At 33.2% G+C, this 66333-nt stretch overlaps 2 protein-coding genes and 1 long non-coding RNA gene across 4 annotated transcripts; 2 read left to right on the top strand and 1 right to left on the bottom strand.

Moving 5' to 3' along the window:
• Nucleotides 1-8099: 8099 nt before the first annotated feature.
• LOC129285464 (probable inactive ATP-dependent zinc metalloprotease FTSHI 5, chloroplastic) lies at nucleotides 8100-23355 on the top strand. Of its 2 annotated transcripts, none has more exons than XM_054921195.1 (20): nucleotides 8100-9306; nucleotides 9875-10346; nucleotides 10979-11179; nucleotides 11280-11573; nucleotides 11666-11935; nucleotides 13241-13330; nucleotides 13420-13551; nucleotides 14154-14327; nucleotides 14693-14814; nucleotides 15517-15718; nucleotides 16256-16384; nucleotides 17359-17541; nucleotides 17748-17867; nucleotides 18686-18871; nucleotides 19011-19085; nucleotides 19758-19817; nucleotides 19890-19997; nucleotides 21098-21178; nucleotides 21848-21950; nucleotides 22781-23355. In XM_054921195.1, exons 1-19 carry the CDS (start codon nucleotides 8297-8299, stop codon nucleotides 21911-21913), a joined length of 3975 nt encoding a protein of 1324 aa, XP_054777170.1. In that variant the 5' UTR covers nucleotides 8100-8296; the 3' UTR covers nucleotides 21914-21950; nucleotides 22781-23355. The 2 variants fall into 2 exon arrangements, with proteins under 2 accessions (XP_054777170.1, XP_054777160.1); XM_054921185.1 differs by having other exon boundaries at nucleotides 22769-23355.
• Nucleotides 22476-26362, bottom strand: LOC129285472 (leucine-rich repeat receptor-like protein kinase PXL1). The gene is made up of 2 exons (XM_054921210.1): nucleotides 23635-26362; nucleotides 22476-23229 (listed from the first exon to the last, which is right to left on the bottom strand). Exons 1-2 carry the CDS (start codon nucleotides 26282-26284, stop codon nucleotides 22823-22825), a joined length of 3057 nt encoding a protein of 1018 aa, XP_054777185.1. The 5' UTR covers nucleotides 26285-26362; the 3' UTR covers nucleotides 22476-22822.
• Nucleotides 25078-26690, top strand: LOC129285481 (uncharacterized). The gene is made up of 2 exons (XR_008587221.1): nucleotides 25078-25212; nucleotides 25388-26690. It is a non-coding gene; the product is annotated as an uncharacterized LOC129285481 (long non-coding RNA).
• Nucleotides 26691-66333: the final 39643 nt, after the last annotated feature.

The following is a 66333-nucleotide window of genomic DNA, read 5'->3' as shown; positions in this document are numbered from 1 at the left end:
AACCCGCGCTTCCCTCGCATATTCCTCATAGAATGGATAACTTCTTGGACCACGATAATGTTGTCTGAACTATGTCGTCCTGGAACAAAACTACATTGATAAGGAGAAATGATGTTAGGGAGAAGAGGCTTCAGCCGCATTGTGATAATCTTCGTAATAACCTTAAACACCACATTGCATAGACTAATAGGCCTAAGATCTTTCAGGCTCTCTGGTGGATGTTTCTTAGGAATAAGAACAATCAAAGTAGAATTGATTGTGCTGATAGCTTGCGGGTTGAGGAACAACGATTTCACAAACTGCGTCACATAGGTAACCACATGCTTCCACTGACTCTGAAAGAAGATTGCTCCTAAACCATCTGGTCCTGGAGCCTTCAAAGCTCCCATACTATCAATAGCATCTTTGACTTCAATATCATTTACCTCCTTGCCAAGGTCAGCTAGGAAATCATTACCAATAGAGGGGAACTTTCTATAACATTCGAGCCTTGGTCTCCAATCGTCTTCTTCTGTGAAGAGTTTAGATAGGAATTCCGTAGCCATCACTTTGATTTGGTCTTCATCATAAACCCATTCTCCTTCATTGTCACGGATAGCATGCACTCGATTGGCTTTGCATCTCCCATTAGCAACACTATGAAAATAGTAGGTATTCTTGTCACCGTGAAGAATCCAGTTAACTTTGGCTTTTTGAGCCCAAATAATGTATTCTTGAAGCATCACCTCTTCTAACTCAGACCAAAGTTGACATTGGAGTTTGTCAAGATGCTCTGATTTTTTACCATTAGTAAGGGCTTGTGTGATACCATCCAAGCGGCGAATTAGCTTTCGTTTGCGGGTCTCGGTATGGCCAAACACTTCTCTGTTCCACCTTATACAGTCAGCACTGAATGATTTGACTTGAGTTACCCAATCACAATTATTCTTCCATGCATTTGTAATGAAATCTTCAAAACCGTCATGGAGGACCCAAGCAGCAATGAACCGAAATGGTCTATGACGGCTAGTTTTGTCTTTACGATCTAATTGGATCAGGAGTGGCCTGTGATCAAACTTAAACCAAGGGAGGTGTGTAACCGTGGCATTTAAAAAAAGTTCTAGCCAGCTATCGTTAGCAAGAGCACGATCAATACGACTCTCAACATTATTTCGTTTCCAAGTGAACATGGGTCCAAAGAAGCCTACATCATTGAGTTCAGCTTGTTCAAACCATGTTCGAAAGTCTCGATCCACTCCAGTTCCATGCCTGGCCATTGTTTGTCTCTCATCATGAAATAAAGTGGCGTTAAAATCTCCAACCACACTCCATGCTCCTTTGATAGTCGCACCAATCTGACGTAACTCATGCCATAAGCAGCGTCTCATATTTATGTTTGGACTAGCGTATACTATCGTAAGCCACCACTTCTCTTTCTTATGATTCTCAACAGTCAAATGAATAAATTGAGTCCTTTTCTCAATGATAGAAACCTGAACTACATTTGCATCCCAGAGCACCCAGATTCCTCCACTGTACCCAGTCGCATCAATCCAGTCAAACTCATTAAAGCCTAGCTTCTTTGCAATATTTTTAGCCTTGTCGCCACTGCATCGAGTTTCAAGCAAAGCTAAGAGATTAATCTGATAATTTTGCTTCATTTCACGGATAAGATTAGGAAACGTTTTTGAGCCCGTCCCTCGCGAATTCCAGACGACGTAATTCATGAGAAAATTATTGATTGTTGGAGTCACGTGACTCCATATTAGCATCCATATCCTCATTCTGATAGCTAGTTCCTTCATCATTTCGAATTTCCAATGCCTCAACACAGTTGTCAGAAAAATGCTCAATTTGGTCAACCCCCATGTTCACTTCCTCAACTCCTTGTACGATACCAGTATCTTGGCCTTGGTCATTCTTTATTAGGCCAGGAGTATTTCGTTCACATGTTATTAACGGGCTGGGCCCACTCTCAAAAATAGCAAAGGAATTTCTTGTAGCAATCTTTAATGTGTCCAATCTAGCATCATTATCCAGATTGTTGTTTCTTCCTCTTTTCCCCATAAATGGAGGCACCTTCTCTTTCCCACGTGATTTGCTTTTAGCCTTTCCCTTCCTTTTATCTCCTACACGGGCCCACTCCTCATTATTATTATTTATACTTAAATTCCCATGATTCCTTTTTTGGCTTCCCGTGAACTCCTCAATTATAGCCTTTTTCTTTTTCTCTTCTATCCCACCATTAATATCCTTCAATAACCCAGATTTTCCTCCCATAATTATACCATCAGAGATGATATTGCGCCTAGAATCTCCACCATGTCTGTATCCCCGAAATTGGCGCTTAACTAGCATCTCAGGCCCGTAACCGTTAGCCATCATCGGTAACTCTATCTTCTCAACCGGAATATTCTTCTCTGCCACAGGAACCTCCTTCTTCGCCGTCGAATTCTCCATAGCCACCTCCTGCTTGCCTGTATTAGGATCTGTGATATCTACGTAATCACCATTCCCAGTGTTTTTGTCATTCCTCGACATATCCGGATCGGGTTGTCTTTCCTTCTTGTGCAGCTCGCACTTTTCAGATGTATGACCATACATTCCACAGCAAAAACACACCAGATGTAACCCTTCATAAACAATTCTGAGATCCTCTCCGAAAGCCGTGAAGAATGGAAGAAGCTGTTCCCCAAGGTTAAGTTCCACGCATATACGAGCAAAACCTCCCTTATCATAAATAGATGTAGACCTGTCAATCTTCAGGGTTCTGCCGATCATGTTCCCAATGCGTCGAAGTGATTCAACACTATAGAATTCCACTGGCAGGTCTGGAATGCGTATCCATGCCGCAATTTTGCGTGTTTTGTCAGCCTTCCAGGGGTTAAAGTTGGGTCTCCATCTTTGAACCAGTAAGTAGTGATCATCTATCATCCATGGCCCCTCCTGATGAGCAAAATCAAGATCTTCTCGACTTGTGAATGAGACTATGTAGTACCCGTTGCTAAGCCCCATTACTTTGATGGGCTCCTGTGTCCTCCACATCCTAGGTAACCATCCCCGCAGTCTGGCCGTCGAAATCTCATGGCCTAGAAGTTTCACAATGAGCGAGTTCATCCATGGTCTGCACCATGCTTCATATTCCTCGGGTGTGAACTGTAAGACAGGCCATTTTGATTCCTTCATCCCCCCACCTATCTCTTCATCCTCTGAGTTTTCTTTTCCACCATCAGCCGAACTAGCGTTCATAATCTCAAAGTAGTTCTTCCATCCGTGCATGATGTCTTCATTTGCATGATTCTGAGATAAAAAGCCTGAAGAGTTTACACTCATAAGAGATTCCTTATATAATAAACGTCCTCTTGTTGGTGGCTTACTCTGATCCACGTCGGACTTTTGCCTTCCTCCAGCTTGGAAAACAAAATTTTCTTTCCCCCGTCCCTCCTTGCCTATATTCTTCCCCTCACCCCCACCATCTGGGGGCCGTCCTTCGGCACCACCTCCACCGTCAAGCACTCCTTTCCCCTTTGGCTCCTTTACGCTCATTGTTTCTCTAAGTTTCGCAGTCCCCAGTTATTGCTTCTATATATTTTCTTTTTCTATGCGCACTTTCATTTTGAAAAAACAAAGACGTGTGTATATAATAGTAAAAAAAATCAATAGCCTTGTCATATTCAAAACTCATTCTTTCATCAGTGTTGGTGTGTTGGAAGGATGAAGATGTTGAAATAAAATGAAGAAGATTGAAAAAAAAGAAATGGATAATTAAATAATAAAAATTTATAAAATAAAAAATTATAAGTAGGTTAGCTAGAAGATTGTAATGTAAATTAACAAGTTAATAACAAAATTAAACAAAAAAACAAAAATAAAGAATGATTTCCATAACAATATTCATAATTCTTCATATTTTAAAAATTGGGCTACATTAGTTCCTATGTTAGTTGTGATTAAATGAGCAAATAGGTACATGTTGTCCTTGCCACCTATAGAGAAAGTTGTGTACTTAAACTTTGATAGTTTTGTGAAAGATAATGAGGACATGAATTCACCTCTAACCTACACTCTAAGTATTTTTTAAATTCAATTGCAATGTCAGGCCTCATGAATAATGAAATAAAGCTCAAAGTGGATACCTCGATCATTTTAATGTGAAACATTGGTAAATTTATGAAGTTGTGCAATAATATAGTCTCATAATTACACAAATTGAAAAATGTCTCATTGAGGTTTAAATAATGCCCGGATCAAATGTAAGGACAAAAGTATGTATATCGCATATTGTTATGCTTATCTGATTATAGGTTGTAAAGGGTGTCCTACATTATGACTTAGTTATCAAACTAACTATAATAAATTAAAGATTAACCAAAAGGATTATCCTATAAGAGATTGACTTAAATAAATTCTTAACATGTATTTTCATAAATGATTCAACACAAAGGGATCCGAAGCCTTTAAAATATTTCAAAAACTCATATATCATTCAATTAGACATATGTGGAAGCATGATAAAGGAAACATATTAACATGGGATAAGAGCTTCCCCCCCTTTTTTTTTTATTTTTATGCCTTACTCCACAATACATGTATACATATTTATAACATACCACTTGGCGACTCAAACCCTTCCATAACTAGTAGCAGGGGACTAAGGTCTCAATTACATTTATCACAATGACTATTACTTAATTATCATACTCTATATATCATTTATTCATCAATAACCCATCATATGCATGAATTTTCCTTTGCATTCACATATAATTAATATCAACTACTCATCTTTGGACATAAAAAACACAAGGGGAGACTATAATAACATTCAAGTTTTCAAATTAAGCAAATATTAACTATTTTCACTTGCACAAATATTTTAACCCGTTAATATAGCACAAACATCAAACCACATTCCTCAAGACCTAAAATACATTTTCACCCAACACAAAACCCATAATGTAAGTGGATCAATAATATATTATCCTAGTTAGCAATATCATAAACTAAATTCATATATCAAAATAAAAAGAGAAAGGCCTACAGAAGTGATTGCTATCACTTGGCCTAATGCTTCTTTCCTCTGTTCTTCTGAGATGAACTAGCTCTTGTAAGGTGTTAAAAGAAAGGGGTGAATACAACCACTCAGTAACCAAGGTACATCTAAGCTATACAAATATATAATAATTAATCATGAATGCAAGTGTCTAATAAATTTTATCAAGGTAACCATGTAAACAATCACATTAATAATATGTTAATCACATTAACATCTAACTCATGTGAATAATCTAAAGAATAAAGTCAAGTACAAAATTTGCACAAATGGCCACATATACATATTTGCATAATTACTGCATGTTCTCATTTCTATAATTATAATCATTTTTTCAACATAGCTATCAATCACTCAAATGGCTTGATAATAATAATATGTATGATCAATCTCCTCCTTATATCTCCCTTATTTTCTCTGACGTGAAATCCGTGGGCTAACAACCGGAAAGGATCGTCCATGTGGTAAAACTACCCAAAGCCTTAATTATATTATGAGGGGCTATCGGACCAGGGTTATCTTACTCACTTATAAACACGGTTTTTGCTAAATTATACACTATGAGGTGTCATGCCCAAAATTAGCTCCACCCAAAACTCCAGATAGGCCAGTAGGGTCAAGTCCCTTAATAGGAACAATGCTACAGTATCTTACAAGGTAAGTAGCGGCTGTAACCTCTAAGATTATTAGTTAATAGCCAAGTACCATATGAATTTTGCATAATCGCTAACTCCTTCACTAAGGCGAACTCTCGCCATATGATTATGTTCATGAGAAAATGCATTTTAAAAGCTTATATATATACATATAATTCACAATTATTCCACATGCTTATCAACTTTCTTGCTTAACAAACATCAAGAATTATCATATTTCAATCATGCCTCTTGCATCAATTTTTATACTATCATATAAAATCACATTAGCATCATATAAAACTCAACATGCTCATATACAATTCATCACTATGCATAATCCATAATTTTTAATCAAGGATGTACACAACTATCAATCCCATTACTTACACCAAGTTACAATTAATTTAGTCACAAATCGTAAAGTCTCAACCAAGCCACATGCATTACAAACAACTATTTTAAAATTTAGATATATATATATATATATGTATATATTCTTTTTTACCAACATAATTAATTAATTAATATATAAATGTATAAAATAAATTTTCCCTGATTACCTCAACCTTTGAGAGGTCAAAGGTTACCCTTCAAATTACAATACTTTCAAAACTTTCCAAAACTTGAATGGCATCAAAAGAAAATTAACCTACAATTAATTATATCTCAATGTGTCAAATAATATTATTAACACAATTTTCACTCATACTCTAACACCTAAGTATTTATTTTATTTTATTTTATTTTTTAAGACCTTAGTCTTAGCCACTTGATTTTTAAAATTTAATTTAATGTATTTGAATTTATCTACTTAGTTCAATAGTCTCCTTTACAATAATTTCATTCAAATAATTTTTTAATATCAAAATTTTTCTTTTTATTCCAAAAATTTGAACATAAAAATATTAAAAAATTGCAAATTTAATTTTAAGCTTAGAATCATTATTCTATAATCATAATAATTTATTTTTTATCTCAAATAATCATCTAAATATCAACAAATTAATTTATATTTTCAGATTTAACCAAAAATCTACTTATAGAGATCTAGGGATAAACTCAAATGCCTCAAATTCTAATTTTATCAACAAAATAATACTCTAGAATATTTATTACACTATCAATAACCTCAACAATCAGATTTATTATCAAAAATTCATCCATCTTTCAAACTTTAGGTTTTCTAAAATATCAAAATTTGCAGCTTAAAGGTAAAAATGATTAAAAAAATATTTAAAACACTTACTTATTTTTAGAATATTTAAAATCTCATTTGAAGTATTTTATTATAAAGCTTTACTTTCTAAGTAGTTCCTACCGCCGACGACGCTTTCACTCTATTCTTTTTATCTTTTTCGCACTTTTGTTGTGTGCACTGAGAGATGAGAAAAGATTAGAATAAATGAAAAGGGCTTGTGTGTATGTTTTAAAATGAATGTGGGTCCCACATCTTTTTTTTTATATTTTGTTATATATTAATAATAATATATGCAAAGGTCATTTAGTGGCAGCCTTTTTTTTTTCTATTAATTGCATACACATACACCAACATCCTAATTGGTATAATATATATATATATATATATATCTATAACACACACACACATGTCCCTTCCCTTCCTTTAATTTGTGTGTATATAACTATATATATATCTAACACACGCAAATACAATAAACATCCCCATCCCCTTCTTATTTTATTTATTTTATTTTTTTCCCTCTTCTTTCCTTTTTTTTAATAATATTATTATTACTATTTTTATTTATTATAAAATCATAACTTAAGATTTAATTTAAATTAAATTTAATAATAATCTTTTAACTAAAATTATTTATATCTAAATATTCCTCTAAAATTACTTATTTGCTTTAAATTAACTTAATTAATCTTAGGTTAATTTTTAAAATGTTACATAAGTTGCTATTTATTGTGAGAAAGAGGTAATTTTATTATTATGTTGATCTTTACAATAATCATTAATAAGAGTCAAGACCAAAGTCGGTGTCATGTTAGTTTGCACCCACCTTATCTTATTTTCACTCGCAACCAATTACTTGTTGCTCTTTCTCATATTTGAAATAAGAAAGGTAAAAAATATTGATTCTCAATGGGAGTAGTCACTTCATATATAAAACTTTTAATGTTGTTTATAAGAATGATTTTGATAATTTAATTTAAATATTTATGAATTTTTATGAATCTACTTTCAATTATACCTATTTATATAGTATATTTTTTTATTACTACTCTAATATATATATTTAATATTAATGATGATAATAATTACACAGGGTTACCATATATAAGATAATGTAGAAAAGATGTGTATTATAAATTGTTCTTTTTTTGGGAAAAAAATTCTACAAAATTAACACCCATTTAAAAAGTAACGGTGGATATTATTGTTCGTGCGTCGCACAGTACTTTCCAACCACTGCGTTTTACCTCTGGACTCTTGAGCCGAACGTAAACCTCTGAGCTGCCTTCGTTGCTTTCCAAGTCACCAAACGGCTAAACCCCTGCAGGCTCTTAAGGTAGCGGGCCGGTAAAGAATCTGGTGCTTCCACAAATTCTTACAATGGCTATCACTTCTTGGGATACTCTCCTTATCTGAGCTCTGGCTGCCATGGATGCCACTGTCGCGTCTCCTATGATTCATGTTTCGTGTACTCTTAAATTCGTTGTCCAATCACCATATGGAGTTCACTTGCAGATACCATTTGACGCTGTCCGTCGAACTCGAAACCGAGGTTTCAAATCGAAGTCCTGGAAAAGATCGCGAAACATCTCGTCATTCGCGTCTGGCATTCAAGCTATTAGTTTTTCCTCAAAATCCATTCGTTCAGAAGGGGGACAAGAATCAGTTTTGGAAGATTATACTGGCTCGCGTTCGGTTAAGTTAGAGGATAATTTAGCTATTGCAAGTGTAAATCATGAAAATGCTGAGGATACCTTTTTCAAATCCATATTTAGACAGCTTCTTTATACATTGTTTTGTTTTGCCATTGGCTTTTCGTCACTCGGGGCAGTTCGAGTTCCTGCCATTGCCGCCCCTGCGGTGAATGAGGATATTGTGGGAAAGAAAGATAAGGGTAAGGACAAAAATGAGAATTTGAAGGGCCATGAGTACTCTGACTGCACCAAGAGGTTGCTAGAGACGGTGTCAAGTTTACTTAGGAGCATAGAAGAGGTGAGGAAAGGTGATGGGAATATGGACGGAGTGCAACTGGCGATGAAGGCTGTAAGTCTGAAGAAGGGGGAGTTGGAAAACGAGATTATGAGTAAGCTTTATGCGGAGTTGAAAGAGTTAAAGAGAGATAAAGGACGGTTGGAGAGAAGAGCTGGGCAGATTATTGATGAGGTAGCGAAAGCCAAAGGAGATTGTGATAAATTAAGGCAGAAGGTGATTGAGGACACAGAGAAGGCAAGGATGGAGAAGTTAAACGAGAGAATGAGAGAGCTGGAGCGGGATTACGATGAGGTATGGGAAAGAGTTAGTGAGATTGATGAATTAATTCTGAGGAGGGAAACGGTAGCATTGAGTTTTGGTGTAAGGGAAATTTCCTTTATAGAGAGGGAATGTGAGCAGCTGGTGAAGAAATTTAAGCGGGAAATTGGAAAGAAGGTTAAGATAAGGTATATCATGATAACCTGTTCCCAGATACCTTGAATTTATTCTTATATATGATTTTTATTTCACTTCTACCCTCCATTTTTGCTATATGTGTAACATGGATATTATAAACTAAGTAGGGTTGCAAATGGGCAACATTGTTGAATGGCCAAAGTCAAAGGCTTATAGTTAAGAAAATATATTAGAATCTCTTACCAATTTTTTTGGACAGACCTCGGTTTGAATTTTGCTGCAAATCGTGATTTATTTTGAAGTGGAACTGGGGTAATTCTCTGCAGTCTAGTCATAATCATATGGCCACTGTGCATTATATCATTTGGCATTACTTGATCAGAGGATTGCTAGAGAAGAATCGTCTTCTTTGAACTTTGCTTGTGATGGGAGCTCATATCTTGAAATATCTGATTTGGGTTTCTGAGCATAAATTCCATGATTATTTGAACTGACAGTTGATAATTAAGTCAATTCCACACACCACATAATTTTGTAATTAATTATAATATAATTTGGTTCTGTTATGATGCATGTGATGTTGCATGTCCTTGTTTGAACATTCGTTGTGCGTTGCAGTTCTCCTAAAAGATCAATCACGAAACTCCCAAAAGTTGATCTTCAGAAAGACTTGGAAAATGTGCAAAGAAGACACTTAGAGCAATTAATTCTTCCCAGTATTTTGGCAGTTGAAGACCTTGGATCATTCTTTGATCAGGACTCCATTGATTTGGCTCAACGATTAAGAAAAGGCCTGAAAGACTCAAGGGAGTTGCAAAGGAATTTGGAGGCTCGAATGAGAAATAAGATGAAGAAGTTTGGCAGGGAAAATCGCTGTATTATTTACTCACCAGAAGATGAGGTGGTGAAGGGTTTTCCTGAAGTTGAACTGAAGTGGATGTTTGGTAATAAGGAGGTTATGGTTCCTAATGCTATTGGTCTTCATTTGTACCATGGTTGGAAGGAATGGCGTGAAGAAGCTAAAGCAAAATTAAAACGTAGTTTAATAGAAGATGCTGAGTTTGCCAGACAATATGTGGCTGAAAGACAGGTTCTATATCTCTGTCTCTGTCTCTCTCTCTCTCTCTCTGTAGGGGCTTTAGTGATATATCATTGAGCTATATATGTTAACAAACATATAAAACTTACTGGTTCATCCCTTTCAATAATTTATATTTTAAAGGAGAAAAGGACCTTATGAAGTTATCAAAGCTTTCGGTGTTTTTACATTAGCATGTGACATTCAGTGTGCTTTAGTTGTACCTCCTTGTTTTATTCTCTGTTCTCAGCAATATATATTCTTCCCCCGTGAAAAAGGGACCAAAGGGCTTCACTTGGTATTTTTCAATTTTATTACTTTTAAGGAACCCTGATGTGTCTTTTTATAAATTTTTATCCTTAGTAGATAGATTTACAGCACGCCTAATTGATATTTATTGCAGCTTCTCTTCTTTATTCATTGAGATTAAGAACGGATTTTTGTTAATCAAATATCCTGTAAAGTAAAATTTATTTATGAAGTCTGCTTCTCTTCTCTGCACAGTATTAAATCACTTCAACAGTTATTATTATTTTTTAATCTGGTATTTGTTTCTCTTTTGTGTGGTTCAATCGAACACTTCTGTTGGATTCTTTTTGTCAGTCTTGGCTGTTCTTTCACCATATAAAAATTATTTATTGCAGGAACGGATTCTTGTTGATAGAGATAGAGTAGTGTCAAAGACTTGGTACAATGAAGAGAAAAATAGATGGGAAATGGATCCAATGGCTGTTCCTTATGCTGTCTCCAAAAAGCTAATAGATCATGTCCGGATAAGACATGATTGGGGTGCCATGTATGTTGCTCTTAAGGGGGAGGAGAAAGAAATTTTTGTTGACATAAAGGTTATAACTTTATATGTGTTTCTAATAGAAAGGTCTTTCTGTTTTATTTCTTGTTTTTATGATTATCAATAAGTTTCTTATCTTTGCTTTTATATGTCAGGAATATGAAATGATCTTTGATAAATTTGGGGGTTTTGATGGACTGTACATGAAAATGCTTGCCAGTGGCATTCCAGCAACCGTTCATTTGATGTGGATTCCTTTCTCAGACTTGGACATACATCAACAGTTTCTCTTGACATTACGGCTGTCTCATCGTTTTTTGAGTGGGTTATGGAATTCTGGAATAGTATTGCATGCAAGAAATTGGGTCTTCAAGAAAATTAAGAATATAACTGATGACATATTGATGATGATAGTTTTTCCTATTGTGGAGTTTTTAGTCCCTTACCCGGTATCCTTGATCTCATGACTTGCCATATGCCATTTTGGGTGCTTAGATTTTTGTGATGAATTCTTTTATGTTCTCTTCTCCTTTTGTTATAGGTGCGGATGCGATTGGGGATGGCTTGGCCAGAGGAAATAGATCAGACAGTTGACGCAACATGGTACTTGAAATGGCAATCAGAGGCAGAATTGAATTTCAAATCCAGAAAAACAGATGATGCCCGATGGTTTATTTGGTTTTTCATCAGAACTTCTATATTCGGGTTCTTCTTGTTTCATTTGTTTCAGTTTATGATGAAAAAAGTTCCAAGTCTTGTTGGTTATGGCCCCATACGAAGAGATCCAAATGTTCAGAAGTTGCGACGAGTGGTATTTCTTTGTTCTTTTGTGTATGGCACACCAGATGTTTAAATTGCTATCTGATTGTTACCTTGCTTTTTGAAAATATATTATGCTTGGGTGTCTTCCACCCATTCCCAGTTTGATGTTGTATTTTGTCACCATATTGTTTTGAATTTGGTATCGCTTGAAGCTACCTGAATGTTTACTAATGAAATAGAAGTATTAAGAAATTTAGCTTCATCAAACTAATCTAAAAGCATGGCATAGTTGAACTGATAGAGGGAAGCATTATTCTAGAAAAAAATAAGTTTTCTTTATGTTATTTTAATATTTTGTAAGAACAGAAATCTGAAGCCTAGCTTTATATGGACATGGTATTAAGGTTTTCTTTTGTGTTGTTTTGTTAGAAGGGAAATCTGAACATTAACTTTCTTTGGACAAGTGATTAAGATTTCCTTAATAGGTAGGAAAGTTAGTTTTAATGACTAGCTTGCATTTGTAATGGAACACCTTGATGAATGTAACATTTCATTGAGATTTCTGATAGATTTTCTCTCCCTCTGCGTTTCTCCCTCTCCCTCTCTTGCTCCCCCTACTGTTCTGTTCTTCATTCTCATTTCTCCCTCACTCTGTTTCTATTTCTCCCCACTCTCTCCGTTTGCTCAGATCTGTGGAAGTGTGTGTGAGTGTGTGTTACATACTTACATTATGAACTAATTGGCTTAAGGGTTATATAAGGATGTTGTGGAATCTGAAAAATTACCGAGTTATATTCAGTAGAATGTCATTTCCACTTGTCGTAGTGGTTTATCATAGTATTCTTGATCTCTCTCTCTCTCTCTCTCTTTTGGTAATGTTCAAAAAGTCTTGTTCTGTTGGAATGCCAAAGTCTGGTAGACATATTTTTGCAAGGGTCAATTGCAGCATGGCTTTGTTATGTAATGATATGTAATGACTTATTTTATGAGCCTGAATTTAATTAAAAGTGATCATGCAGGAAAGAAAGAATAGAAAGAAAAAAGTGATTATAAAGGGTGCAACATTAATTTGGTATTTTTGGCTGCATGTTCTGATTGCATCATATAGTCAGCTGGTACATTATTTTTGTTGTTGCTGAATTTTGAGCTTATTTATCATCTTTTTTTAATCTTCTTTAGGTTGTAGATTTTTTTGGGGATAAAATTATGGGTTAGTTGTGCTTTCATTAATTTAGTACCCTGTGTTTTGGATGAAATGGTGAAACTTTTCCCTTGATGATTTCCTGGATGGCCTGTGAATAAATTTCATGGTGCCTTGATTCAACCTTGATTAGGCAATATTACATCATTGCAGAAATCATACGTGATTCAAAAACTCAGAAGAATCAAGCATAATAGAAAGGCTGGCTTTGATCCTATAAAGACAGCTTTTGAAGAAATGAAGGTTTGGACTAGGAAAACACTCCATTTCACAGCTCTAATATCATAACTTTTTTGTGGAGTGAAACTGTAATATCCATTGCTGGCATGCAGCGGGTGAAGAAGCCACCAATACTACTGAAGAACTTTGCTAGTATTGAGTCTATGAGAGAGGAAATCAATGAAGTTGTGGCTTTTTTGCAAAATCCTAGAGCCTTCCAAGAAATGGGTGCAAGGGCACCTCGGGTATGTTACTATCATTAACATTTATCAAAATAGCAGGACATTGTTTTCTTTCAAGGTTTTTTGTTTATTGTAGCAATAATAACGTGCCATTGGCATTTTTTCTATTTTCTATTCATTAACTGCTATATTCTTTCCTGTTAATTTGATGCATAACCAAAGTGGTCCTGTTTTCAGCCAGAGAAACCCTGAAATAGTTCAAAGCACTTGAGGAACTCTTTTAATTTTTGGTTCTGCTTAAGAAATACTGGATTCTCAAGTTAATAATTCTTCTAATTTTGTTTCCTCCATCCACTCTCCTTTGGTCCAAAATTGGAAAGGAAAATTTCAAGGCACCTTTGGATCCTTCTATGCATGCATCACATGGGCATGGTGGTCCTGGTTATGAATATAAGTTACCTTGCAAGAATTTTATGATTTTGATTTGTCTATTGGTAACAAAAATGTGTAGAAATGAGGCAAGATTTCATAACCCTGTAATTGAACCGCATTCGAAACTATTGATAGTACACATTCATCGCGAACAAGCTGCAAGCACCACATGATTTAGAATTCCTATATCACATTCTAACATCAACTCCTGGAAACTGTTTCTTACATTGCAGGGGGTTCTTATTGTAGGTGAGAGGGGCACAGGCAAAACATCTCTAGCACTGGCGATAGCTGCAGAAGCTAGGGTGCCTGTTGTTGAAATTAAGGCCCAACAACTGGAAGCTGGGCTGTGGGTTGGACAAAGTGCATCCAATGTTCGTGAATTGTTTCAAACAGCAAGGGATTTGGTTATCCTCTTTTGACCACCTTAACATCCTCCTCCTTTCTATCATACCCGCACTTGACTGAAGATTTCTTTCTCTCTTACTTTGCGTCTAATAGTTTAAAATAAATTTATAGTTCACAGGAATTTAGTTGGATATTACGAAATTGACATGGAAAACTTTGATTTAGTTCACGTTGTTACCTTATTTTGATCTAAAGTATTTAGTAATGTTATTTTGTTATCCAGTATCTGATAGTTATGTCTATCAACAATTTTTTTTTTGGGTAGTTGTGTTTCCTAATCTTTAATTGGAATTTATATTATTTCAATTCTAGATTCTAGATGATTTGTCTCTTCCCTTTCCTGATTATTTGCAGCTGTTTGTAGGCTCCTGTAATCATATTTGTGGAGGATTTTGACCTGTTTGCTGGTGTACGTGGCAAGTTTATCCATACCAAAAATCAAGATCATGAGGCTTTCATTAATCAATTGCTTGTGGAGCTTGATGGGTAACTATTATTAATGGGTTCTTTCTTTGTTGGACTGAGAAAAGATGTGGCAGAAATAATTATAGTCTTTTTTGAATTCTAAGAAAAAAGAAATGAGTATAAATCTGCCCTTAATGTTGTATGCATCTCATATTTGAAGAGTAAATGAATTTATAAGCATTAAGGAAGATATGATACTAAAAGCCCATTACTTGTGGAACAACTTTGAGGTGGCATTAACTTGGGCCCCCATTGTTTTAGTGGTTGGGTGGCTTTTCCATTATTATTATTATTTTTTTGAGCCAGTGGGTGGGGGTCAGGGAAGAGGAACAAAAATGAAGGATGATGACAGGCTTTACTAGAAGAAGCTAATAATGGGGAAAAAGCAAGACTATATCAATGCTACCCAACCTCTTTGCATTTCCATTAGCGACATTCCATTTATAACAGATAAAAAGGATAATTGAACCTTAGGGATCCAGTCAAAATGTAAACACCAGGAAAGCAGTTGTTACCTAGAAAAGACTCTCCGATTGATCTGCTTGTCCAAATAAGGAACTCAGCTCCCCAAGCCAGCAGATAGAAATTACTGGAACGTGTGGGAGAGTAGGGTTAAAAGTTGTAAGCTTGTCAATCCACCTGAACAAGAAAAAGCTCCTTGCTCAAATCAGCAATAACTATGTGGTGAATTAATATTGCGATTTCAAATGTTATGTTTTGTAGATTTGAGAGACAAGATGGGGTTGTTTTGATGGCTACTACAAGAAGTCTCAAGCAAATTGATGAGGCCTTGCAGAGGCCCGGTCGCATGGATAGAATATTTCATCTTCAAAGACCAACTCAAGCGGAGAGAGAGAAAATACTGTACTTGGCTGCAAAAGAAACCATGGACGACCAACTCATTGACTACGTAGATTGGAAAAAGGTTTATTGTCATAAATTCCTGTAATAAGGTTATGTGTATCTAGGCTTTCCCCCTTTAATTTCATCTAGTCTTTCTTGCTTAATCATATAAACGTGCTTGTACTCAAATTGATGTTTAGAAACTCTTTTTTCCCACGCTCATTATTATTATTATTATTATATTTTTCATAAAATAAGACTTTGGTGAGGAATATAATAGTGAATTGGACAATTAGAAATTGTCATAAAGCAAAGAAAACTGTCAGAGGGGGAAAAATTAACACAATGTGTGCACTGGAGGCTACTGACACATTTGAAGAATAGAAAAAACATGAACAATGATAATAATGAAGGATACTTAGATTGAATTGGTTATTGCAATAGCCTGAGCTGACACAGAATGAATATATCCATGTTGGATAAAACTCCTCTTGCTGTCCTTAAAGTCTCTTTAACAGTATCTTATTCCCTGGTTTTGACCCATTTTTCCCCCCTTACATCTTGTTTCAAAACGATTAGTCCATTTTTCCTTTATGGACTAAAAGATTGTTGTTTTCAGGTTGCTGAGAAGACAGCTCTTTTACGTCCTATTGAGCTTCAACTAGTTCCTGTGGCTTTGGAAGGGGGTGCCTTCCAGACCAAAGTTCTTGATACTGAAGAACTAATGAGCTACTGTAGTTTCTTTGCAGTAAGAATTTTACTTGTATTTTTTTTGCTATTGTTTGTTTATCTTTTCTCTATGCATTCATGTGTTGTTATATTGCATGAATATATAGGGAAAGGGAAAGAGATTCAAGTTGCGATAATCCTTTATGAACTGGCTAGTTGGGTAGAAATGGGAAATGACAACTCTAACTACCTCACAGGAGTTGCCAGGGAGGATTGAGGCTGTTAGTAGGGAATATATTATGGATCAAGGAGTTAGATAGTAAGCAAGAAAGCTTGGTGGGAGAGTCTCTAGCCTCTCAAATGCTAGGGTAGTTTATTCCTATCTTCTCTGCATTTATTTTTACTTTTTTAAACACTAGAATCCATTAATGCTTATCTCTTTCTATGTTTGGGGAAGGAATTTACAGTTTCTTCATAGATAAATAATGTTAAGTTCTTGAGGTTTCCATCATTATACTTTCAGAAACATATTCAGGAGCAACTTCCAATACATCTCAGTTTCTGATATGTGATATTTTACTTTTCGATGTGATATACTGCCATTTTTGCACATGACTGCAAGAGCTCTTATTTCAACAGTTCACCACTGCCTTACTAGCCTATTATCTGTGCTTACTGAATCTTTCCCCCACCAATAGAAACCAAAATGAACAGGAAAGAATGGGTGATATTCCTTGCGGCATCTCCATTTAGACGTTAAAGTTGGTATAGACTTTTTGAGGCAATGGATAACATGCATCATCCGAGAAGTTTGTTATTCTGTCATTTTTGCATGTATCAAGTGTTTTTTTTTTTTTTTTTAATTCTTGTGGTATTCCTTTTTCCATTCCTTTACAAGTTATTGAATTTCCATTTTCAGCATATCCCATCTTTGTTCTATCCTGTTCTACTGAATCTGTAATTTACACATGCTTTTAAAATTATGTTTTGTCTATTTTAGTTTCATTTGCTTTGTCCTGAAGGAAAAGGAATATATTTATCACCTTTTCTTAGACTTTCAGTTCTATGATCCCTGAATGGGTGCGAATGACCAAGGTTGCCAGGAGGCTTAGCAAAATGTTTGTGAGTCATCTGGGACTAACATTGACAAAAGAAGATCTGCAGCATGTTGTTGAATTAATGGAACCATATGGTCAGATAAGTAATGGGATAGAGCTTCTGAGCCCTCCGTTGGATGTGAGAAACTATCTTTTCCTAAAGATTATAATGTGGTCAATTTATTCTCTACTAAGCTATTTTGTCATGCAACTTTTCTGAGTTTCTTCTATTTTTAAGTTTGAATGCAGTGGCAGTCCTAGTTTTCTCCGTCATGGATGTCTGAATCTAACTTTTTATCAATTACTTTGAGAAATGTGTTAATAAGAAGATTCTTTGATGTTTAGTGGACTAGGGAGACCAAGTTTCCTCATGCAGTCTGGGCTGCTGGTCGTGGTCTTATTGCTCTTCTCTTACCAAATTTTGACGTTGTGGATAATTTATGGCTCGAGCCTCTGTCATGGCAGGTTAGTCATACTAATTTTTGGGCTGCTTTTGAATTTTGGTGAAGGGTTAATTGTGAGTTTGAAGTAGCACTTTTAAATAATTTTTTTTAGTATCACCCTGCTTCTTACAAGAAGAAATGTGTATCTTGTAGCTAACCTGCTGGCAAGACTTGTATTTGATGTTTTATATTTGATAAGAGACTGAGATAGACTAGGATACATAAATCTTAGGTTTAAGTAGTATGAGTTGCTCAATGGGATGTTTAAGTGGGTTAATATGAGAGAGAGAGAGAGAATGTAGCCATGGAGGTTTAAATGGGGGTTTGAGGTCTGAGAGAAGGATAGGAAAGAATTTGACTTGGTTGTGATGGAGAGTCCTTAGCCTCTCAAATGCTAAGGAGTGTTTTCATTGTTCTATATTATATTTTATTCTGCTCTTTCTATTTCTGTGTTTGGTGTGTATGGTGCTGCTGTAAACCGGTCCTCATCCATTCAACCTGTGAATGTGATAGGATCTTTTCCTTTATTTTGTTAATTCCATTTCAGGGAAGCCTTTTGGTGTGTCTTTGGTTCTGGTTTCCATTGATATCTTGTTTGAGTTTTCTATTTGTCAACGTTGAGATTTTCCCATTCAATTGTTTGCAAGATTGGCACAATATATATACACATATATATATGCTCAATCTTGAGTGGCAGTGTGAATTGTGATTTTAGCAAAGATTGTTATGTCACTGATTTCTGTGATTTGGGAGGCAGATTGAGTGGTGGTAATTGATTGAAGACTATACAGAGTTAACTCCTGATGAATAATGAGACATTATTGCCTCTCCTTTAAACAGGGAATTGGATGTACAAAAATCACAAAAGCAAGAAATGAAGGTTCAGTTCATGGCAATTCTGAATCAAGATCGTATCTTGAAAAGAAACTTGTGTTTTGTTTTGGATCATATGTCGCTTCCCAAATGCTTCTTCCTTTTGGGGAAGAAAACGTCCTGTCTTCTTCTGAGATTCAGCAGGCACAAGAGGTCAGAATCCTATTCTACTTGACTCAAATGCGATTTTTGCTGATTTTCAGATTTTTGGTTCTTTGGGTAATAAAGTTGCTTTTATCAATGGTTTTTGTTATGAGCATAAAACATCTGACCCCTTTCTTTCTCTTAGCAGATAGCTACACGAATGGTCATTCAGTATGGGTGGGGACCAGATGACAATCCTGCAATTTATTATCATAGTAATGCGGTATGCCCCTTTCTTACATCTAATCGAGATGTCCTTGCTGAAGAGACGGGTTTTTCATTTAAGTAGTGTGACATTTTATTATTAGATTGAAACATCTGCTAGACTTGTTACAGAAACACTTGCTGTGTCAGCTGGTCAACTACTTTCCAAGTTATGCCCATAAGAAATTAGATAACATGGCAGAACAAACTATTAATATGCAACATTTGAGATATAAAAAAAATTACATTATGATGTAGGACATGAAGTGGGGAAATGAAGATTTTTTTTTTTTTAAATCAATATCAAATTTTATTTTTTAATAAGCAAGGGGTAGTGATTTTATTCAAATCAAGACCTATTTTTAGGAAACTTAAGCCGTTATGATTGCCCAATATTCTAACCACCCTCAAATCTGCAGGAGGGGACGGAATCTCCTCAGGTTCAAACACCTTTGTTGGTCGTTCTTTATTGAATTCTAAATTATCTTAATCATCATTATAAATCCATAACTCTCAAATTACTTGTGCAAAACATGCATTTATAATTGTGGATAGCTCATTTGCCCAAGAAAAATATCAATAGCTCCATCTGTTTTGTTACTCAAGCATAGTTGGCTATCCATTTTGAAGTCCGATGGACCATTTGTGCACAGTAGTGTGAGTAGATTAATCTTTTTCAAACTGTTAATAGGTCACATCATTGAGCATGGGGGATGACCATGAGTACGTGATGGCAAACAAAGTTGAAAAGGTACCAGTATGTTAGTACAAGGCCAATTGATTGTCCATAAAGGTTATCTAACATTGTTTGTCATCTTCTTAGATGTTTGACTTGGCATATCAAAAAGCGAAAGAAATGCTGCAGAAAAATCGTTCAGTACTTGAAAAAATTGTGGAGGAATTACTAGAATTTGAAATTTTGACTGAAAAGGTAAGGGATTCTTAGTGCATTTGAATTGTCAGTTGGGTTACATTTTGGAGAATTTATTTATGTTTTTGTTAGTTTCATAGTTTATTTAGGTATTTTATCAGAAAATCTCTTTTAAAGCATCAAATTATTAAAAAATATAATCTAAAATACTGGTCCCTATTTTATAGAATTGATAGTAGGGATATATCAGAAAATTACTGGCTCCTACACAGTGGAATTGATTTTAGCATTTGATAAGTTACATTTTCCAGCTGTCTCAAATGTCATTCTGCCTTCATTAGAAAGTGTGGGAATCAGTAAGATGGACCTGTTGGAGATTATATTATTACGTGTCTATTTTAACTCAGAAGTCTGTATTTTTATTCATTTTGTTTTGAAGCTTATTGGTTTTATTTTCTTGGTTATTTTTGGACAAATCATCTGTGTTTTAGGATTAGTTTGAATGTTCCATTTTAATTAAGATTAATGCAAGTGTTTTATTTAGATTATGATAAAGTTGTTAATTCTTACCCCTTTTAGTTGGAGCAGGAGTTTTCTGTCTTTATTAGGTAATGCTTGCTTCTATCCAATATTTTAAGTTTAGAAGAAAATTAGACTTTAACTTTCGACAAAACCAAGCATTCGTAAACTGGCTGGTGCATAACTTTTTCCACAAATGGGATTTCTGAGCTTGCTGAATCTAAGCCACAAGAAAAACGCTATGGATTAAATGAGTCCTACCAGTAACATTGGTAGTAATTAATTCCTGAATTACATTACACCGCGATCCTTATATACATATATATATATACACGCACATATATATCTTGTATTTTCGTATCTTCCCACTTTCAGCTGGATCCGTTGGTACAGTTATATTCAAAATTTGACTTTATCTAGTGGCATTTAAATCATGAAGAACACATGCTGCAGCTAAAAAGCAAACAACATTAGCATATCTTGATCAAATTCCCAGACCTCTATTGAAATGTCAGTGACATAATGAGCTCATTTGACATTTCTGATTCACTATCTTCTCTTGATTTTATCTCCTCATTTCCTTTTGAAATAATTTTAGGTACTATGACTGTTTAATGACTTATTTGCTTTCTCGCTAGCAGGATTTGGGAAGAATTGTTGAAGATAACGGTGGACTCAAGGAGAAAGAACCGTTTTCCCTTTGTGAACTATATGACGAACAGGTACATGTTAATTACTGCTAAAAGTCAGTGGAAAAAGGGGAAAAAATTCTGAATCCATTGTCATGTGTGACAGTTTTGGATCTGTCAGTTATTTTCTAATGTGCATAACGGTCACCACTAGTTTGGCGTAAAGTATCCATCCATGGATTCAGACATGTGAAGATGACGAATTTTCAAGCTAGTGCCGTTTTTCATTAATCTCCACATCTTAGAAACTGGGCCCAAATACTTGGAGAAATCAGTGTGGACAATTTATGCTCATGAGTTGCGTTGATTTCTTTAAACTAAAATTATGTTATAGGAATAAACTTAAAAGTAAAAAGGAAAAATTCTCAAACAACAAATTGCAATCCAAACATGTATATTATTTTTATACTTTCATTTTATCTATAGATATATCATCAATGTAAAATATAAAATTTATATGGAGTCAGACTATTCATAAATGATGAACGATATGGTTTTTCTCGGGTTTCATGCGATTTTTTTCATTCATTCAAGATTTTTCTATACATTTTAGAAGGAATGAATGTTTGAAAAATATGTACAATTTTTTAAGCTACTATCTATCCCATGGATCCCATAGGGAAAAATATTTAGTTGCTTTTATGGATGATATAGTCCCCTAAAGAATTTTAATTCATAGCAATTTTTTATTTCCTTTTCCAGCCAACATCTGGCAGCTTGCTTGAGGGAGGAAGCGCATCTGGAAGCAGTGCTCTGACAGTAGCCTAGATCAGTGGAATATTGTTTATGGGTCACACAGTTTGAGGTAATTCTCTAGTTTATGTATAATTGGATGAGCATGTTTGGTGTACGATGCAAGTATGCAACACGCATGTTTTGTCCCGTGTAAGATGTTCTTAATTGGAAGAGAAGAGGTAGCATTTTTCCTTCTCGGCCATCATTTCCTGATGCAGGGAAATCTCAGCCAGCAGTGTTCTTAACATTATAAATCGTTTATTGCACCGATTTGTTTATTCCACTGCTTCTTTGACTACACAAACATATCTGCTTAGCTGCAAGCAAGGGTTAAACCTCTAGTCCTTGGGTTCTGGCCCAAAAAAAAAAAACACAAAAGAAAAAGAGAAAAGAAGAAAGAAAGAAAGAAAAGAAAAGAAATTAGTGTCCTCGAGGAACAATTTGTGTTAGTTGCAAGGTACAGTTTTATTATTGAAAATGAAATATTAAAAGAAAAAATGTCTTGCCAAACAAGGCAAGTATCAAAGCTCTTCCTCAGTATTTTTTTTATTTTATCGTACGAACAATCAAACTTGGAAGGCAGAACGCATAACTGTTTTAGGAGAGAAATCCAAATTGCGAAACCTTCAAGACAAAATTTGTTAAACAAGAAAAATTGGGGAAATAATGCAGATAGGTCTTTATATTTGCATTTTGCTGACTGCTAAAGGGTGGAAATGAGCAATCTTGACCATAACGTGCATACGCTGGTTACCTATTTGCATCTGGAAATTGATTTGAGTTTCTAGGAAATTATGTTCATTTACCTTCTTCTCAAGGAAGAAGAGAGGGAAAGTATTATTTATTTAACTACTTGCCATTAAGATACTTGTTTTTTTTTTAAAAAAGAGGAAATTGCAGGGAAAGCAAGCAGGGAGAAGCTTTGCAGATACAAACTAGTTGCTAGAGAAGGCTTATGATGGGAGAGGTAGTGAAGATTGGCGTTTCCTTGGTTTCGTCGTGTATTCCATTTTGACAAGTGCTTTTTCTTCTGGGTTTTGCCTCTCCAAGCATGGTCACTATGTCCCTCATGGATGGTCTTTCCTTTGGAAGCTTTGCCGTACAGAGAAGTGCAATTCGGAGCACGAGAAGCATCTCTTCTTGGACATGCCTGCACCTTCCCGCGATGGTGGGATCTAGTGCTTCTTCCAACCCTCCATTGCTTCTCTTCTTTCTTACCCATTCAACTATGTCTCCACATTCTTCGAATGACAGGTCTAGTGGCTTTTTTCCTGTTATGATCTCCAGAAGCACTACACCATAACTGTATATGTCGGTTTTCTCGTCCACTTTCAGAGTATACCCATATTCTGAGAATCACAAACAACATAGAAACAAATATGAGCATGATTTTTATCTTGTATGCCCCTTCATTGAAAGCAAGCGACAAAAACTCTGCTTTGGTTTTTGAAGTGCATGGCACGTTCAAATTTTAATCTGGTCTTCTCAAAATTATTTTTTTATTGTCAGCAAAAAAAAAAAAATAGTTTTTATTTTCTTCACAAATTATCGGGGAGCAAGTTTCACACAGGTAAACGAATAAAATGTCAAGGTTAAAGAATTGTTAACTTCAAGTTTTTCCCCCCTTTTTTAATTAAATACAGAGAGAGAAGAAAGAAGAAATTTGTGCTAGTCCGAATTAAGTACCTACTGGTCTATCTGGACCAAAATATGTTTCTGCTCCTTTTGATGATGATTTAGTAATTAGTACTAACCTGGTGCGATATAACCATAAGATCCGGCCACCATCGAAACAGTCTCATTCTTATGGATCAGCATTTTTGCTAATCCAAAATCTGCTATCCTGGCCTCCAAATTTGCATCAAGGAGTATGTTGTTAGACTTGATGTCTCTGTGAATAACAGGGGGGTGACAGTCATGGTGGAGGTAATTGAGGCCTTGGGCAACTCCAACTGCTACGTTATACCTTGCAACCCAATCTACCAGTATTCTTCCTCCTTCCTCTCCATGTAGCGCTGTCTCCAGATTCCCATTGGGCATGAACTCGTACACCATCATCACATTCCTTTCGTTATGAACATACCCCAACAGCCTTACAATATTCCTATGCCTCAGTCTCCCTAGCAGATTCACTTCTTTCAACACGTCATTCCCATCTTCTATGTCTGCACCTGGCCTCCATAATTTCTTCACTGCCACTGTCACATGAGGTCTAGGAATTTCAGCTTTGTACACAATCCCAGTGCCTCCCATGCCTATAATGTTTGGTTCCTTAATGCAGCCGAGAATCTCACTGGTTGTGAAGCTCACCCTTTGGAATGCCACTAATCTCCAAGGCCATTCTTCATTGCTATTTTTGAACCAATCATGGACAGAGCTGTTGTATAAGTACCATTGATTGTATAACCATCTGCCACCAATAAATGCAATGCCCAGGGATAAAATTAATGATATTCCTGTGACAAAACCAATCATGACGTGCTTCATGCGTGAGCTCCTTCGCTGGCTTACTGGAGTTGAACTCTGAGAACATGGAGGAAGAATGCCTCCGCAGAGACCGGCATTGTTTGTTAGATCGTTAGGATTTATGGTCAACAAAATCCCATTTGAGGGCACCGGACCCTCAAGCTTGTTGTAGGATAGGTTGATCGTTTCAAGAGCGGGGGAGCTGCCAAGGTTTTTGGTTATCTGACCTGAAAGTGAATTGTGGGACAGATCAAGAGTGGCTAAAGTGGGCATGTTGGCGATTGATTTCGGTATTTCCCCAGTTAACTGGTTGTAACCGAGATTCAAATGGACTAGTTTTTGGCAAGAAGCAATGCTTTCTGGGATGTCTCCAGATATAAGGTTGTCTGAAAGATCCAGCACAGAGAGAGAGAAGCAGTCTTGGAACTCGCCTGGAATATTGCCTCCCAGGCTGTTTTTGGACGCAATGAAGGTTTGAAGGGTGGGAATAGAGAGAATTCCAGAAGGTAGAGATGATTCAAGGTGGTTCCAAGATACATCGATGAAAGAAAGTGAAGTGGATGAAGCGATATCTATTGGAATTTGGCCGGTGAGATTATTCTTGGCCAATTCCAGCCTTTGAAGGTCTGGTAGTTTTCCGAAACCAACTGGAATAGTCCCAGATATAAGATTGCTATGAATGCGAACACGTGCCAAAGATGAACAAGTCGAAATCCCGCTTGGAATGGAACCAGAGAAGGAATTATTGAAAAGTATCAGTTTAGTGAGATTTGCAGAAGCACACAAGGCTGGAGGAATTTCGCCTGATAATGAGTTAGAAGACACGTCCAGCCACTCCAGTGGAGAGTTCTGTCCAAGGTTCACCGGTAAAGTACCTAGTAAAGAATTTTTCCATAGCTCAAGCACTTTTAAATTCTTCAGCTCCCCAAGCTTTTCCGGTACAAAACCTGTTAGTTTGTTTCTCATTACATTTAATAGCTGCAAGTTGTTCACCTCAGCAATTTCCTCTGGGATCTTCCCTGAAATCTCATTATCCGACAGGTCCAGATATTCCAGTGACGTAATGTTGCCAATCTCAGGGGGAATCTTTCCTTCGAACTTGTTCTTGTACAAGAAAAGCGTATGAAGTTTTTTCAACTTGCCCAATTGTGGTGGAATCTGTCCACTGAGACTACCCACAGCCAAGTCTAGATACTGAAGATTGGTGAGGTTGCCAAACTCTGAAGGGATCTCACCTTCAAACTCATTGTACCCAAGAATTAGTGTCTCTAGAGAAGCAAGTTCTCCAAGTTCTCCTGGAATCTTCCCTGTAAAGTTATTCCCTGAAAGCCCAAGAAATTTGAGCTTCTGTAAATTCTTGAAACTACTGGGGATTGAACCTTCGAAGTAGCCCCCACGAAAATCAAGGCTCTCGAGCAACGTTGCATTTCCAAGATCCTCAGGAAGAAAACCCAAAAAATTATTATTTGACGCGTTAACTAGTCTCAATCCTGTGGCACTCCCAAGTCCCGTGGGAAAGCTGCCAGTGAAGTAGTTCTGGCTCACATCAAAGCTCTTCAAGGAAGTGAGATTGGACAGTGATTTTGGCAATGAAGAAGCGAAATCGTTGCAACTTATGCTGAAAAAAGATAGACTTGAAAGCGCCTGAATGTGGTCCGAAACACGACCACTAAGGTTCATGTTGGAGAGGTCAAGTCTCTCTACGAAGCCTTTAGAGTTGCACAATACCCCACTCCAGCTACAGTGGCTTGACCATGAACCATTACGGGTCAGATTGGTGGGTGCTTGCCAATCCTTCAGATTCTTCATTGGATCAACGAGACTGGATTTGAATGTGAGAAGTGCTGACAATTCATCACTAATTAATGCAGATTGAGCTCCCTCAGCAAAAACAAGAGAGAAGCCAATGAAACAGTGGAATAACAAGTGGGGCTGCATTTTAAGAGGGCCTTCGTTTTCCTGTGAGTTGGTTCCACTTAAAGGTATCGCATTTTGCAGAGCAGTGAACTGCGGAAGAAGATGGAAGGCGGAGAGAAATATAATTAGAAGCTCTGAGAGACAAATTAGTTTATAGTTAAGGCAATGATAGACTAGTTTATTGGATCGACGTGGGTACTTGGGATCCGGACCTGCTGATCATGTGTGACTGATGACTGTCAATCTTTGGACTCATTGGAAATATCCCCGACATCATAACATGTGCAGAATGTGTTCCAGAGCTGATTGTCCTTATAATAAGGTCAACACAATTGAGCCATCCATACTGATCTTAAATTTTAGTCCCTTGTTGGCCCATAATGTTTTTTAAGGCTTTGTTATCAAAGTTACATGGATTGTTCACGTATATTTCTGTTAAATCGATGCAGAAGTAGCATCATGTTACTCCTAGGTGGGCTTTTTCCTTCATTAAGATATCCCAGATAATGCATTCAATATTAAGAACATTACTCTGTTCACCCTGTAAATGCCCTGTCTCAAAGTTGGTGAACCAGATGTGACCGCAGTTTAAGCGATCTATTGGCCATATTCACTTTGGAGATAGATTGATTGGAACTGTATGTTGAGAGCGTTAGAAGAATAATACTTCAAGGGAAAGTGTTTAGTAACAATCATTGCCAGTGCTACCAAAGCCCATTTCCTGGCATAAAGCCCATTATATCGCCACCACATGGGCATTGCACATCTGGCTCTTGTGCAATTATTGTAGTATGTTGTTTTGATACATACATACATACATATATATATATATATATATAGATGGGTGCATAATACGAAAGAAGATATTGTCCTTTTCTTTTTTCAATCAAAGGTTAATAATTTGACCCATAACCAAGGAAACGGAGAAGGCTGGATGCCATGTGAAAGGGGAAACTTCCAGAGGGAAGGACTTGGTACACAACTGACAATGGGAGTGATTTTATCAGAGGCGGCTGATTTCTATTATTTTATGATCATTTTAGAATCGGAGAAAGGTCCAAAGCTTAGGTGCCCCACATGGCTTGGTGCCCAAGTTGTGAGACCCACCACCGCTACTAATTATTTCCTCTCTTGTTAATATTCTATATTCCAGTCGCCAACCACAGTTTGGCTTCGCTGCAGGAAGGTACTGGTACTCAATTTTTAATCATGCAGAAAAATAATGATTTTTATTTACGTTTAAAGTTATTAAAAATCTTTTTTGAATGAAAATTTATTCAGCCTAATTTGAATTTTAAGGCGAGACTTTTGAATGTTTATGAGTGAATGAATGGCTTAGCTGCAGCATGTGTTTTCGAAGTGTTCGGGCATATAATATTTCAAGCTAAGGATCGGATACTGCAAAGCTTTTTTTTTTCCCCGGCAAAAAAGAAGTCATTTTAATTAATATTTAAAAAAATAGGTACACACTAATAGCCAAGGCCAAGAAAATAAGACCACAATATCCTAAACAAACCAAAGACTAAACCAAACAACCCAGAAAAGAAATGACATAACAGCAGCAACTAAGAGAGAGAAAAACCACAAACGAAAGCTAAACTGAAATAAACAAACTAAAGAAACAACAACTACAGCAACAGTTAAACAACAATCAGCCAACCAAGGCCGTGTAAGCTTCAAGGCCAGCAAGGCTACTGCTTTAGGCCTTAAAAAAAAAAATCTTAATATATACATATGTCATGTGTATAATTGATATTTATATTATTATATGTTTAATTATAGATAAAAAAGAATAAAATGTATTAATTGTTTCTCCAATTGAAAAAAAATTCAATCATTTCTACTATAACTTTAATTATTGAGCTAAGCCTATTATGTACTTAAAATAATAGTGAGTTCCTTGATATACTAATTTATATTATATTATCTTATTTAAAAAAAAATTACATTGTATCCCTTTTCTCTAGCTTCCTTTCACAATCTCAGTTTTAATTTATCTTTTCATCTCTATATTGATATATGATAATAGATATTTTTGCGTTTGAAAAGGACAACTTTACACATTAGTCTTTGCTAAAAGTTTCACCTTAGATCTTTAAATTTCCTCACACAGCCTGTAGCCAACTCCTCATCTATCATGCTGCCGTAGACCAGAATCAGCAGAAGCATTGCCTGCAACCATCTGCATCACAGTCCAAAATAATTATCAGAGGGGGTGATGTAACCCATCCCTAAGGACACAATCCTTTTCTGCCATATAATCAGCCGCAACATTACTTCTCCGAGATGAAAGAGTAACCACAACTGCATCTCAACGCCAAATTATTAATGGAAGGAATTTAGATACTTAATCTTAGAAATTTAATATATTTACTTTTAATTAAATCAAGACACATGAATTTTTCATAAATTATTTATTCTATAATAAATTCTTATTATTAATTACATTAAGATTCACTTGTCAAGATTTAATTAATTATAAGTATATTAAGCATATACAGCTAAATTCATAAGTTTTACCCATTATCAATTACCTCCTGCACTCCCACCTTTCCTTCCAATTTGCCCTATTAGCTGAATTCCTCTAGCAGCACCAATAAGCAACTACACGATCAAGTAAATTTAGCAAAATAACCATTGATGTTCATGAATTAACAAATTAGTATTCTATTATAATAAATAAGTGGTATGGAAACTAAATCTATTATCTAGATGAACATATTATTTTAATGACATTTACATGTTAATTTACAAACAAGAACTTGTAAAATATATGAATTTTTAACTCTCATAATTTGTAATTAACTATGTTATATTAACAAGTAAAGTTAACAAAATAACAAGTACCGTTTAAGAATTAACAAATCACTATTATGCCATAACAAACAAGTGGTTTTGGAACTAAATTTATTACCTATATGAATATATTATTTAAATAACATTTAAATATCAATTTACAAATAAAAACTTCTAAAATATATGAATTTTCAAACCTTTCATTTTATAATTGACTATGTCAAATTAATAAGTAAACATGATAAAATAACATGTTTCATTATGAATTAACAATTGAACATTCTGCTATAATTTAAAAGTGATTTAGAAATATGACTTATTGCTTATATTTTTTTAGCCTAATATAATCAAATGGTCTTGGTGGTGATCATTTTAGGTGGTCAAGTGAGCATGGGTTCAAACCTGACTTTGACTATCTTGACCAATTAATTTACATTAACCAGTTGTTCGCACCAAAGCTCCAGTGAACTACCATTGTCAATCCTGTGACAGTTCAATGGTCGGCGGACAACCATTGGATTGATTTAAAAAAAAACAAAAAGAGCAAGGGCATTCTTGTCATTTCACACCGACACTTATTTGCATTTTAGTTTTCTAGGTCTGCAGTGTAAAATCAGAAACCTTTGGCCTTTTTTTTTTTTTTTTAAATCTTGTTTCCCAGGTCCTCTTTTCCCATCGTTTTTCAAGAAAGAGAGAATATCATTGGTCGGTCAAAGATGAATCAAACTAAATTTCATGACCCCAAAATCAATCTGAAAGTGACTTGATTCAATCTCTGCGCTTCACATCCGTTTATGGGATTTTTTTTTTTAAAGTGTTTAGGGGATTGAATATATATCAATTTTTTTCATTTTAATGGATATTAATCTCTCAATGCTAAAAATATGTTAACAAGTGCCATGAGCATGATCGAATTTTATTATTTGAACAAGTATTTTGCGAAAATCACGTATACTTAAAAAAAGGAGCGTGAGAAAAAAGGTGTTGCCACATCAATACGCGCACACTTACTACTGAAATTTTGAAGTGATAGTGAACCACCGAAGTTCCAAGGGGAAGAAAGGTAAATGTACAAAAATAGCCTTGCATATTCGAAAACAAACCTCACTTATAAATCCCAAAAGTTCAATAATAGTAAACATCAAAAGCTTAGTTGTACATATTAAAAGATTATGTTGCAAATGGATTGTAAATTATACAAACTTTGTAAATGCTAAAAGTTCAGTTATAAATCCTAAAAGTACAATTATAATTATAATCACTGTCAAAATAAATAAGTTGTGAATTGAGAAAGGTTAGTAAAAGAAAAAAAAAAGGTCAGTAAAAAAAAAAGTCAACAATTCATTACAGCTGAGCTTCCAAACTACATCGTGAGCTTTTTAAGATTTACAATGTTTTTACAATTTATCACTTAATTGTAACTGTAATAATATTTGTAATTTTTACGAAAAATATTAATTTTCAAAAGATTTATAACTCAATTTCCAAATTTACAAAGCTATCACAATTTCCAGCTTATTTGCAACAAAAGTTCAAGATCTTATAATTGATCTTATAAGATATACAACTTTGATAATTTACGAATGAGCTATGTTGCTGACTACATAAGGGCATTTTTGTTCATCTACAATGTTTTTAAACCTCAGTCCTCCTTTATTATCTCATAAAGTCATGGTTTTCCAATGCCTTTTTTCTCTCGTAACCCTTTAGGTGTAATTCTCTCTAGAAAGAACGTAGTTGTAAAATAATGAGCACCTTTTCATTTATAAATCGTACAATTCTAACAAAAAGTAAGATGAGTGGATTGAGTGTTACTAAATTGTTGAGTCATGGAAGGTAAGGCGTTGGTACCATGATCATCAACGAAGCCATGTGTGTGAGCATTCAGAGATATGTCCCTCATTCGTGCCTTCCCCCCAGAGTCACTTCTTCAAGTTTTATCCTCCAAAGGTATCCTGAGGGGGTGGTACCATCCTACCCATGAAGTGGGCAAGGCTTTACTCTATTCCTTCCTAACTTTTCTATTTCACTTCATTTATCCTTTCTTATTGAGAAGTAAAGAAAATGAAATAGTGGAAGTGATGCTCGAGATCAACAATACAATTGATAGCTAATAGATTTCCATTCGAGAACCAAGCACTCTTTGCGGAGCATGTTCCCTCGATTCATCAGTTATCTCAATTCTATCAACAGGAACTAGATAGAGGGCTACTTTGAATAGCAGAGGAAGGAACCTCAGTTAGGGGAGTGAAAAACTCCACCACAGCTGCTTGGAATACGATACCCTGGGGTCCTTGTTGATTCGGCCTGGGTATGAGACCAAAATACAACGATAACCACTCCTAACAATAAAAGTGTTCAACTTATATCTATCTTAATTGACTTAATTTCATCTCGATATATCGAGATGAGACTTTATAAGACAAAATATGAAAGGAGTTCATGATGAAACGGGACACAAGATTGTCCTCGGGACATCTCATCCCATCCAAAATATTATATAGATATATAATATGTTTTATATATACATTAAATATATTAAATATATTAATATAATTTATAATTATATTAATTATAATTTTAATACTTGCTATTTTTATTCAAAACTAAAAGTTTTTTATATTGATAATTTTAATGATATAGAGTAAGCAATACATGTTAATATCTCTCTATACAATATATTAATTATATTTTTTTTGGTAAGAATATATTAGTTATATTAATATAATTTGTTTTTTATATTTACCTACTTAATAACTTTTATTTATATCATATTTTTTGCTTTTTTTTAAGAAGAGTCACTAGCTTAACATATTTCAATTAAAAAAAAAAGGAATAATGACTTGATATTGTGCTGGACTTATTTGTTATTATTGCTTTTATAACCTAAAGATCACTTATAATTTTCATCATAATGTGTTATGTCTCATGTATACTTGACTTTAAGTTGCACATTTATAGCTGTGATTGATGTAATTCAATAATTGTTGTGATTTATATACTTATGTTATTTTAATTTTAAACTCAATAAGTTATGTGATTTAAAATTTTGATTAGTGAATTTTATTGTTTAAGCTTTTCTCCCACATTATTCACTTTATCGGGACAACGAGACATCTTGATTCCTAACGGGACGGGATGAGATATGAGACAAAAAATTTAGTCCTAATAATTTTTCAGGATGGGATACGGGATAAGGGTGTCCCAATCTCATCTCGTCTGAGCCCATGAACACCCTTACTTGACAACTCCTTTACCTAAAATATTTAAAAAAAATGCATAACGCTTTTGTCCAGTTGTTATAAAATATGCATGACTTATTGGGTTGTTTTGAAATGTTATATTGTTGGGATTTTGTTTGAAGTTGATCTTTACCACGTGGTAAGTCCTTATGGAACTCAAGAAGTTACTACTAACTTGCCTAGATTCACCTTTAGTTGGGTGACTCGATTCCTAAAATGGAGTACAAAAGGATGTAAGGTGATATCATGCAATAATTGTTTTTGTCTGGCTCATTGAGGATTATATGATTGAGAAATCATTAATCATATGACCACTTAGAAATCATATGAATAATTGCCTTACATGTATCATTACATATTAATTTTGGTTATTAGGACTTTTAAATCACATTTCCTGTGATTAACAAATTTTACAAGAATGAATTCGATAGGGGAAGCACCAAAGGTGTAAATTGGTATATGAGACGCCATCTTTTTATAACGCCTCTTTATTTTGTTAATGCACTATATATTACGCTAACCAAAGTTGATTATTATTTTGTTAACTATGTAGACTCACTTTGTGTTTAATCGCATTTTTATGGCTAAGAAGATTCTGTCTGTTCCTCTTAATCCTTGATTATATTAGAATATGGTGCTGTGTATAACATTCTAATTTAAATTTCTAGAGTCAATAGAAATCAGAGAGAACATTTGAAGGTAAATTAATTAGGAGATATTTTTTTAGTTTAACGTAGGACAAAATTTCAAGCTAAAATTTTTAGAAAATGAAAATATTAATGATAATAATAAGAAGAAGAAGATGTGTGTGTGTGTGTGTGTGTGTGTGTGTGTGTGTGTGTAAGAGTAAAAAATACTTCCTCCATTAAAAATATAAGATATTTATAACCGAATCTCACCTCCCAATAAAGTAATTACATACTTTTAAATTAACTCTATCTTTTTATATTTACCCTTATTAAACATCCTATAATAAATATTAAATCATTCATCAATAGAGAAACTTTAAAAAAAATAATGATTATACCTCAAAAGATAAGGAATAAAAGGACCGGAGGAAGGAGGGATCATATTAAGGTAATAAAATAAAATAAAATAAAAAATATAATATATATCAGTGGGGTGTGGTCGTGGGACCTACACCAATATTTATCCCCACATGCACGCACGCACGCACGGATGCATGCACGCATGCAGAGAGAGAGAGAGAGAGAAGTGTGCGATTCTATACGTTTGAGGATCCCTTGAAATAAGATTTCACACTTAAAATCATTTCAATTTTCAAAACTCTCTTCATAAATATTTTACTACTAGTCTAGAGCTTTTTAAGAGTAATCATATTTTGATAGATAGAGCAAATTGTAAAGTTAGGACTTAAACTTTTAACCAATGAGAATTATAGGATAGGAGGAATAAATTTGTGCTGAATTTTATCAGTTTAGATTTATTTTATTGATTGATTTAAGAGTTTAAACTTAAGATCTTAATTGTAAAATTTGTGATTTGTGATATAGAGGATACCTATACTGATCAAATTATGTTTTTGGGATTTAGATAAGTTAATCTAACTTAGTTTTGGGTTTTAATTGGAGAAATTTGGATTGAAAAGACATAGTTGCAAATTTGAGAATTTTGGAGGTTAATTTTTGAGATATTGAGTGATAATGGGATTGAAAGGATTTTTTTTAAAGTTTAGAAAGGGTGATTAGACGTTAAAACTGCATATGGAATATTTACATTTATGTTAAATATTGAAAATTTGGATTTGCAAAAATTGGAGATTTGGGATTTTTGGAGGTTGAAGTCAAAAATATGGTTTATGAATTTAAATGGGTTATCTGAATGTAATTAATGTAAAAAAATGAGTTGAAAAGCTTGGAGTTAAATTTGAAAAATTGAGAAATTTAGTTAAATTTTTTATTTAATAAATTATAGCGCATGTGGGCAATGGTGTTTATATCATTTAATGTTGTAAATTAATTTTTTATTGTGGCTAGAGAGTTACCTACACGTTTAAGTTAGTTATGGTCTGAAAAATAGTTAATTGTACTATTCTTTCTTACATTGGGATGTCTGTTGTTTATTATTGTATAAATATATACAATTGTGTGGAAATGTCATTGTGCCCATTGAGAGCTTATTGATAATTTTTATTATGAGGTTATGTTTGGAACCTTCTAGCATGCTTGTTGTTCTTTGAAATTATATATATATATATATATATATATTTTGTCTTTTCAAGCATGCTAGTGATGATTGTATTGTTCTTATTGGAAAATTGTTGATTTAAGAATGACTGCAAATTTTTTTAAGGATGCTTGTGTATCTTTTATTATAAATTGAAATGAGTTATTTTTTTCAAGCATGTTTTGTTATTTTGAATGGTTTCTGGAATGTGATGCAAAGAGAAAGTAAAGTGGTTGATGATTGATGTGATGATTACATGTGGGAGATAAATATTTGACATTCTGATTGCCACGAGGTATGCCTCCACTAAATATATAGTGCTTGGCCTTTTATTTGTAGCTCCCTATGTCTTTCAAGCATTTTGAAGCTATAGGCACCTCTTTTTTAAAAAAGTGTGTGTGTGCACGCATGCTCTACAAGGAAGGCATTGTAAAAGTGAGCTTAGTGTCACGGATGATATCTCCGTGACCGTGTAAAGACCAAGATAATGAACGGTCTACTGGTTAGCCTCGCACAATATGGGTAAAGGGGGCGACATTGGCATTAGGGGTGTTCTGCCTCAGTCTTCGAACTGAGTGCACAACTGGTTGGGGGCTAGTGCCGCCTCCCTGATGAGCCCATGGCAGGGCGAAACCAGTGTGATCCGTATGTGGTAAGGCTTGTCCTGAGGATTATGGGGTCCTCCAGGACGCCGCACGGGCGCCGTGTGCTGCGCCAGACTCTCAGCCCATGACAGAGTGGTATCAGAGCGGGACGTACTTTACTGTCGTGTGCGCGTGGGGTCCCACGTTGGGATTGGTCGGCCTCGGCACCGCTCCAGAAAGGCCTCCGAGCAGGTGGGTCCAAAAGTGGGGACTCGGGCGGGAAGGTTGGCCGTTGTCGACTCCATTCCTGTTGGCTCGCGGGTGCGAGTGGGTCCGAAGAGTGCAGGACTCGGGTGGCCACTCAGCAGTAAGCTGATGTGTTTGTGGCAGTACTGTACGTACGATCCTTGGGCGGAGTCGTTCTCCCCTAGCACGAGGGCGTGCTAGATTGGGTGTGGGAGAATCTCACGGATGATATCTCCGTGACCGTGTAAAGACCAAGATAATGAACGGTCTGCTGGTTAGCCTCGCACAATATGGGTAAAGGGGGGGACATTGGCATTGGGGGTGTTCTGCCTCAGTCTTCAGACTGAGTGCACAACTGGTTGGGGGCTAGTGCCGCCTCCCTGATGAGCCCATGGCAGGGCGAAACCAGTGTGATCCGTATGTGGTAAGGCTTGTCCTGAGGATTATGGGGTCCTCCAGGACGTCGCACGGGCGCCGTGTGCTGCGCCAGACTCTCAGCCCGTGACATTAGGCTTCCTTCTCATGGCTTGGCATGTGGTTTTTGTTTATTTTGTGATCATAGTTGCCATGGCTTGTTGTGAATTGTCTATTGGGCTTTAGCTACCCTGAGTCCAGTGGTGGTTTTTTTTTTTTTGAGAATCCTGTTGTATTTTTTTGTTTGGTTGTTTTTTTTGAAAAAATATTTATTTATAAAGAAAAAAGGGGGGATGGTTTTTATTTTTATCAAAATATTTGTTAAAAATTGTAATAAAAATTAAGTTCATCACAATATGAGGATTCTATCTGTCCTTCATGATCTACTACTTATTTTGAGCTGATGAAATGATTAATTATATGAAATATCACATGATAGCATGACTATATTTTTTAGAAATGCCCTATTTCAAAATTTAATTCCATAATAGTCCCTGTTGTACCTAGAAAATGCGACACAGATGACGTGTAAGCAGAGGTTTCGGCCTTCGGGGCGGGAATCGGATGAACGAGGAATTGCCATCAAAGTTTTAAGTGAAATCTTCAGAAATTGATTAAAAAAGGATAAGGATAGTCTGTAAAATCAGAAAATAGGTTTGGATCGATTGAGTGTGGGGAAGTTGTTAGGCATCCCATAGCACCCGTTCATGAGAACGGTTGCTTGAAATTTATTGTGCTATATTAATATAATTTTATAATTATTTTAATTATCTCTTTTCTATTCATATGTTTAAGAAATAATAAGAATTGAGTGAGAAATATTTATTTATTTATGAGGGAGGATTTGACTCATAATATGACTCTGAAGCCTATGTACCCTATAATGAGGATCAAAGTCCACGTAGTTCGGGCTTAAAATTTATTGTTGAAAATATTTTTTGAAGAAAAATTAATTAAAAATAATTCACCATTTTGCAAATAAAATAATTTTTGAAATTTTGATATGTGTGTTTTAAATTATAAAAAGTAATTTAATTTTAATTATTTTTTCAATTTTTGAATTTTTGAATTTTTGAAATAAAGAAAAGAAAAGGATTTAAAATTATTTTTTATATAATTGGAAATTTAACCACTATACCTGCAGAACCTTATTGGTTTATATGGTAATACAGTTATTCTAAATATCTGCAGAGATTCTAAAATCTTACACGATAAAAAGAATTAAATTTATTTAAATACTTTTTTAATTTAATTAATTTAATATATAATTTATATATTTCTTTAAAAACTTAATCGTTATATCTGTATAGTCTTATTAACTCATACAATAATACGATGATCTTAGAAGTCTACAGAGATTTAAAAATCTCACATGACTAAAAGATATGATCGATAAATGTGATTACAACTTAAATTCATTAATTTGGTTAATTAATTTTTTAAATTGTGTATTATATCATTATTTACAAAAATAACTTATTTATTATAAATAGGGGTGTTCAGCTTGGACTTATCCTCAATTGGACCTGGTATTGTCCCAATCATATTGAGATGGGTCTTATCCTGGCCTAAAATAATTAGGATGGGACTTTATGAGATAGGACAGGAAAGGGTTCGAGACGGGACGGGACATGAGATATATATATATTATTTTTTATTTTAAATATATTAATATAATTTATACTTATATTAATTATATCAATTATAATTTCAATACTTGCAATTCTTATTTCAAACTAGAGTTTTTTATATTGATAATTTTAATGACATTGAATAAACATGGTGATATCTTTCTTTATAATATATTAATTATATTAACATAATTAATTCTTATATCTATCTATTCGATAAATTTTATTTATAAAGTATTTTTTTATTTTATTTTTAAAAGAGTAATTAGCTTAGTACATCTCCACTAAAGTAGAAAAACAATGATTTGATATTATACTTGACTTGACTATTGTTACTCTTATAGTCTAAAGATAACTTGTATTTGCTGTTATAATGTGTATTTGTGATTAATATAATTTAATAATTGACTTTAAATTATTGTGATTTATGTACTTATATTGTTTTCATTTTAAACTTAATAAATTATATGATTTAAAATTTTAATGAATGTTATTATTCAGATCTTTCTATGATATTATCTGATTTATCGAGATGATAGGACGTCTCGATCTTGTTTTGATCCTATCCTAACTTCTAACGAGACAGAATGACTTTTGGGAGGGGATAAGACACGAGACCAAAATTTAGTCTCGATCTTTTTTTGGAACAGGACACAGGACATGAGTGTCCCAGTCCTGTTCTGTCCCGTGAACACCCCTTATTATAGAAATTGAGAATCACTATATCTATGAGGACTTATTATCCTACATGATAATGTGATTAATTTAAGTCCCTACGAAAATTCTTGAAATCTCACATGAAACTTAAATAAATTATTTATATTATAAAAAGATAGTTAATTTTAATAGTGGGTCATTGAAACCCTTGTTTACTATATATAAATTAGATCTTTATATCTGTGAAATCTTATTGATTACACGGTAGATGATCATTTTAAATGTCTGCAAAAATTTTTAAAATCTCACACAATAAGTAAATAATTAAAAAGAAATCTTCTCTTATTCATTTTATTATATTTTTTTAATTAGATAAGAATCGAATTCTCTCCCCTCAACCTTTTATAAAATAGGCTCATCATAATAATTGAAATCATACATATAATCATGATGGAAAGTGCCATATGGTATGAGTGTAACAATATTATAGACAAGTAAAGGACCTTAGGACTAATGGAGATGAAAAATCATGCCCCTACATATTAATATGCCCTTTAATGCTAAAAACATATTTAAAGACCTTATCTAACAATTGCAATAATTCTTTCATTATTTGAGATGAGATTACGCCTAAAATCAAATTAAGCTAGTTATGATAGCAAGCAAAAATTATTATTTGCAATCTCTTTATCCTTCTTTTTCATACTCTCTTTTTTAATTTTTATTTAAAAAATGACAATCACGTTAATTTTCATTTAATAATTGGAAAAATGTCGGACAGCAAGCTTATCCATATACTTTAAAGAGTATACACCACATCAGAATAGCAACTAAGCAACTTTTGAATGGCCTAAAGAAATACGATCGTGGCTATCAAGCCATACAAGAACATATGTAAAAATTTTATAATGTTTATACATGAGAACACTTCCAGATACACCAAACAAAACCAAATTTCATATCTAAAAATTCTAACAAAATGTAAGCATCTAAACAATTAATCAGGCATATGTCAACCTCTTGTTCAGAAATTTTCATGGTCCCCAACACTGATCAAAGCTTATAGATATTTAAACACAAAATTTGTTTGGAAATAATAAACCAAAATCAAACATAAACATTCCAAATTCAGAAGCAAGCATATTAGAGAACATGTGTGTAGCACGTCTTCTTCCTCTCAATATCCCAGATCTATCTCACCATTTCTGACCAAGAATCTTCATTTTTTTTAGCAACCTCTCCCTAATCTCAACCTCAGTTCCTTTCCTCTCTCAATTTTTTTAGAAAAAACTCATCTCTTTTGGTCTCATCCTCCTCCTCTCCCAGTCTCTTTTTTCTAAAAAAACACTCATCTCTCAATCGTCCCCTCCTCTTCATTTTTCTTTTTTTTCTAGAAAGAAAAGCTCGTCTCTCAATGTTTTCAATCATCTCTGTTTCTCTTTTTTCAGAAAGAAAAGCTCGTCTCTCAGTGTCTCGATCATCTCTGTTTCTCTTTTTTTCCAGAAAGAAAAGCTCCTCCCTCAATCCCTTGGTCGCCAGTATTATATAGAGTAGGAAGGAAGGATGATTTATCGATTTCTCCTTTGGTCTCGGATCTGTTCTCTCCTCCTGATCGCATGCATCTCTTTCTTTCATCTTTTTCCCCTTCTTTCGCTACGTCACCGTGGGTTGCTTCTTCTTCCTTTGCACTTTTTCCCCTTCTTCCACCGCATTTTCTATGTGTGCGCTGAAAGGTTTCTCATCTTTGGCTTGTTCTGTCTCTTCTCTCTTCTGTGACACTAGTTTTGTGCGTGCTCCTTCTGCTTTCTTTCTCTGCATTTGCTTCTTCTGTGTACAGTGTTTGTCTCTATTTTTGTTTTGCATGTGGCATCTGATTTCTTCAGTCTTGCGTGTGTGGCTGTGTGCTTTACTTCCCTTCCTTTTTTCTTTTCTTTCGCGTCTCGCCTCTGGTCTTGTCGTTTTTGCATGTCTGACCGAGTGAATGGATTTTGAAACCGATGGGTTAAGATTTAACCCATCGGTATATATTATTATATTTTAAAAAAACTATAATTCTTTTTTTTCATATTAATCATGTTTATTAATTTTAAAAATTAGAAGAAAAAAATCTAATCTTGAATTAAGCAAGCATATCTTTTTTTTAGAAAACAAAATTTAAAGGAAGAAATTCAAAAAGAGTTGACTTTCAAAAGTTAGTTTCTAATATCTTGAATGGTTAGAATAATTTCGGAGAGATTTTTTAAAGATTAAAAAATTTGATTTTGTTAAATTATTATTATTATTTTTTGTAAATATAACCTAAAAGGAATTAACTTTCATTTTTATATTTTTATTTTTTAATTATTTAAATGAACTAAAAGAAATAAAATCCTAATCAATAAAAGATTATCTAAATTAAAATAAAATTAAATCATATTAATTATTTTTTAAAAATATAATCCTAAAAAAGATTAAATTTCATTTTTTATATTTTTATATATTTTTTTATTTATTATTATTTTTATTGAATTTAAAAAAATGTTCAGACAAAATATAGTGTTTACAGTCCCTTTTGACCTTTTTATCCTTTTGTAACTTAGTTTTGGACAAATCAGCCCTCTAAGAATCATGCTCCACTCTTTGTTCATTTGCAAGATGTTTTAGAGATAATTTACCATTTTTTTTAATGAGATTCCATCAGGTTCTTTTGATATAGACAATTTATAAATTATCATGGTAGTGTTATTTGACTATGTTTGATTTTTTCTTCCATGATAAATCCTTTTTTGTCATAATAGTCAAGTTGTGAAATGTTTTAATATAACAAAAACCTTTTCTACCAAGGTATATTTTATAATTAAGGGTTTTATTTCTTTTTTACCCTAGTAGTCTCTTTTCTACCATGACAAGGTTCTAGAAAGATAAGTTGTATCCTTTATTAACATGGCAAACACTTTTTGGTAAGTGTTTAATAACTTTAAATGAGTAAATGAACTATAGATTAATTTGCAAAAATAATTGTGAAAAAATAGTGTTACATAATTCACCACTTTTATGCATACAGTCGTGTACTGTGTGATTGGGAAGTAGACTAAATTATATTGCAGCAGTGAAGAAAATGTTATATAGCCAAATATTTAACTGAGTAGAATAATTAGCAACGTTGAATGTTTTGTCTAATGCTAATTTGTCATCTTGAAGCACTGGGCATTATATGGATCATGCCATCATCTCTACCTTAAAGTAAGTTTCTGTTCCTCTAATACTCAAATTTCCTTTGATTTCTTGCTATCGCAGGTGGTTTGTTGAACTTGAAAGGCGTGAATTCCTGTTTTGTTCTCTATCATAAAGAATTTAACTTAAATAACAAGAATCTTTGTAATAATTTCTTGATTGGGTTCTAGGTTTTACATTCTGGGTATGATAATGTCGGGAGATTGTGGTATGGGCAATGTTGGGATGGGTTTGATCCTGGTGCATTTGCTCCGAAGATTAATGTTAAGTTCTTGTGCGGCTACGGCGGGAAGATTCTTTCGAGACCTACCGTTGACTTTGGTTTCGCCACCAATACGTTGTTCGTCATTCTTTGGACCTTTTTTTTAGACTTTTTTTTAAAAACAAAAAATGCACTCATTTTTTAAGATTTTAGAATGTTATTACTTCAACAAAAATTTTGGACTACTAGGCACCTCTTGTGAAAAATTTTTAGGACATTTTTACTTCTTAACTTTTAATTTTTTGGGACAATGTATATGATTTTGATTGATTTATGATTAAGATTCTCACTAAGTATCACTTGTGGTTTATTTCTCCGGCTGGAGTGAAAGAATTAGAATAATTTTTTTTTAATTTTTAGCGGGGATAGCATGAAGATAGATCTTAATAAACATTGCAGACTTTTTTTTCAACCATCAATTCAAGATATTTTTTAAAACTAACTATTTTTATTCAATTTTTTTTCACCCCTTCTCAAATTGTGATTTGAAAACGTTGCTTATGCCCATCTGGCAGTAAAAATTTATTCCATCGAGCCAAACACCTAAAACATTTATCTATTAAAGCTGGAACATATGATTGTATTAAAAAAAAAAAAGCTGGAACGTATGATGACTATTTGACTCTCGCCTTCTCAGCGATTTCTGTTGGTTTCCATTAATTACATATATAACTTGGTCCTTAAGATGACAAGGCGGGGAAATATATCTCAAATTTGGGGAACATAGTTAAATCCCGTCAATTCTTCTACAGTGTTGGGGAAAAATTCCGCTGGGATAAAAAAAATTGCTAAAAAGACCAGCAAATATGTGGTCAGTTATAAATCACTGAAATTGGCCTATAAGATCCCATGGTCTAATTTTACTGGAAATCTCATATTTATATATATTCAAATTAATATTAATAACCCATATTTTAATAATATTTTAGATTTAGTTATCGTTGAATTAAACCGTTGGGATTTAAATATCATTTCTTCTCATTTTTTTTCACCGTAAAAAACACGGTCTTTAACAAAAATTAAATGGGAGAATTACTCTACGATCTCATTTAATACAAATAATTACAGAGTTTAGAGAAAATGTGTTTTCTCCCAGAGCAAAGATAGTAAAGATGAAAAGAGGAAGACACTTGTTGGGTTTCTTTATTTTTTTTTGGGGGGGGGGACACGGATAGGGAAAAGCCCAAATATTGGGCCTTTGAATTTAGATGTGCGGTGAAGGGGCAGGGGAGTGGCCCATCCCGCCATCCAGATTCCAGAGGCAGTTGGTTCTGTTAATAATGCCATTGACATTTGACACGATGCAATGCAACAAAGATAATCACGGGCGGCCATTATTTAAAATAAATTAAAAGATAAAAAAGAAGGATCATCAGTGACACTGTGTTGTCGCTTTTCGAGCCGCGATGAGTCACAGGCCAATAAAAAAGAAAACTTTAAAATGATGGGCTGCTTTGTGCCCCCTTTTCGGTCGTCGGTGTGGGCCACGCGCTTCCTTCCTTCTCATGGAATCAACTCTTGATTTGATGAAATCGCACTGTGGAATTTCCGATGCTGCCCTCTGCACCTATAATCACAGAAGTTACACTCATTCTTATCCGTAAGTGGCTGGTGAGATGCCCAAAATTACAAGCCATGCCCTCTACTCTCCCTTTACACTCCGCCACTCTTCCTCTAAACCTTTATTTATCACAATTGAATATAATTATTCCAGTATTAAAAAAGTAATTCATTTAAAGATCTTTTAAGAAAATTAGAAGCATGCCAACTCCTTCGCTGTAATTGGCGATACAGTGTTGAAACCCGGGCATAAATGATGATAGCGATCAATTTGATCATCTTTGCTCCATGTATACACACAGTCTTCCACAACCGTTGGACTCCCTGTTCCTGTCAACATTGACGCCTGTGATTGGTGGCACTTTATTGCATGTGCGTACGAAAGCCAGAGAGAGGATAGAAAAAATGATAGGGGAGAGCCCAGTTGGATGTATAATTAAGAACACGGAATAAACAAGTGTCTGTGTACAGAAGACTAGACTTATCCAGATACAGGGAATGTGGCAAACGAGGTTACAACTTACAACTTACAACGCGAACCTGGGAAATGGAGGTGCTGAAGGGCTTGTTTAATTGATCGCTAGTATTAAAAAGACACGGTAAAGGCAGAAACTTAAGATTCGGGAACAAAGACCATTGTATTATCTTGTCGGCAACCAAACAGAAGGAAACGTACGGAGTGAAAAAAGATGACAGAGTGAGAATGAAAAGCCAAGCATCAGACTTGCCTAGAGGACTCGATTCCTCGGGTCAGAATTCCTCATCAAAAATTACCATTGATCTTGAGCAATTATTGGCCATGGCTCCAGATCCATCAAATTCTTGAGCTTGTACCTCACTCTTATCCTCAAAAGCCTCGTCATGATCTCTTTCTCTGCGCCAACCATGAAGAGAAACGAAGAATAAGTACAAGATCAGGTGAGTATTATTGTTGGGGAGTTGTGAGTTGCATATATAAAGGGTCATGGATTTTTCAGTCGCGAGCAATGGAGGTATAAAACAAAGTAAAGAGAGAAATCTACAAGGCCGGGGCCATTATAGTATGGACAAACTTAAAAGATAGGGATTAAGGGCTGTTTGTTTTCCGTTTTTAAAATTATTTTTTGTTTTTGAAAAAAAAATTTAAATATTTACTTGGATAAGTGTTTTTTATTAGTATATTTACAGGACAGGACTAAGACACCCTTGTCCCATGTTCAGTCCTGAAAAAATTATTGAAATTGAATTTTTATTTCATGTCCTGTTTCATTTTGAAAGTTATCCCATCTTATTAGGAATTGGAATGCAATCAAAACTAAATTTTTGTCTCGTATCCCATTTTGTCTCAACAGTTATCGTTAGGAATAGGGACGGGATTGAGACAAAATTGAGATGTCCCATAGTCCTGATAAAGTGAACTATGTGAGAGAAAAACTTGGATAATAATATTCATTAGTTAAAATTTTAAATCATATGACTTATTAACTTTAAAACCAAAGCAATATAAGTACATAAATTATAACAATTATTAAATTATATCAATCACAACTATAAATATACAACTTAAATTTAAGTATATATGAGAGTGAGACATAACATATTATGATAGCAATTATAATTGATTTATAAGTTATAAGAGCAACAATAATAAACAAGTCCGACACAACATCAAGTTATTATTCTTTTTCTTTAGTTAAAATATGTTAAGCTAGTGACTTTTCTTAAAATAAAGCAAGAAATATGATATAAATAAAAGTTATTAAATAGGCAGATATAAGAAATAAATTATGTCAATATAATGAATATATTATAAAAAAAAATATTAACATGTATTGCTTACTTTATATCATTAAAATATCAATATAAAAAATTTTAGTTTCGAATAAGAATAGCAAGTATTGAAATTATAATTAATCTAAGTATAAATTATTAATATAATTAATATATTTAATGTATATTTTTTTAAAAATAATATATATATATATATATATATTCATATAATATTTAGGATAAGATGGGATGTCTCGAGAATAATCCTATATCTCATCCTATCTTAAACTCTTTTCTTGTCCTGTTTTGATTATCTTAGGGTTGGGACGAGACCCGTCTTGATATAACAAGATAAAACTGGGCCAATTAGGATGTGTACAAATTGAACACCCCTAGTATTTTATTTAGTTATTTTCAAAACTGTTTTCATTTTTTACTTTTAAAAACAAAAAATAAAAATAACTTTAAGTTGTTTTTCATTTTCATTTTCTTTTTTTAAATATATTACATTTTATTATTAGAAATTATAGTTATCTTATTCAATTTTTATTATTAATCACCACTATTAACTATATATAACCATCGCTATCAATCCATTTTTAATTTTAAAATTATTTTTTAATTGACATAACCAAACAAATTTTTGTTTTGTTTTGTTTTAAAAACAATTTTAAAATTGTATTATGAAATAATTTCTAAAAATAAAAAATAAGGACAGAAACTAAACAGGCTCTAATCTATCATTGAACTTTATGTTAAGTGAATGACTTATTATCATTTACTATATGATTAAATATTTAAATCTTTTTACACATCGCGTGTTCATTAGTCCAATTTTTTCAACATTCTTGACATGCCCACAAAATCTCACCAACAAAAACCAAAAGAGATTGTTGGCTAAGAAAATATGCTAAACGTGCTAGAGATCAAATGGTCTCTCAAAGCAAGGTAATAAAAACCAAATCAATTATTAACAGCTTGTTTGGATTGCAAAATTAATTGATTTTTTGGGGGCAAAATCATGGTTTCGATGAAAAATTGTCAAACGCCCCAAATTGTTGTTAATCAATTATTCAAAGGTAAACCACTTTTTTTATAAGCTAAAGCCGTCAGCGTCTCTCAATTAATTTTAATGTTAGAATGTTAATTGCTTGTCATAATATTTTACTTGCCAATATTACTCCTTGTTTATGCTACGTATTTTCTTAATTTCATATTTTATACTCCCTCCATTAAAAAATATAAGACATTTTTAATTTTTTAAGGTATAATCATTATCTTTTTTTTAAAAAAAATATCCCTATTGAATAAATCACTTTATATTTATTTTAAGGTAAAATATCACATTAAATAAAGGTAAATATAAAAAGATAGGGTTAGTTTAAAGACAAGTAACTACTTTATTAAGGGGTAAAATTGGTTAAAAATGCCTTATATTTTTGAATGCAAGGAGTACAAATTTAATAGTATTATATACAACTTTATCAATAATTTAATTTTTAAAAGCAATGTCCTTTATGATAATTTATATAACTAAAATTAATTCTGATTAAATTATCTAAACATCTTTAATTTTATTAAAATTAATTTTAAAAAAACAATATCTAAACAAATTACGTTATAACATAATCAATTGTAATAAAAATCAATCATGTTAATAAATTATTTTTATAATTAATTATACCCAATTGAAATTCAAGCGAGCCTTTGATCATTTTTCCTTAACTACTTGCTCTCTCTTAGGGTTTTTTGGTGACTTTTATGTCTTCATTTTCAAACTTGAGCTCTTCTCTTCTCCTGAAAAAGCATTTCACTTTCCATCCTTCCTACCATCAAGACATCCATGGAAGAATAGAAGCCTGAAAAAGTGAACAAGGGTGTGAAAATTTCTCATCTTTTTGCTTTTCTCAATTCTTTTCCTTCTTCAATCCTATCCTCTTGCCCTCTTTAATTTTTTTTCCATATCTTCACACTAGATATTAGTTCTAGAAATTTTAATTCGGTCGGCCCATTAATCTATCAGGTAAGCCAGCTTTTTTCAAGTTACAATCAAATCGTCTTGGTTGTCCTCGAGTTATGAAAACACAATTTACTTGGTTGACTAGATCGATTAAGTAACCGCTTTACCAATTTATCAATCAATCTGGCTAATTCAATCTAAATTTTCATTTCATGTCTCAAAGAGTAACTTATACTTGAAGGAAAATAGTCCATGGAGTCTCCTCCCACACTTTCATCAAATGACGTGACATGGGCTAAAATAAAAATGGAATAAAATGAAAATACTTTAATTAAATAGAGTTCGTCAGCTTGGCTAAATGAAGATTAAACCTAGAATGAGTTAATAGATGAAAAATGAAAAAAGCTTCAAGAATTAAAGGAACGTTGAGAATAACAATAATCTCTAACAAATGATTTGCGCAATGATTAAAGAGATTTTTGAAATACCTTCTCTACCTCCGTGATCATTTATAGGCATCAGATGGGGCGTATCACATTACACGTTTTTCAAAGTTGAGAGTTTAAAGTCCTATAGAGACTAGAAAGAATTTTAATTAAGAATTATCATGGAAATTTAATTTTAAATGAATCCAAATTTTTTTTAAAATTTCAATTTAGTCTAAGAAAAAAATCAAAAGAATTTCAACAGTAAAAAAATTAAAGTATTCTTCACTTATTATGTAAAATTACTAGTTGATGTAGGTAAGTTTGTGCCTCCAACATGGAAAAGGACCTTTCAAGATAGCCAAGAGTCCTGTGGCAGTATTGGGATGATAATTAAGGTATTTGGTAAAATCTTTTGTCCAATTCCTTTGGTCATCATGGATAGGGCCACCACAAGCTACAACTTCATTTGTGAAGACAGAGTCATCAACATCCAACTTTACCTAGCCAGGTTTGGGTGGAATCCATCTGACAAGTGATCTGTCATGGCCTAAATGCACCTTTTTGGGTTGAGTTTGAAGACAACGATCATTAATGATGTTTTGGGTGCTATAGAAGATGATATCCTTGTCAAGAATGCATTCTTTTAAATATATATAAGTGCAGCGGTCTTTTCAAATATTTCAATATATGTGAGCAAAGAGTTATTTCCAAAGGGTTCTTCTGGTATTCGAGCCTTCAACACATTTTTTACATTTCAAAGTATCTAATCCTATAAGAAAAGGAAAAAGAAAGTGTTAAGTTTTGAGTACTTTACTAATTTCATCTATACTTGTCTTGATTTAGTGCAATTGTGTAAAATGTGAATGGAAGAGTCAAAAGACTTGCAACCAAAGGGACAATTTTTTATGGAAGGATTCTTATTTTTAGTATTGACAGATTTAGTGTGAAGATGATCCCATGCAACTTTTTAGAGGAAAAACTTAATCTTTTCATAAGTAAATTATTTCTATATTATTGTCCAAATTTTGGAATTGTTATTTTCCTCACGATTCTCAATAGCTTTAAAAGTAGATTTGATGAAGAAGTTGTCATCAAAAAAAGATCTCCAAACAAAAATGTCATTTTCTCCATGACGGTTAGGAGGTTGAACAAGTAAAATGAAATTAATCACATCTAGATAAAGACAATGACTAATTTTTTTAATATTCCATCTCCTCATAACAGAGCAAAAATTTGAGACTCTAGCATAAAGAATGATCTTAAAGAGAAGTATAGGTTAGAAGGGACTCACGCAGAGGTAATCATCTATCATATCAATAGAATATTTACTCTCTCTTAACAACTTTCCAGCCAACATGAAATATAGAAGTGTTCCCAAACTTGTTTACATGCAAGGGGAGATTTCAGAATTATTTACATATTTCATAAAATTTTAAAGTATTTAACTAGTTTTCGATGGACTTCAAAATAATTCTCCTTTCAAAATTTGTGCGCTGATTTGTCATGTCTTCCCATCTTCTTTGCCTTCGTCACTATTGGTATGTTCGTGCAATCACGCTTTGTTCCTTCTCATGCGCGCCGTCTCTTCAACTTCTGGGCCGTGTTCATCTTTAAGACCTTACTTCCTTTTAGCCCATAAGTTATTATTATTATTTCAACAAAGAGAAAATTCTATTAGATAAAGAACTGCCGCCCTTAGAAATTTATTAAGTATTCTCTCCATTCTAAATTATATGACAATCTGAGGCGTGATTATGCATATCAATAAAATATATAATAATAATAATAATAATAATGTATAAACTTGTAATCTTGAATGGCATAGAAAAACAAACGTGGAAGCGGGAGAATATGTGATCCACAAGTGGCAGGGTTACAATTGTCAGACAGGACCTGATGAACGTGGGGAGTACATGGTACTTTAAACTTGATTTTAGAATATTTTTATTCATGAACATTTTAAATTATATTTTTATAATAAAATAGTATAAGTGGTTCCAGTTTTTTTCTCTCCCTCCCTCCCCTCCCTTAGATTTTCTCTTCTCCATTCATCCAATTTTTTTCTCCATACATTGTAATAGTCAGTAATTTGAGCTTTTCCTAAATAAACTTAAAAAAATTAGGATTAAACTCAGTAAAATAATTGTTTTTTATGCTTGAACTCATTAGGGGCAAACTTAAATAAATTTAAAAAATTTTACAGCTAGTTCAATAAAATAATTATTTTTTAATATTTAGGCTGATGAAATTTAAGCTAAAGCCCATTGGGGTTGGGCTTGGCCCAAAAATCTGAATGAAAATTTATATTTTTTAATATATATATATATATATACATATTATATGTTAAATATTAGTTAATCTTTTATTTCATTTTATTAAGAGTCTATAAATTTTAACTATAAAAAATTATTTTTCGTTTAAAAATTATTAATTAACACAATCTCATGCAAATGACTGAGGACAAACTAAAATCTCCAATACAAAGTATTGATTTCTCTAATAAGAATGAGAACCCTTGCCTATTTTAAAAGATTAAATCCTAAATAAACTTAAAAAAATTAGGATTAAACTTAGTAAAATAATCATTTTTTATACTTGGGTGTATTAGGGCCAAACTCAAGTAAGTTTAGAAAAATTTAAGGCTAGTTCATTAAAATAATTATTTCTTAATGTTTAGGTTGACAAAATTTAGGCTAAGCCCTATTGGGTTTGGGCTTAGCCCAAAAACCTGAATGAAAAATTATATTTTTTTAATTAATATATATATATATATATATTATATGTTAAATATTAATTAATCTTTTATTTTATTTTATTAAGAGACTATAAATTTTAACTATAAAAAATGATCTCTCATTTAAAAATTATCAATTAACACGATGTCATGCAGATGATTGAGGACAGACTAAAACCTTCAATATAAGGTATTAATTTCTCTAATCAGAATGAGAACCTTCCTCTATTTTAAAAGACTTTTTATTTATTAAAAAAAAAAAAGAGCACGGTGTTCCCACTTGCAATGTATTTTTTAAAACTCCACTTTCAATACATCTTTCATTTTGAATGTATGATGTATATTCCATAAAAAAAATATATGATTTATATAAAGAAAACTTCACATAACTTGAAAACCATTGCTTGGGCATAAGCCTTTTTAAAGATATTCCCTCCATCTCGTACACGTTTAATTGTCTTGCCAGAATTAAAGAAATGTAATTAAATTATTGACTTTATTTAAAAATAAAATAAAATTTTAAATTTAATATATTTTCAAACTTATATTACATTTTTTATATCCAATAACTTTAAAATAGGGGTGATGTTGAAAAATTAATTAATACCCTCCATCAAATAGTTTATGTTAAAGACCATTCACTTTTTTAAAAGATTAATAGTTATTTTTATCTTTAAATTGCATACAAAATATTACAAATGCCCCTAAATTTAATTATGAGTTAATTTTGTTCCTCAATTTTAAAGATTCTCTTTTTCATCACCTTATCATTTTTTTACCGTTAATTAACCGTTAGTGGATCCTACATTATATTTTTTTAATATTTTTATTATAAAATATTTGAGTTGATGGGCAAAAATAAACCTTCAAATAAAAGTTGAGGGGCAAAAAAGACCCTTAACTTAATAAAAATATTAAAAAATAATGAAACCAATTAATAACTAATAAACATTAAGTACTTTTAATGTCAAGGTAATGATGGAGGGAACCTTTAAAGTTAAGGGAAAGAATTAACTCATAGTTGAGTTTATGAGCATTTATGATCTTTTATGTACAATTTAAAAATAAAAATAACTTGTAACTTTTTTTAAAAAGATATCTTATAATAAGAATAAGAGAGTAAGCTCAAATTTGGTAGGCAGGTGAGCTCCTTTTTTTATGGGATTAATCAAGTTTTTTATGAGCTAGTTTTGATATCACTTGATAAAATAAAAAAGTTCCACATATACAACTCTAACCCACATTCAATTGATTTAATGACGCATATTAACTATAGGCTGATGAAGGATTTGAATCCTAAACTATTTTTTGTGCATTTTAACCCCTAAACAATTACACTCATGACAATCTTGCCCCTTTTGTTAATTTGAAGTTAAATTAGTTACTTTAAACCCTTCCCTCTCTTTATGCCTTCCCCTCTCTCTCTCTCTCTACACTTCTGAATAGAGTGAAAATCATTTTGTAAATATTTTTTTTTTGAATTCAAACTGTAAATCAATCAAGTATAAAGGCTACAAGGAGTCCAAAAACAACAGAAAGAAAAACAAGAGACCCAACAAAAACCCTATCCTCTTTCACTATCTTCCATTGCCAAAGGTGAGCATGGATGATAATTAAAGAGGTAGAAATTACATTGTAAAGAATGAGAAAGCCTAGCTAAATAGTCAGTATTGCTATTATGGTCCCTATGAACATAGTTGAGAGTAATCTGACCTTCCTTGCAAAAGTAAGCTCTAGCCTAATAAACAATATCTCTAAACGGGTAGTTCATATCACAACCACAAATGACAAAGGTTGATTGCTTCCAAGCTATCTGAGAATATTGTCACTTTACACAAATTCCTTTCCCAACATAAAGTGAGTCTTTGAATGATTGTGATCAACTCAGTAACTATAGGGGGAACATTAATCAATTTAGAGTTGAATCCACATATCCAATTGTTATGGGCATCGTGTATGATGCCTCCACATCTACTACTTCCATTATCTCTGATCGAACCATCCACATGTAGTTGAACGAGATCCTCATCAAAGATGTTTTCTTGTACTTGAATATTAGCACTATGACAAAACAAATTGGTGTTATTAACAAGGTCCCTGTCCATACAAGTTCTAACTAAACTACAAAAACCATCCTTAACGTTCCTTATTTCTTTAAAACTAAAGACTACATTACAACGATGAACCCAAATGTCTTAACATAGATATCCAAATAAGGTTGGCTAGGGGGTTTTCTTAGTCAAGTCATTACCTATTTTATTTTTCAGATTCCATTTGACCCAATCTACTCCTTAGAGAGAGTAGAAAGTTTCCATTTTAGCATCGCTAACCACAGATTTCCACCTATTGAAAGCATTGTTATAATCTATAAGAAGGTACATGCTGTCCTCCTTAGAGTTGCATCCCATTGGGCAATCATTGTGAGTTTGTAAACCTCTTTGTTTCCTTAGGTCCACGGTATGTAAATAGCCATGTACGAACAGCCACATGAAGGATTTGATTTTTTTTAAGAATGGACCATCTCCATAAGAGCTTTCATAAAGGATCCACCGAGCATTGCATACTTGCAGAGATAAAGTTATAAGAAAATTTAACTGTGAAGGAACCATTTGAAGATGATTTTCAAAAGTGTTTATCCTCTTCTCTCTCCTTACAAGGTAGGTGTTGCTGAGTCAAACATTCAATAACATGAATATCAAGCCAATTCAGTAGTTTCTCTCTATTCCACTCACCATTCTACCATGCACAATCACTACCATCTCTTTTTTGTCAACAAAGGCTTCATATCCCAAAATAAGGTCAATTAAGGGAATGTTCAATTCTAACCAATTATCAAGCCAAAAAGAGGTACTTCTGCCATTCCCTATTTTCTTCCTCACCCTAACTTTGAAGTTCTCCCAAATAGCACATATGCTTCTCCATGTCAAGGAAGATAACTTTTTCTTCTCAACACTTAAGACTAGCCTAGTACTATACTTATATTTGCTTGTTAATACCTTAACCAGAAACTTTCCTTATTAATTAGGAGGTTCCAACATGATTTCATCACAAAAGCTTCATTTTTTCTCCTCAGATTCTTGATGCCAAGGCTACCCTCTAGCTTATCTGACGAGATTATATCCCAAGATAAAAGGTAAAGGCCCTGATTATTCTCTGAATGGCCCTAGAAGAAATGCCTCCTTTATTTTTCAATTTCATTCAACAAACATTTATGAAGCAACATAGTTTACATATGATATAAAGGTAAAACAAAAATGAAAACCTTGATTAGAGTAGCTTTTCCCGCTTTATTAAGGAACCAACCTTTCTAACTACTCAATCTCTTTTGTGTCTTCTCTAAAATAGGTGCAAAAAGCATATAAGATGCCCTTTTATGTATAAGAGGAATACCCAAGTATTTACCTAGGTTAGTAGTCAGAGATACTCCCATTTTTCTACTCAAGTCAAGTGATCTTGAGATATGGACATTTTTTTAACAGTACATCTTGGTCTTAGAGTTATTCATAGTCTAGCTAAAAGAAGAACAAAAGCAATTTAGAACATCATTCATGACTTCCACTTAGGGTCGAGATGCCTCTCTAAATAGAATAAGATCATCAGCGAAGAAGAGGTAGGAAATCAAAGGTTTATCTTTACAAAGCTTTATTAGAGTCTAAAGCTCATCTTCCACTGTATCTTAGATTACATGACTTAATTTCTCCATACATAATGTGAAAATGTAAGGGAAAATTGGGTCTCCCTGTCGAATACCCCTTAATGGTATGAAGGTTTCTTAAGGGTCCCCATTCCAAAGAACTTGGATTGAAGTCATATTGATGCAAGTCATAATGAGTTTACACAAAGCATCTAGAAGTTTGATTTGGTTAAGGGTATCAAGGATGAAAGGCCATTCAAGCTTGTCATAAGCTTTCTCAAAGTCTATCTTAACTGCCATCATGCCCCTTGGTCCTCTCTTGGTTCTTATTGAGTGGACGGCTTCTTGGGCAATAATTATATTATCACTGCTTTATCTTTCTAAGATGAAATTTCACTGATGACAGCCAACAAGCTTTTCCATAACTTTCCTTAACCTTTTACTCAATACTTTAGAAACAATTTTATAGCTGACATTACAAAAGGAAATGGGTCTAAAGTCTTTTATCTGCTCAGGATGGTTTATCTTTGGTATTAACACAAGGAGGGTTTGATTAAAGGTGATTGCTATAAGTTGGGTCCCTGAAAACTTGCTTAACCAGATCACATATGGAGTTTCTAATGAAATGCCAGTAGTCTTGAAAGAGAAAGGCTTGGATGCCATCTGGCGCCGGTACCTTAAAAGCTCCCATTTCAAATACAGCTTCCTTTATTTCCTCATTTGTAGCCATGGTTAACAGCATAGCATATTCATTATCTTCAAGCCGAGGGAAATTATTCCTTATAGGAATAGGGGTGAAATGTATTTGTGAACAAATTCTGGTTGAAACTTATAGTATGTCTATTAAGTTCTTCTTGTTCATAAATCTAGTCCTCATAAAGATCTTGCAAGCACTCAATATGGTTTTTCCTTCTTCGAGCTACAGTTATTGAGAGAAAAAATTTGCTGTTATGATCTCCCTACTTTAGCCAATTACGTCTTAATTTTTGGTACCAAATCAACTTTTCTTAGGCTAGTATTTTGTTGTACTGCTTTCAAAGTTCCTTTGTTACTTGAACAAGCCACTGATTATCATGTTTGCTTCAAGATCTCTTAGTACCCTCTAATCTTTTAAGTAGGTTTCTTTTTTTCCCCATGATATTTCCTACCTTCTGTTTATTCCAGGATATAGCAGCATTCGTAAAAGTTCTCACACTAGTAGTCCAGTCATTCGAGGCCCAATATTTCCTTACAAGGTCTGAAAATCCCTCTTCTAGTAACCAAGCAGCCTGACATCTAAAGAGTGGTTTTTGGCTCCTATGACATTTTTATTATAGCATTTAACCAGTAATGGCCTGTGATCTGATCCAAATCTGCTCATGTGGTGAACATCGGCAAAAGGAAAATTGGAGCTCTATTGGGTATTTGAGGAAGACTAATCAATTAACTCCTTCACTTGATTTTTCTCCTGTGTATGTCACTCCCCAATGAAATCAAGTTTCATAAGGTTTGAAGTAAAAATACAATAAGCAAAATGTTTCATAGATAGACCATTATGACCCAACCCACCTTTCTTGTCAATAGGTAAAAAACTATGATCTATTGATAATGTTTACCCCAACGTGTAACAATTATGTGGTAGATAAAGCATATGAAATAGACATAGCATTAACTTGCCACCACAAAAAAATTCCCCTTGCATAGCCGGTAGATTCTACCCCAATCTAATTACTGAAGCCTAATTTTCAAACTATGATATCTACTTTAGGCCCACTTACTCTTGTTTTAGTTAGAATCAAGACACTAATATCTTTTCCATTAATTAAATATTTAACTTGCTAGTAAAAAGTTTTGGAGGCCACGCCTCTACAATTCCAAGCAATAAAATTCATAAACAAATATAATAATTGGAAATTACCAAGGCCAAACTACCTTACACTCCCAGCCACATTTAAATGGCCTTCTGACATAGACATATTGTCTCCAACATCATTACTAGTCTCATACCATTGATCTGATGCCTTAATTGATTTAGAATCTACCATTTGCTTCCCACTAGTAGTCTTCAAGTCAGGGGGCTCTTTTGGGTGCAAAGATACTTGTTCTATTGGCCCTTGAGCATGATTGGAGATTATTGGAAGAGTATTAGTAAGCTTTTCCTCCTTTTCTTTTTCCTATTGAAAATGTAATGGCCCATTGTTTGCTAGTAACCTAATCACAAGATTATAGGTCCTGCATATCAATTTCTTCTTCATTAGAGGAGACATCACTTTCGACCTTGTCATTAGGGTTCTTTTAAGCCTATGTTACTTCTTGTCTTACTTCTTCTGGCCCAAAACATCCTTTAGCCTATTAGCTCCCTCCACTTGACCTTTTAGGCCTTTATTCGATTTATCCAAGCTACTATGCACCTCTAGTTCGCCTTTCGAATAGGTTTGGCCAAAATAAAAGTCATGTTTGGCATTTGCTTACTGCTCTGCCCTTTCTCAAAAGTGTTGTTATTACCTTTCATTTTTCTCTAATATGTATTATTCTGGTTTAATGAGGTATCTAGCTGGTTCTCTTTCCTTTTCCACTCAATAATTGGTGCTTTTCCTTTATCTCTTTTAATTTCCTCCCTTGGCTTGTTATAGTCATTCTGATCTACAAGTACATTAAATATGTTTTTAGAAGCTTCATGCTGCTCTTTGTTATTTGATTTTGTAGGGTGTGGCCTATAGTGATGTTCTGATTTTTCTACTTTAAAACTAGGAATGCTCTATTAAAAAGTCTTCCTTTTAAGCATCCAACTACCATTCAGGTCCTCGACTGACATGTCAAGTATGGAAATAGAGATTGCTTTTCTACTATTTCAGTCTCCTTCTCCATCTTCGGCGACCCCCACTCAGACTGTATCGAATTTCCTTCTCCTAGTGAAGTTGATTTTGGTAAATCATTTAGCGAACAATTATCTTGTTGATATCTAAATTTCCCACATTTAAAGCAAATGGTATCCAAACATTCATATTCAACTTTAAAGACCATTTTTCAAATGATAAATTAAGTGATTCAATGGTACTAGACTTACCTCAAATTCGTTAAGGTGGTAAAGGTTGGAGGTTCGAGTTTGGGGAGGTTTTAAAAGACCCCCGTGATAGTGGGGTAAGGAATAACCTAAGTGCCATATTGGAAAAAGCCAACTTGAGCTCCATAAGAAGTGTTTTGGAGCCAAGTCCAAAATACTCCCAGTAGGATGGGGTGAGGGCTGTTACATGCTGTTACTTTTGCTGAGTATGTGATAGAGATTCAAAGCTTCTTGGGTCTAGCAGGGTATTACCAAAGATTTATTCAGAAATTTTCCCAAATTGCTTTTAATTTGACTGTGAACACTGTATTTTGTTTGGGTATTTTTTTAATAACCAAAAAATATAAAAATATAAAAATGAAATTTAATCCTTTTTAGGATTATATTTTCAAAAAAATAATTAATAGGGTTTAATTTTATTTTAACTTAGATAATCTTTTGTTGCTTAGGATCTTATTTCTTTTAGTTCATTAAAAATAACCAAAAAAATATAAAAATACAAAATAAAATTTAATCCTTTTTAGGATTATATTTTAACAAAATAAAAAAAAATCTTGTTTAAATTTTTTAAAATATCTCTCCAAATTATCTCAATCATTTAAAAATATTGGAAGTCAAATGTTGAGAGTTAAATTTCTCTCCTTAAATCTTATTTTTCATTTAAAAAATGTACATATATACATGTGTGTGTGTGTGTTAATCTAAAAAAAAGAAAAAAATTAAAAAAATAATATAAGGCTGGGTGAAACGCTGTGCATTTCACCACAGCCCAAAAGAGAGAAACCCAGAGACAAAAACGCAGAGGAGAGCAGAAAATGCCAGAAAAAAGAACACACACGTGCGCACGCACACACACACTCTTGGCCAGGTGCAGAAGAAGCAAAATAGAGCAGAAGGAGCAGTAAGCAATCGAAACACATACACACATGTTTTTAGCCAGCAGGAGAAAAGAAACAGAACCAGGGATGCATGCATGCATGCAACAGATGAAAACACAGAGGAAAGCACTCACACAGCAGATAAAATAGTAGAGAAAGCAGACAAAATAGTAGGGAAAAAGTGAGAAGAAACAGAGCAAAAATGCAACACGAAGAGCTACACGCAAGCCGTAAAAAAAACTCTTCTGCTTTAAAGAGGGAAGTCTGGACAAATACTGGCGGGGCGAGAAAAACTAGAAAAAGGAGAGCATGAAAGAGTGAGAGTGACCGAGAGGAGAAAGGATGAAAGAAAAAGAAAAAAATAGAGTACCAAGAAGTTACCGCAGACCCAGAAAACCAGACAAAGAAGAGAAAAAATTAGAGCACAGAGAGACGAAAAACACAGCAAAAAATGCAAAGCACTGAGACAGACAAGAAAAGAAGAAACACCGATGGAGAGAGCACCGAAGAGGAAAGGCTAAACAGATCCAAGAGGGAGAGAAAAAATAGAGCACTGAGAAAGAGGGAGAGAATTAAAAGAGAGACAAAGAGTGAGAGACGAGAAGGAGGACGAGAGAGAGAAGGAGAAGCAAAATACAAAGACGCAGCATGCATGAGAAAGCTTTCGAGAAAGAAGAAACGCTGAAGGATGCCTACTTTGAAAGAGGCCCTTATTACCGAGTTCATCGCCACCCTTCTCTTCCTCTACGTCACCATCACCACTACTATCGGCCACAAAAATCAGCCCAGCTCTTGTGACAATGCTGGCCTCTTAGGCATTACTTGGGCTTCAGTGGCATGATCTTTGTCCTCATTTACTGCACCACCGATATCATTGGTGGCCACTCAATCCTATGGTTACATTCAGGTTGTTCTTAGCCATGAAGGTATCGCTCATTCGAGCTTTAGCGTATATGGCAACTCAATGTTTGGAGCTATTTATGGTACTGGACTGGTCAAGGCATTCATGAAGCACTCGTACAGCTCTCTCAATGATGGCCAAGTTGCGAACGTGTTGCTTTGGAAGAATTAGTGCAGAGGGGTCATGGTTCTGGTTTTATCAACAGCAATATGGATGGAAAGTTACCGACAAATAAGTTAAAGAAGATGGAGTAGGGTGTAAGTGGATCCCTGCATCTAGCTAGGGAGTGTAGAAATGGATGTTCAACATATCAAGTATTACAGATTGTTTCTTGCTGGGATGCTGTTGTTTATGTAACACACCAAATTTTTTTAAAAATAATTTAACTCAACCATAATTGGGTTACAGCCACCCAACACATTCTTATATCAATAATTTCAATATAAAATATTTTATAATTGGCTTCAACTCACACACTATAACATTTCAGATAAATTTTTACCTCCCACATGCCATTAGGCTAAATCACATTTGTCCATCCTTATACTCCCAACAAGTAAACTAAATCACATTTGTCCATCCTTATACTCCCAACAAGTAAAATAAGCAATTTAGTCAATTTTCAACACAAGCCAGTTATTTGGCCTTATAATCATGCCATTTTAACCAATCCAAAGTAAACTAAATATTAAAATTACAGTCATCCAAATTGTACCAAAAATAGAAATAGTTTGAAAGGCATGATTACATTTATATATTCATATAATTGACAATAAACAAAAAGCCCTAATATTGACAATATAACACATTATAAATCATAAATTAAATACCCAAAAGAGTCAGTGGATCTATACCACTAAGCCTCTGGGACTCCTCCACGTGTCACTCGTGGCTCTTCTCCTGAAAATTGTTAACCACATAATGAGACTCAAAAGTCCCAGTAACCAAAGCCAATTTATGATAATGTATACAAACAGTTAAGTGTGTGCTTACTAAGTGAGAATTGAAAATAATATAATTCCAACAAATATAAGAAATATTACAATACACACAAACAACCATCCTTATATCCCTCCATTAACCTCGAGCTGTAGCCTTCACTCGATGCTAAATTACTCGGCCAAAGGTAGATTAGCTTGAGCCCTTACAAACCACCTATTGAGCTCCAATAGGGGCGTACCACGTGGCACATAAATACAACAACAATAGCAAGTCTCCCAACACCTCCCACAATAATCAAATAAATTCATAATAATATTACACAATTATATAATATTACAAAATTTATAATTTTCTCAATAATCACCCAATTAACATGAAGTAACACTAATCACAAATTAAAAGCATGATTACCTTGTGGCTTTTTCAATAAATTATTCCTTAAAATTTCTCTCTCACCACAATCTTCACCAGTAATACAATCTACAAATAACATATTATTTATAAATATTAGTTTCAATTTTTAAAACTAATAAAATAATTCTAATAATAGAATTAAAAATATAACATAATTCCTAATCTCAATCTTAATACAAATCTAGAGTTAATACTATTAAGTAAAATTTTTTAACTCCTCTTTTAATTATCAATGAACATTAATAATCTAAAAATCAACTTCTAAACTAATTTCTATTATCAAAATTTTCTTTTTATTTCATAAATTCATACCTAAAATACCTAAAAATTAAAAATTGAGCCTCTAGCTTAGAATCATAATCCTATAACCATAATAATTCATTTCTCATTCCAAATAATCATCTAAACCTCAATAAATCAACATATATTTTCAGATCTAGTTTAGAATTTGATCCATAAGCCACAAATTCAAAGATCATCAACAAATTTATACTCTAGAACATTTATTATACTACTGACAACCTCAAAAACCATATTTATTCAACATAAATTCATCATCTTCTAGATCTTAAATTTTCTACCACTACAAACTCAGAAACAAAGAAGAAGGATGATTAAGAAAAATTTTTAGAACACTTACTTAGTCTTGAAAAACTTGAAATCACACCCTAAATATCCTATTAAAAACTCTTACCTTAAAAATTCAGATCTTCCGCACCGGCAACTCATGCTCACAGACGCTCTCTCTGATCACACACGAAAGAGGAAGGAAATGAAGGAAAATGAGAAGAGAACGGTGGCTTTTAAAAAATGAATGTGAGTCCCACAATTTTTTTTTATTTTTCCCTTTCCTCTCTCTTCTTTCCTTTTCTTTTTTTTTTTTATTATTTTACATGTAATCATTGCGGCCGCCGAAAGCAAACTCGTTTTTCTTCTTCTTCTTCCTTTTTTTTTAAATACCTTTTCTCTTTTTTTTTATAAAAATAATTTAATAATATTTTTATTATTTATTTTTTTTAATTTTTTTAATTAATTTTTTTTAAATTTTAATTTAGAATTATATCCTAAGTTAGATTTAATAATCATCTCTTACTAATTTGCTTACCTCTAAATATTATTTTTTTTTTAAATTTCTATTAACCCAAATTAACTATTAAAATTTAAATTGGGATGTTACAGTTTATATCATGGTGTGTTAGTTCTTCAAAAGTAAGAGTTGACGAGTAGCTTTATAATAGCAAAAAGTATTGATTCTCAATTTGATCTCTAAAGGTTGTAGTCTGAATTGATGGTAAGATTTTTCTCTTAAATCTCTTTAGTTACAAAACTTGCTAGTTGTTAATTTACTCCTTAAACTCTTAAGTATATTTTGCTTCAAATATCAGTAATCAGTATGTTTATAAGTTAGTTCTTCTAAATGCCAAAGCTACTAGTTGTTTTATTATCTTCTTATTTACATGCTTATTATATCACCACAAGAAAGGAATTCCAATTTTTTTGGATGAATTTTAAATTTTGTAATTGAGATCTAATAAAAATAAAAGAGTATATATTTGTTTGTTACTTATTTATCGTGTGAAATTTTAAAAATTTCTGCAGGCATTTAAAATGATCTTTAAAATAATCTCATACCATGTAAATCAATAAGATTTCGTAGAAGGAAGATCCAATTCGTATATATTAAAATGATGATCATTAAAATTAACTTTTTTTGTATTAATAAAATATTTAAGTCCCTTATGAGATTTTAAGAATCTTCATAGAGATTTAAATTAATTACATCATCGTGTGGGATAATAAATCCTTGTAGATATTGTGATTTTTAATTTATATAGAAGTAAATAAAATAATAAATATTTTTATAATATTAATTAATTAAGTTAATAAATTTGAATTATAATCACATTTTTAATTAGATCTTTTGGTCATGTGAGATTTTTAAACTCTGTAGACCTTTAAGATAATCATATTACCGCGTGAGTCAATAAGGCTTCGCAGGTATAACGATTAAGATTTCTATATTAAAAAATATGCGTTATATAATTACACATTAAAATATATTCAAAATGAATATTATTTAATTCTTTTATCATGTGAGACTTTGAATCTTTGTCGATAATCAGAATAATCTCATATTATGTAAATCAATTAGGTTTCACAGATATGAGAGTAAAACTAATATGTTAATATGGGTTTCAAAGGCCTATCATTAAAATTAACTCTCTTTTTATAATGCAAATTAAAAATTTATTTAAGTCCTAGAGACTTAAATTAATCACATCATCGTGTAGGATAATAAATCCTTGCAGATGTAGTAATTCTCAATTTTTTAATAAATAAATAATTTTTGTAAATAATTATATAATACATAATTTAGAAAATTAATTAACCAAATTAATATATTTAAATTGTGATCACATTTACCGACTATATCTTTTAATCACGTGGGGTTTTTGAATTTTTATATACTTCTAAGATCATCGTATTATTGTATGAGTCAATAAGACTCTGCAGATATAACGATTAAGTTTTTAAAATTCATATAAATTATATATTAAATCTATTAAATAAATTTAATTCTTTTATCGTGTGAGATTTTAAAAATGCCGTAGATATTTAAGATAATCATATTACCGTATAAGCTAATAAAGCTTTGCAGGTATGATAATTAAAATTCTTTAAAAACATATATATACATGCTTAAAAAAATTATTGCTAACACTTAAAAATATAAATCAATCAAATTGCTAAATTTTTTTAACGTGTGAGATTTTAAAATCTCCACATATATTTAAAACAACTACATTACCGTATGAACCAATAAGGCTCTGTAGGTATAGCAGTTAAAATTCTCAGTCATAAAACATAAAAGAAAAGTAATTTTAAACTTTTTTCTTTCTTTATTCCAAAAATTCAAGAATTGAAAAAATAATTAAAATTAAATTACTTTTTACAATTTAAAACACACATATCAAAATTTTAAAAATTATTTTATTTGTAAAATGATGAATTATTTCTAACTAATTTCTCTTCAAAAAATATTTTCACCAACAAACTTATAAGCCCGAACTACGTGAACTTTGATCTCCATCACAGGATACATAGGCCTTAAAGTCAGATTTTGAGTCAAGTCCTCTCTCGTAAATAAATAAATATTTCTCACTTAATTCTTATTATTTTTATATCAAAAACATAAATATAAAAGGAATAATTAAAATAATTTTAAAACCATATTAATAGAGCACAACAAACTTCAAGTAACCATTCTGACGAATGGGTCTTGTAGGGTGCCTAACACCTTCCTCACATTCAACTGACTTCTGAACCTATTTTTAATTTTCGCAAACCACCCTTATCCTCCTTTAACTAGTTTCCTAAAATTTCTCTCAAAATTTTGGTGATGACTCCTCATTCAGCTGGTTCCTGCCACGAAGGCCGAAACTTTCACTCGCGTGCCGTTCGTGTAGCATTTTTCAGGTGCAATAATTGGCAACTCCATTAGGGACAGGTTAGAGAGTCAAGCCAATATAAGTTTATTGTGCTCCAAATATAATATATTATTATCATTATTATTATTATTATCCCTTTTAATTTATGTGTGCCTTTTTTCCCTCTTTTCCTCTTCTCTCCCTCTTCATTTTTTATAACATGTCTTAAGATAGATAACATGCTAAATAAATCCTAAGAAGACTTTTATTTGTGCATATATTTGTCTCTTTGTTTGACCTAATTAATAGATGAAGATTGGGTAGCATATGAGAATAAGATAATATGCTTGCATGCTCTTATCACACATTGTGCACTTTCACAATTTAGCACACACATTTTGGGCCTTATACTTGGGTCTGTGAATATCATATGTTAGTAGGGGTTAGTAATGGTTTTCCTGTAGAGTTTTTAAACTCTCAAAGGTTACTATAAATACCTCATCCAAACTGTTACTTACTCAGTAAATTCAGTCCCTGCAGAGCTTATGTTCTCAGAGGGTCAAAATTATTAAGTAAGGTCTTCACCATGTAGTAAGGACATCTTAGGAACCTTTTATCCATCAAAACTATAAATCTACCCTGAGCTACACATTTTAGATGAAAACTAATAGCTAACCATTTTAGCTCATACCTGATAATTACAAAGATAAATAGACTTAAGTTTTTTAAATATAACACAAAATGAGAGCATGTTTTATTGCATCATTGTCATCATCATGACATATCATTTGTACATGCTACTTTAAAGAAAATAGTTGTTAGGTACCTTATGCTAGAGTAGGTATTGAATGTCATTACACTAATCAATGTTAACGTGTCATAAGGATGGCGCTAGCATTAAATAACAAAGCTTTGCCCATGGGCCTTTGACCCCAGTGACTATAAATTTATTTCATAACATTGAAGAGTTGATGTATTTTATTAGCTAACTCCCGTTAAATAACTTTTCTTTTTGTAAGGTAAAATAACACATTTCATTTTGAAAGTGAAACATTAGCCATGTATTAGTTTTGACTGTCATAGGCTAATTGTTAATCCTTGCCCCTACAGTGCAATAAGTACTTGGAAGAGATTGAAAATTTCTCATTTACTCAAATAATAAATTAACCTTTGTTTAACAAGAATTAGTTGACTCTTGTGCATAAATGTCTAAAAACCAACTATCCTTGTTTTTTCTCTTTCCTAAAAAAAACAGAAAACAATAACAAGTTATAAGGCTATTACTCTCACGACTTTAATCATATAGGGATTTTGGTCCCTTGTAAGTTAATAGTTATTTTCCATTTCCTTATGATACAATAAGCATGTAGAGGAAAAAAAAATTTTGTTTGGCATAAATAAGGTAGCCTTGTAATCACTTAAAAAAAACAATAACAAGTTATAAGGCTATTACTCTCATGACTTTAATCATGTAGGGATTTTGGTCTCTTGTAGGTTAATAGTTATTTTCCATTTTCCTATGATGCAATAAGCATATGAAGGAAAGAAAATTTTGTTTGGCATAAATGAGGTAGCCTCATAATCACTTAAGAGAATGTGCAAAGTTACAATATTTTAATACCCAAACCCTTCTATAGGGATGGTCAAATTATCTTGTGCTTTCCTTAGCATAAAGGTTTCAGGCACAAGCAAGCACACTTGCTTATTTAACCTTTGTTTATAGACAAGCAGCAAAAAAATGATATTCAAGAATTCTTCTAATTCGATCACAAACTCTACGTCTCTGAGTAAGATTCAAAATTCTTTCAATTTGTCCCTTACACTAACACAAAGTTATAAATAAATAAATTAATCTTTTTTTAATACATCTTCCCATCCCAACCCCCCACTTGATTCCACAATAATCATCCATTAAAGCAAGGCCATATATAGCGAACAAATACATTTGCATCTATGCATTTTCATATCACATGTCAGGATAAAAAGACTTTGAAATTTTTAAAATATTAAATTTTTTTGGGTCCTTTACATAGAAAGGTCATGGTCCCTCACCTTACTTAAGCGTTAAAGAATTGTGCTAGCCGGTATTGGGCTTTAGGGTGCCTGCCGTTACAGGACTTTTAAAGAATTGTGCTAGCCAGTATTGGGCTTTGGGGTGCCTACCGTTACAGGACTTTAAAGAATCGTGCTAGCCGGTACTAAGCTTTGGGGTGCTTGCCGTTACAAGGCTTTTAAAGAATTATGCCAGTTGATACTAGGCTTTAGGGTGCCTGCCATTATAGGACTTTAAAGAATCGTGCCAGCCAGTACTAAGCTTTAAGAGTACCTGCCGTTACAGAGCTTTAAAGAATCATGCTAGCCGATACTGGGCTTTGGGGTGCTTGCTGTTACAAGGCTTTTAAAGAATTATGCCAGCCGGTACTGGCTTTGGGGTGCCTGCCGTTACTGGCTGGCACAATTCTTCACACTTCTTTAAATTGACTAAGAAAGATCAACCTTTCGTATGGATTGACAAGTGTGAAGAGACTTTCCAAGAGTTGAAAAAGAGGTTAACTACTGCACTAGTATTGACTATTCCAAATTTAAAATGGCCATTTATGGTGTATATGGATGCTTTACTTAAGGGTCTTAGATGCATATTAATGCAAGATGATAGGGTTATGGCTTATGCCGAGAGATAACTAAGACCGCATGAGGAGAACTATTCGATACACAACCTTGAGCTTACGGTAGTGGTATTTGCACTCAAGATACAACGACATTACTTGTATGGTGCACAATTTGAAGTCTACAGTGACCACAAAAGTCTCAAGTACTTAGTTGGATAGAATGACAATTATGAATTTTTGTAAATATATTATTGACAATTGAAGACTTTGAAATATTGAAATACAGAAGAGGAATCATGTCCTTTATTTACAATTAAAATAATTCTAATTATTAAAATAACTACTAAAAAGTTACACATGAATTTGAGAAATGTTAGTTGTGAATTTTAGAAAGTTACCATGTGAATACATGAAAAATCAACAGTGAATGTATTAACAATTTCATGAATATGTGAGTAGGGGTGTTCACTGGACGGGACAGGATCGGGACACCCCCGTCCAGTGTCCCATCCCGAAAAAAAGATCGGGATTGAATTTTGGTCCCATGTCCCGTCCCGT

This window comes from Prosopis cineraria, unplaced genomic scaffold (assembly GCF_029017545.1).
Source record: "Prosopis cineraria cultivar Desert tree isolate PC_DT_omini unplaced genomic scaffold, ASM2901754v1 PC1, whole genome shotgun sequence".
NCBI lineage: Eukaryota > Viridiplantae > Streptophyta > Magnoliopsida > Fabales > Fabaceae > Prosopis > Prosopis cineraria.
Note: the sequence above shows the minus strand (reverse complement) of the source record. Positions and strands in the feature narration are given on the sequence as shown.

Bases quoted from the DNA above. Each gene is read 5' to 3' on its own strand.
- LOC129285464 (XM_054921195.1), top strand. From the start codon at position 8,297: ATGGATGCCACTGTCGCGTCTCCTATGATTCATGTTTCGTGTACTCTT. The intron at 17,542-17,747 runs GTGAGAAACTAT...TTTGATGTTTAG, and splicing joins TTCTGAGCCCTCCGTTGGAT to TGGACTAGGGAGACCAAGTT. The intron at 19,818-19,889 runs GTACCAGTATGT...TCATCTTCTTAG, and splicing joins TGGCAAACAAAGTTGAAAAG to ATGTTTGACTTGGCATATCA.
- LOC129285472 (XM_054921210.1), bottom strand. From the start codon at position 26,284: ATGCAGCCCCACTTGTTATTCCACTGTTTCATTGGCTTCTCTCTTGTT. The intron at 23,230-23,634 runs GTTAGTACTAAT...TGTGATTCTCAG, and splicing joins TTATGGTTATATCGCACCAG to AATATGGGTATACTCTGAAA.